Source organism: Phoca vitulina, unplaced genomic scaffold (genome assembly GCF_004348235.1).
Source record: "Phoca vitulina isolate PV1807 unplaced genomic scaffold, GSC_HSeal_1.0 scaffold36, whole genome shotgun sequence".
Taxonomy (NCBI): Eukaryota; Metazoa; Chordata; class Mammalia; order Carnivora; family Phocidae; genus Phoca; species Phoca vitulina.
The window spans coordinates 1-72,089 of record NW_022589739.1 but is presented as its reverse complement, the minus strand read 5'-3'; the positions used below and the strand labels follow the sequence as shown (position 1 = coordinate 72,089).

Sequence of the window (72,089 nt, the reverse complement as noted above, 5' to 3'; positions counted from 1 at the left end):
CCCCTAATTTTTAGTTTGCTTTAAATTATTTTCATGAAAAGATTTATTAAAAATATTTACAGGATGATCTGCATCCAGTTCAGAACCATACATCAGAACTCTGTTGGCACAATGGTCCAGGTCCGAAATCTTCTTTGGAAACCAAGGAACAGTTTCCATACCTGCAAAATACAAAACCACTAACAGTTCAAGAGACAATCTTAAATAGGCAATAAGGAAGAAAAAATTAAGAAAGTCATAAATACATTTGGATGAAATTTTTTATTGTAGCTTGTACTTTGAGTCAAAAATTAAACAAGTAAATTGCTCTATTTATAATAAGTAAATTTTATTTGAAACTTTTGAGTTCAAATATTTTTTTGAGCCTTGATTTCCTAAGCGTTGGTGAAATGCTACACTTTGGTAATGGACCTAAAATACCCCAAAAAAACCCAAAACAAAACTGTTTAAGCTACATATTTAGCTATCCTTAAAAAAGCAGAGTTAGGATGTACAACTTTGCAGACCGACGTGCAAAATTTAATGAGAACTTTGAATGTTTCTTTTTGTTGATGCAAAGGCTCTTAGAGATCACTGATGTCTTTGCCACTTTGATCTCTCACCCTCCCTCAGACATACAAGCCCTCCTGTAACTCTGGGGGTTTGCACCTGTTGTTCTCCTGCCTGGATAACCTACACCCTACTCCCACTTCCTGCTCCGCCCCATCCTTCTGTTTTCCTGAGAATGTCCTTCTCTTCCTTCAAGACTCAAATCAACCTTCCCTGACCCTGTAGGTGGAGCTAATTCTCTGTCTTCCAGGTTGCTCTGATTCTCGGAAACGGAATCGTTTAATAATCTTATATATAAGATATCTTATATCTGTCTCATGGGAAAGAATGGGAAGGACTCTAGGGGAGGGATTATACATATATTTGTATCCTTGCTTCTCAGTAGAAACAACTGACACAAGTTGGTATTCCCTAAATATCAACTGAACCATTTAGCCCCTAGAAAACTCTTCATATTATAGATGAGATAACCAAGCTCAGAGAGGTAATTTACCCAAGGTAAACTCATCTCTGTTGGAAGAGAGAGGACTAGAATTCAATCCTCCTTGCTCCAGCCTAATGCTCTTTTTAACATACCCAAAAGTGATAGTCAAGAGATTTAACCAGAAATACCACAGGGGCAACAATCACTCAAAATAGACATGAGCAGAGTCCTAGGCTTCTGCTCCACCAGCTGTTAACCCTTTGGTTGTCGGTAGTGGGCCTAGGACTCCTACGGTAGCACCTGGAGCGCACAGGCTTTAGGCATGGTGGGGACATGCAAGGGACTTGGGGAAGCAGCTATCTGCCACTCAGAAATGGAAGCATATTAGTATTTTAATAACTTACACAGCCATAAAATACATAACAGATGAGTGTCAGCCCTAAGTATACCCCAAATTGTGCATGTTCTAAAGGGATTACTTTAAATTGAGTATTATATACAAAATGTGGTTGAATTATCCTTTTATCTTTTGTGCCAAGTAAATGACAAGGATTTTTTCCACAACAGAAGATCTTAGCCATTAGAAACCTTAGGAGGCTTTGCTGCTTTTCACTTACTTTTGTGGGAGGGGGGACAGGGAGGAGTGTGTAAAGAATGTATTCACATCATAGTTGTCAGCACCCATCAATATTCTCAACAAATTTGAATATTCACTTAATATCTGCCAGATGCTAAGCCCTGTGGGAATTTCTAAGTGCTCAGGGATTGTAAATTGAAGGTTTGTGAAATTAAGAAATGCTTAATGATTTGGAAACTGAGAAAACTTAATCAATTTCTAACTATTCTGAATTCTTCCTTATACCCAAGGTTTCCCTCTCGCTTCTCTCACACTTGATAAAACATTACTTTATAATTGCTCTATAGTATTTTGAGCAATTACATTTCCTGCTCCCTTCACTACCAAACTAAGCAATTTGAAGAGATAGTGTTTTATTTTTTTCATGCCTTCAAGATAAATATAAGGTTGGACACACATTATGTACTTAATCTTCTGAGTGGGATTTTCACTTTTCAAACTTACCATCTTCCTTCACAGTAAAACTGTCTGGTGGATTCACAGAGAGAACGTTAGTATGGGACTTCAACAGATGAAAAATATCATTCAATTGTTCTCTGTTGATATCACAGTCAACAAAAATCTCAAATTCTGAGTTTCTTCTCTTTGATTTTCGGGACTCAATATGTAACAGGTTCACATGCTTCTCCTGGGTAAAGCAGAGAGTAAAGATATATATGATAGCCTCAAATGGTAATAGTCTCTGAGCTCATTACTTTCACTACCACTAAAAATCAATTCCAAACTCACCATCATAGTCAAAAGAGAAAAAGGCTGTTTTTAGTGCTGCCAACAGCAAAATAATTCCCCCTAAATATTAGGTACTTTTCAAAAAAGTTGAAAAATTCATCACACCCTCCAGAAACTAATAAAATAACACCCACTAGAAGTCCCTCAAATTGCCAGAACTGAATGGCCTCAAGTAAAAATATCAAATCTCCTAGACAAAAAGAACTTTTCAAAAATTTCTCACAAATAAAAGCATTTTCAAAAAGTGATATTAATGTTAGTCCTATAGAAAGGAAAGTTTCTTTTGTGAATATGCATTTAATAAAATTAGATGAACAGCTTGAACAGTGTATTTAATACCTCAAATCTCTTAAGCTACAAACTTAGTAACCAGCTGAAGCAGATTGCTTCTTCTGCTCTCTTCCCATGCCAGCCCGAGCTGGGTGCCCATATGTGCAAACCTGTGGGAGGACGATATCTTCTTTTACCAATTTGGATAGCTGAGGACCAGCACCAGTGGCATAATAATGAAACATAAGAACCAATTACCCAACATCTAAAAAAATGAGGTTAGAATATCTGATTTCCAACACTAACCTGTTCAATTTGAATTAACTTGGTGAACACCTATGTAGCCAGGTAAAGGCTGTGAAGCATACAAAGAAAAGCAAGACATACAAGGAGTTTATAATCTAGTTGGCTAACACATGAAAGGCTAAGAGAAAGCACAAGTAGTAAGTAGGTGCAGAAGATGTTCTGGGAAAAGGCATTATGGGCTAGAGAAAGTAGACATTTCCATGGAGCAGACAGGAACCAAGATGAGTCTTAAAGAATAGATAGAGTAGGAAGACAGAAGGGAAGAAGGAGGATTCCAAACAGGAAGAACTGTATATGCAAAGGTAGAGATGAAGTAAGAATTATTAGGAACATGAACAACAAGAAAAAAAGAGTATCAGGGATTTTGGGAAATTGGAATATGCAGGATTTATCCTGGAACATAGACTTTATCATGGAATCAATAGAAGAAAGCCAGTTACTAAATATACTGGAGTTGATCAGAACTAAAGGAGAGTTTCTGACATCAGCAATAGCAACATTTTTCTAGTTATGTCTCCTGAGGCAAGGGAAATAAAAGCAAAAATAAACAATTGGGAGTACATCAAAATAAAAAACTTCTGCACAGCAAAGGAAACAATCAACAAAACTAAAAGGCAACCTACTGAATGGGAGACAGTACTTGCAAATGATGTATCTGATAAAGAGTTAGTATCCAACGTTTATAAAGAACTGATACAACTCAACACCCAAAACCAAATAATACAAATTTAAAAATGGGCAGAAGACATGAACAGATATTTCTCCAAAGAAGACATCCAAATGGCCAACACACACATGAAAAGATGCTCAACATCACTCATCATCAGAGAAATGAAAATCAAAAGCATAATGAGATATCACCTCACACTTGTCAGAATGGCTAAAATAAAAAACACAAGAAATAACAAGTGTTGGAGAGGATGTGGAGAAAAAGGAACCCTCTTGCACCGTTGGTGGAAATGCAAACTGGGGCAGCCACTCTGAAAAACAGTATGGAGGTTGCTCAAAAAGTTAAAAATAGAACTACCCTACAATCTAGTAATCACACTACTGGGTATTTACACAAAAAATACAAAAACACTAATTCAGAGGGATACATGCACCCTTATATTTATAGCAGCATTATTTACAATAGCTAAATTATGGAAGCAGCCCAAGTGTCCATCCATAGATGAATGGATAAAGAAGATGTGGTATATATATTGGAATATATATATATATATGTGGAATATTATTCATCCATAAAAAAGAATGAAATCTTGCCATTTGCAATGACATGGATGGAGCTACAGAGTATAATGCTAAGTGAAATAAGCCAGTCAGAGGAAGACAAATACTATATAATCTCACTCATATGTGGAATTTAAGAAACAAAATAAACGAGCAGAAGAAAAAAGAGAGAGAGAGAAACAAACCAAGAAACAGACTCTTAACTACAGAGAACAAACTGATGGCCACCAGAAGGGTGGGGAGATGGGTGAAATAGGTGATGGGGATTAAGGAGGGCATTTGTGATGAGCACTGGCTAATGTATGGAAGTGCTGAATCACTATATTGTACACCTGAAACTAATAATACACTGTATGTTAACTATACTGAAATTAAAATTTTTAAAAATTTTAACAAAGGAGAGTTTAATCTATTTCTTATTAATTTTTACAATAAGAATGCATTCATAAATATTTTCTGAATTATGACTTGAATAAATATAAAGTTAAACTATGTTTTTAGAGACAAAGATGCAAAATGTCAATTCTTCCTAAATTGCTCAATAAATTGAACATTATCAAAATCAAAATCTTGATGGAATTTGTTGAGGAAATGTAACTAAATAATTTAAAAGTTCATCTGGAAGAAAATTTTAGTCAGGAAGACCCAGGGAAATTTACATAAAGTAGAAGTAATAAGTGAGACATTCCCTATCATGTATTTCAATTACAGAAAAAGAGCCACAGAGAAGTTAAGCAGTTTGCCCAAAGTCACACAGCTAATAAGTGTCAAAGCTGGAATTCAAACTCAAACTGTCCTGCTCCATAGCCCATGCTTTTAAACACTAAGTTGTAATCCTGTTTACCAAAAAGGAAGTCAAAATAATGGATAATATGGCTCTTCTTTGAGCAAGATTTATATAATCTTAAGAATGAAAACACTGAACACTGGGCATAGCCAAAAACTGGGACATAACTTCATTGGGAAGATGGGGGGAAGGAAAGTCAAGGGGGCCACTGGAAAGGGGACTGTGTCAAAAAAGTCATCTTTACTTTCATTGTAGGAAATCAGTAGGTGGTATCTACAAGTGAAAAAAATCAAGAAATACACAACAAGTGTACTGTTTATAAACATGGAAGTAGGGGCGCCTGGCTGACTCAGTCGGTAAAGCATGGGACTCTTGATCTCTGGGTTGTAAGTTCGAGCCCCATCTTGGGTGTAGAGATTACTTAAAAATAAAATCTTAAAAAAAAAATGGAAGTAAATTCTAGAAAATGTAGTTAAAAGAGTTGAAAATAGTTGCCTCCTGCAGGCTGAGGATAAATAAAATGAGACGGTTACACATCAACATGGGTAGATCTTAAAAACAGTGCTGAGTGAAAGAAAAAGTGTATTATACAATAACAATTACATAAATTAACACGCACACATAAAAACTACATATTCTAAAGTGCACATAAAAATAATTCCATGTACAGATCAAATATATCAGAACAGCTATCAGAAGAGAGAAATGGAGACTGAATGGAACAATGAAATAAAACAGGAGGAGGCTGTATAAATCGATGATGATAGTCTACACATGATTTAAAGTGTATGATTAACTCAACCCTTTGCTGTAAGATTAGCAAAATAAATTAAACTTAAAAATGAGGAGATATGAAGGGGAGCCTGGGTGACTCTGTCGGCTAAGCATCCAACTTGATTTGGGCTCAGGTCAGGATCTCGGGGTCGTGAGATCGAGCCCCACATCGGGCTCCGCACTGGGCGGGGAGTATGCTTGAGATTTTCTCTCTCCCTCTGCCCCTCCCCCCATAAACAAACAAACAAATAAAAACATTTAATAATGAGGGGAGTTGATGAAGACCACTTATTTTCTTCATAAGCCTTATAGTGTGGGTTGACTTTTCAAACCATGCACACGCATTCTTTGATTAAAAATAAAATAAAGAAGAAAGTTGATGGAAGAAGAAATATAGGTACATTATTTAAAAACTCAAAGGTAATCAATAAAGAACCAATAAAATCAAAAAAATCAATAATCATATAATTACCAAACTTGGGGGAAAGTAGAGAGAGAAGGGATGGAGATGGTATCAGTATCATTAACGAGAGAGCAAATATCATGTAAAGTTGATAACTCAAAGAGAGGTATCAGAACAATATTTAGATATTATAAATTCATCATCAAAGGGACTCAAGAACAGAAATAGCTGAGAGGTTGCCTCTAGGGAGTGGGACTGAGGATATGGTGTATTGGGTAGGAAAACATGCTTTTCATTGCAACTCTTCTAGACAACTGGTCTGTATTTAAAATTTTTAATTCTTTGAAATATTTTCACATGGCTATAAAATAGCATGTATGGATATAAACTTGATTTTTAAAAGTTAACATCAGCTCTTTACATATTAATTCTGTTAGTTCTCACAATGACCCTATGAGGTAGGCAGGGTTCTCATTTTATAGATGAAAGGACTAAAGCACAAAGAGACTAATTAATTTTTCCATGATCACCCAGCCAATAAGTGACAGAGCAAGGATTTCAACTCAGGGGGTCCACCTCCAGAGTCTAAGAATTTAATCCCAATGATGTTCTATTAGCATACTTTAACCTGTCCCCTACCCTTGGGAAAGTAGCTTGTTCATAATTTTTAGTTCTTATAAATAAGTCTTTGTATCCCTAAGTCCATAAACTAGGTTAGGTCCCCCAGTTCAATGTTATCATAATACTATCTGGTATTTCTTTCAGGTCGCTTTGCACACATGTAATTATTTACTATCGTTATTTGTTTACTATCTGTCTTTCCCCCTGATTACACACAGTGGGAGGGCAGGCACTGTGTCTACGTTGTTCAGGTCCACATCCTTAGATTCTACAAGGCACTTGGCACACAGTAAGTACTCAGTAAATCTTCGTGTTCTGCCTGACAGACCCCTAATCCCTCAGGATGGATTTATGGGGGGCGCCTGGGTGGCTCAGTGAGGTAAGACTCCAGCTCTTGATTTTGTCTCAGGTCATGGTCTCAGGGTCATGAGCTCAAGCCCTGCATAGGGCTCCGCACTGAGCACTGAGCGTGGAGCCTACTTAAGATTCTCTCCTTCTCCCTCTCCCCCCACTGCACCCCCCCAGCTTGCGCATGTGTGCTCTCTCTCAAAAAAAAAAAAAAAAAATTAAAAGATGGATTTATGGAAGTGGAATTACTGGGTCAAATTGTGTGAACATTTTAAGGCTCTAATACATATTGTTTCCCTATATATTGTGCCAATTTACCCTCACACCAAAGGTGTATTTAAGTCCCAAATGCATTGAAGCTTTGACCATAGGGAACAGTATAATTGTAGAATCTTTGCTATTTTGCTATATTAAAAATATCATTAAATATATTACTAATGTCATTAAATAGTATTAAATTTTTAATATTCTATTTCATTACAACAAAATTAAGATCTGCTTCTCTGAAATCTGTGAAGTGAATCTTTCCTCCCCCGTTTCTTTATTAGCTATTTGTATCTTCTCTTCTGTAAATGGTTTGTATCCCTTGCCCATTTGTTAGAATTAAGCAATATTTTAGAAACTTAAGTGCTTAAGAAATTTCTCCCATCCATCTCTGAAGAATTTATAATAATTTATATTTTAAATATAATTTTAGAGACTCCTTTGAGAAGAGTATTATGCAAAAATATGGAGAGTGCTTACCTGGAAGATTTTCAGTGCTTTTATAAGTCCACCAACCTCATTCTTCAAGGAAAAAATGAGAGTTGCTCTTCCTCTTTCTAAGGAATGGTCTTTATTTTCCTTATTGTCTTCAATCATGGTCAATTGGTGTAGTTCTCTAAAAACAAAGTATGAAAATAGAAAGTTCTAAAAAAGAAGTTGTGCAATATAGATTATATTTGAAACCAGTAAGACAATGTTTGATAACATTGCCCAAGTTCTAGTTTCCTCACCTGTGAAACATGGATTTGTAGATATGCTTCACAAAACTGTAATGAGACCAACAGAAGATAAAACATTGCCTAACATAGTTCCTAGAATATAATAGGCATATAGTGCATGTTACTAGTTTCCTTTTTCTTTTTTTCTAATTCAGTCCCTTCAGGGTGATTCATGCCCACTGGCTTCTTGCAGTCTTCCTACTGTGACCTGAACTGGGCACTCTTCCTCTATGAAAGCCTACCCCCTCTCCCTGCACAATTTCAGCACTTTATTATACTGGGTCTTGAATGTTTCATTCATGCACGTCTTGTCTTTCAATAAGGCAGCAAGTCCCTTTAGAACAGGGACAAGGCCTTCTATTTCTTTTGTAAATTCAAGAGCTTGGGCAACTCTGGACACATGGGGACCACAAGGAAAATGGCTAGCCAAGATAATTCTGGTTCCATACAAGCATATTCTTTCTTCTCTGACTTGGAATCCCCCAGGCCATGGACCCTGAAAGGCCAGTTAGCCTTTTCAATATTAGCCTACAAAAGTTATGTGATTATAGGGGTGCCTGGGTGGCTCAGTTGTTAAGCAACTGCCTTCGGCTCAGGTCATGGTCCCAGGGTCCTGGGATCGAGTCCCATATCGGGCTCTCTGCTCCGCAGGAAGCCCGCTTCTCTCTCTCCCACTCCCCCTTGCTTGTGTTCCCTCTCTCACTGTGTCTCTCTCTGTCAAAAAAAAAAAAAACTTAAAAAAAAAAAAAGAGTTATGTGATTATAAATTCAACTCTGTGTGTGTGTGTTGGGGAGGTAAGGATATTGTGGGGGATGAAAATGGGGTATAACTTTCAACTGAGAAATATACACTTGAGAAATAAGATCTGGATTAATACATGTAAACAACATATTGAGGATTTATTCTTATTAGTTTTCTTTTGGTTATTAATTCTTCCTAATTGCCCAGTTTCATGTTGGAGTTCTAGTGGAATTAACCTTTAACAACTTAAATTGATATAACCGATTCCATTGTCTTTCACCTGCTTGCACTCATTGATCCAAGCCTGAAGCGATACCACCCAGAACAGGTATAGTATGCTGCTCTGGGCTTGAAGCCAGATAAACTGTGTCCAGTCTCCTACAGTTCAAACTTCATTGCCTCATGGAAGTCTTCCCCGACCTCCCTAAATCAATCCCCCTCAGCGTTCGAGAAAGCCGCACCATATACCTCCCATTCATAGCAATGGTCACAGTTGTAGCTCTGTTTCAGTGAGTATTTGGTTATGCTCAGAAACACAGAAGGTAGAACAAAATTCCTGGCATCTAGTTGAAAGCTGTCTTCTCAGAAGATGAACTAGATGTCTACCTTGACATCTTCTCAAGCACCTATTTATGTTACTACACAGTGTATGGAAAAATTTGGAATGTGAAGTCAGGCATATCTGGTGTTTATCAATATATAACCTGGAGCGTGTTACTTAACCTTTCTAATATAGCGAAGTTACCAAACAATTCACTGGAACTCATAACATCCAAAACACTCTCACACATTTTTTTTGTTTTTTGTTTTTTTTGCTTTTTAAGAGAGGGAGAGAGAGAAAATCTCAAGCAGGCTCCACACCCAGCACAGAGCCCAATGCGGGGCTCGATGCCACGAACCTGAGATCATGACCTGAGCTAAAACCAAGAGTCTGACGCTTAACCAATGAGCCACCCAGACGCCCCTCTCTCACACATTTTAAAACACATAATGTGACTTGGTATTCTGATGTTTTCCCCACAGAAGAAACTAAGCTATTAGGGCACCAAGAAAAGACTGTGATATATAATTCAAAGTTTACTTTTTGATTCATTGAGTTTAAAATAAATACTGCTTCAATATTTTTAATTGTGTCAACTTATTCTCTATAACTAAAACAATCTCTATGCCAAATGCTTTAAAAGCAAAAGACTGGTTAAACTTAATAATAATCTGGATTTTTCTGTGACTCTACTGTTTACTAATGGTAAATTATATGAAATTTCAACCCAAGCACATTCATGTGTATAAAGTATCATAGTCAGTGTTAAGGCTGTAAAGATTAAAAAACAAAGAAGACAATTTGCCTCCAATGGATTCACAGACTTATGTATGAGGGAGGGAGAGAAGGAGAGACAGATTTCCTAAAAAGTACAAATAAGCAGAAGAGAATGAGACCCTGACATCCCAGCTATGGTATCTGAGGAGCATACCATCCCCCTACTCCCCCACTTTCCCACCCTTGACAAATATCCTAAAGATAAATGGAGATGGCTTCTGGCCCATCCATAAGTCTGATCAGAAAGGATTTATAAATGAGAAACAAGAGATCCTAAAAGAGACTTTCAGCTTCAAAGAAACTGCCCCTTTGGTAAACTTAAAGTATATATAGGAAATTCTGAACTTGTAGCTCTGGGGCTAAAAATTCAGGGATGCATTCTCAAAATACATTTAGAGATGTAAAAACCTTTGGAGACATTTCTTATCTAACTATCGCTCAAAGGCCATAGGCTTTTTTTTTTTTTCCCACACAGAGTATGGGTAATTTTGTCCTATGTTATGTAGAGGCAAACAATAAGAGATATAAAATCATACAGCAAATTGCTAGTAACAAATTCATCTACAAATCCATCTAGACAAGTTCTAATTTCTATGTGTCTAAGTTTCCTTATTTGCAAAATTGGAAGGAGGATAATTGATACCAATCTCATGGTTATAAGGAGAATTAAATATATATATAATGTATAAAACTATTAGAACAGTTGCTGACCTACACAAAGTATTCAATTAATACTAGCTCTAATAATGGTAAGTGTATCCCAATTTTCCCAGTCTTCAAAAAAAGATAAAATGTTAAATATAATAAAATTGATATTCTAAACTCCTCTGGCTAAGAATTTTTCTTGCCCTGGGAATTAAGCATTTTACAAGATGGTAAAGACTGTTTTACATGAAATGTAAGTATTCTTTTGTCTTAAGGTGATTTTCAGTTTCATTAGTTTATTTATTATGAAACCCCTAAAATATATTAAGTTCCAAATCTCAAGTGAATAATTTAGCAATTCATTTGTAAATGCATGAAGACCCCAGTCAACCTATATTTACTAAATCCCCATTTTCCTTGATATTGTCACCATGACATGCTGAAGGAAAAGGATTCTGCAAATATAAGCTACTTCCTAGCCCACCACCATGTTCATAATGAAAGCAAATTTTAACAAATGGGAGCAAGGATCAGAGAACAGTAAAGAAAGGTGAGTTTTGCCAGTCAGTGGGAAAACTGACAAAATTTCAGATCTCCTGACGTTCATCCTTCAACGATATCTCAGAGTTTAGAACGCAACTCTTGTATAAAACTATATAAAGATTTCCTTTCACATTTCAAAATTGGCCCTTAAGCTCCCCTAGGAGCCATTGTAAGAAGGTAGTAACAGTCATGGCTGGTCTCACTCCATCCTTTTGGGTTTCATAATTCTCTCTTCTTTCCCTGGTTCTGGAATGGATCTAGTTTTGCCACCAACATCTCCTTAGTGGGTTGGGGGAGAGAAGGGTGAAGGATACATTAACTGAATATTTATTATGCACAAGGCATTTTATATCGAGATTCGGAAACATTCTTTCTTTCTTGTTTAAGTTAATATAAGAATAAAGTTTCTCAAAAGGAACTTTCGGTAAGAAACTAGAAGAAAACAATTCTCATCCACTCCCCTATTCCCACCCTCCACCCACTGCCCGACTCCCCAAGATAAGTTTATAGAACATAGGGCTTTGCTCTAAGAACATAACTTTGTCTGGTTGAGCTTATGAGGCATCAGCTATTTTTCCCTTTATTCAACTACCCTCCAAACCCTTTTCAGAACCTCAACATTTTCTCTTGTCACTTTGTTTCCTTTCTCCCTTCAGCATATCTACCCCCTCTACTTCTTCAGGGGCAAAAACCATAGCACAGCCTGGAAAGATAAGAAGCTATACAGTATCCAATGTGTCACACCTGTTTAAACCCAACAAAAAAAGTATATATTTTATTAAAAAAAAAAAACACTCTAATGGGCCAATGCCAGCTGGTATTTTCCCCTTTCCTATAAAAGGCAGGGAGTCATTCTCCTGCTGCATTTCCTGGCCTGACTAAAGATGCACTGGTGTTCAGGATGTACCGTGGGAAATAAGGAAGACACACCAAGGAGGTCAGAAGATCAGCAGCCCCTTGAAAGAGTAGCAGTCAAGGTGCTTACACTGACTAATTCTTTTCTCCCTTCAGTTTAATCAGTAACAAGTATAATTTAAATTTATCTGATTTAAGAAGCACAAAGCACTATCAAATTAAAATATTTTGAAATCACAGATGCTGTTTGAAGACAGAACTAAAAGCTGTGGAAACTGGTGTGGAGGGAGAGAATCTTCCAGAGAATCTTCTTTTTCTTTTCTGACTCGGGGAAGGGAATGAGAATGAAAGTGGAGATGAAATAAAAGAGAAAACAGTGCCCATGAAAAACATTTTCCTAGGAAATAAAGGCACTGGCAAGGAGAATGGAAATATAAGACACATCCCTACCTGAAGATAAGCTACTATGATAACAACATATATACAAGTGAACTCCAGTGCTGAAATTCATACACCACAGATTATGGCTTTACCGAAACACGTCTAGTCACTTTAGGCTCTGTTCACATCTATTTTTAAAACAAATAAATGAATTCCATCCTTTGAGAATTAATTGACGGGCACAAACTTTTACTGTATGGATTAGAACTAGAACTCCAGTTTTTCCCCTAAGCCAACTAGAGTAGAACATCAATGGGGAATTAATTTTAAGCCACTGAAAACCAAATGGTCAGAGGCAAGGTTAAGCTTACCAGCTGGACTTGAACTACTAGCACTGTTTGTCAGTTGTAACCTTGTACCGTCTTAGGGTGCTGGTGATGAAGGTAGGTGTGACGCTGAGAGGCTTTGCATCTGAGATGCCCTTTTCTTTGGAGATGTCTAAGGGCTGGTTCCATTAATGGGAGAAGGAAAAAAGAGATGTTGCCATTTCGTCAAGAGGAAGGAAAGGAAGAAGAATGCATTTGTTTTTTGCTAACACAGAGGAGTCATACAGACTTGACTCTGTACTTTCAACTCTGAACTTTCCAAGAAAAGTAAAAATGTAAGAAATACGCACCTCACAGGGTTTGTCGTGAAGGTGAAATCAGATGATGTGTAAAGAGCCTGTTCCTGGCACACACCAGGCCCTCAAAAACCGTGTCTTTCCTTCCCCAAGAGGGTAGGAGGAAAGAAGAGTCACCACAGGGGTACTACTCTGACTCCCCAGATCCAGATCTCCACGGGTAGTTACTTCCTGAGAGAGTGACCCTGCCTCCGCCCCGCGCTGGCCCAGCTCCCCCAAATCCCCGACGGTGGTCCCTGATCTCGGCGGGAAGGAGCCACCCCACTCACCTGTGCAGCTGCAGGCGGTAAACTGGGACAGCCTGCGGACCAGCGCTGCCCGCCTCTTATAGGAAGCGGGAGTCGTAGCGGGCCAATGGGCGCCCGAGACAGCCGGGCAGTGGCCAATGAGAAGAGAGTTCGCCTGCCCGGCGGGGAGGGGAGCATCGGCGGGAGCTGACCTCCGCTTGGTGCTGACGGTCCCTGCCAGCCTGCACCTTAGCCTTTAGATATATCCGTCTCGAGTTTTAATTAAGCTAATGCCAGGCCATCCTTAACTACATAAGTCTAATATTAAACAACCCAGAGTTGGAAATTCCCTCCAAACCACGATGACATCTACTGACATAATGACCTTCTATAGGCTTGTCTGCTTCTCTCGGTCGCCAACAAAGCAGGAATTCCCCCCACCTCCCACAGGTCTCTGTGCTTCTGGGTTATTCGATAGCCCAGCCCTACTTCACCATTCTTTTGGTGTCTTCCCTTGTTCCTTGAGAAAGAGCAATTGTTTAACTTGTTAGAAGGGAAGTGCTCAATATGCTTCCAATTAAAGAAGTGTTAAAAGAAGAACCATGAGAGACAATGGACTCTGAAAAACAAACTGAGGGTTCTAGAGGGGAGGGGGTTGGGAGGATGGGTTAGCCTGGTGATGGGTATTGAGGAGGGCACGTTCTGCATGGAGCACTGGGTGTTATGCACAAACAATGAATCATGGAACACTATATCTAAAACTAATGATGTAATGTATGGGGATTAAAATAACAATAAAAAAATTTATTAAAAAAAAAAAGAAGTGTTAAAGCTGCAAGCAGATGAGCATGGTATATTAGCAGAAAGAAATATTTGAACAACATGGCACAGGAGTCAAAAACTTGGACTAAGTTATTTATTGGTTGAGTGCTCAGTCCATTAGATCCTGTCCCAAAGGACCATAGGTGTAACACATTATATTGTAGGATATTTTTTCTTCAATTTTTTAAAAGCAACGTTTATTGATGTATAATTTACATACAGTAAAATTCACCTTTTGGAGATGCACAGTTGTGCGTGTTTTGACAAACATATACAGTTGTGTAACCACCAATCGAAATCACGTCAAAAAAAGTTCCCTTGTCCGGAACCCTCCTACACTGTTGGTGGGAATGCAAGCTGATGCAGCCTCTCTGGAAAACAGTATGAAGGTTCCTCAAAAAGTTGAAAATAGAGTTACCCTACGACCCAGCAATTGCACTACTGGGTATTTACCCCAAAGATACAAATGTAGCGACCCAAATGGGTACGTGCACCCCAATGTTTATAGCAGCAATGTCCATAATAGCCAAACTATGGAAGAGTCAAGATGTCCAACAACAAATGAATGGACAAAGAAGATGTAGTATATATATACAAGAGAATATTATGCAGCCATCAAAAAAATGAAATCTTGCCATTTGCAACAATGTGGATGGAAATAGAGGGTATTATGCTAAGCGAAATAAGTCAATCAGAGAAAGACATGTATCATATGATCTCACTGATATGAGGAATTCTTAATCTCAGGAAACAAACTGAGGGTTGCTGGAGTGGAGGGGGTTGGGAGGGATGGGGGGGCTGGGTAATAGACATTGGGGAGGGTATGTGCTCTGGTGAGTGCTGTGAATTGTGTAAGACTGATGAATCACAGACCTGTACCTCTGAAATAAATAATACATTATATGTTTTTTTTTTTAAAAAAAGGAAGAAGAAGATAGTAAGAAGGGAAAAATGAAGGGGGGGAGATCGGAGGGGGAGACGAACCATGAGAGACTATGGACTCTGAGAAACAAACTGAGAGTTCTAGAGGGTAGGGGGGTGGGGGGAGGGGTTAGCCTGGTGATGGGTGTTAAAGAGGGCACATATTGAATGGAGCACTGGGTGTTATACGCAAACAATGAATCATGGAACACTACATCAAAAACAAATGTATGGTGATTAACATAACATAATAAAATAAAATTAAAAAAATAAAAAGAGCTATGTGATTATTTCAGTAAGTGCCAATAATTCATTTGATAAAATTTAACATCTGTTTGAGAAAGACCCCTTTATAGTCTGAAATAAAAGAAAACTTAACATGATACCTATAGCAAATGTGATTCTTAATTAAAACATTAGAAACATTGCCATTAAAGCCTGGAACAAAAGAGGATATTATTATTAAACATTGTTCTGACAGCCCTACCTAACACAGTAGGATGAAAAACAGATATAAGGTATAAATATTAAAAAGAAAGGATAAAAAATGCTATTATTTTTACACAGTTTATTATTTTTCATTAATCTTTTTCTTGTCAAAACACAGAAACAGAAAATTGCATGAAATAATTAGTGTGCATCTTAATTATTAAAAAGCAAGTACTCCTGTATCCATCACCTAGCTCAAGAACTAGAACTTTGCCAGTCAACCAGAATCCCGTCTATATGCCCCCTCTCAGTCGTAACTCCTGCCTCCCCCAAAACAAACCACCATGCTGATTTTTATAATGATCACGAAAAGTGCTATTATTTTTTTTTTTCAGGTGCCTTTTCAGAGGATACGATTGTGAAGTCAAGAGGCTCACCTGACTGACCTATTAGAACTAATGAGATCAGTAGGATGGACTTCGCTCCTACAATTATTCTCCCACTTTCTAAATCACCTATTTCTTCTGCCCTACTGGACCATTCTTTCTTTAGTATTTCCTATCTTAACAACAACCAAAAATCCCCCCTTTACCCCACATCCTCCTCCAGCTACAACCACATTTTTTTTTCTGCTCCTCTACAACAAAACTCCCCTGAAAGAGTTGACTCTGGCCTGATCTCACCTCTGCTCATGTAAACTGGATTCCCTCTGTCCCACACCACTGACAATTGCTCTTGTCAGGGATCCCAATGACTTCCCTGTTGCTGAATCCCAGTTATATTTCTGTCCTCAACTTGAAGTAGCGTTAGAGGCAACGGACAGTTTTTCCTTCTTAAAACACTTTCTCCTCTTGGCTTCTGGATACCACAGTCACCTGAGTTTTCTCCCTTCCTGGTGTCCATCCCTTCAGCCTCCTTGTCCTCCTCTTCTTAGCCTCTGAACATTGGCGTGCCCCAGGGCCCAGTACTGGGCCTCTTTCTTGTCTCTTGATACATTTTCTCCCTAGGAAATTTCACCTAGCCCTGTGATTTTATGTACTATCTTTATGTATGATCATTATACCAGTGACTTCTAAATTTATATTTCTGCCTGTGATCTCTTTTCTGAATTTTGGACTCTCATTGCTTAATGCCTACATGACATTTTCATTTGGATAGTAAGGGGGGCATATCAAACCTAACAAGTCCAAAACAAGTCTTAATTTTCTCCACCTTACCAAACCTGCTCCCCCTCCACCCATCTGCATCTCAGTAAGTGCAACCATAATCTACCCAATTGCCAAGTAAAGAGCCTATAAATTATCCTTGAAACTCAGTGTCCCTTACCAGTCTCCCACCCCTGACAGCAGCTGATCCTATCGACTCCACCTCTGAAGCACATTCTCAGGTTGTAGGTTCTTCATTCTCTTCATCTGCACTCTACCCGTATCGCATCATATCTCAGCTGGACCCCTTCAGTAGCCTTTCAGCCAGTCTCCCTGCTTCCACTCTTTACTTCTTATACCCCACACCCACAACTAATCTCCCCCTGTCCACCTTAGAACTGGGAGGAGGGAGAAGACGGTGACCGGGGGCTCCTTTAAGCTTCAGCATAAAAGATTGATTTGACTTTATAAAAACAAAACTGTTATAAGATATAAAACATCTGAAATGAAGTTAAAAACATATGAAAGGCTTAGGTGATGGCAATGCATATAATAGTTACCATCCATAATATCTAGAGAGCTCCTACTTATCAATAAGAAAAAAATAGCCCATTAAAGAATGAGCAGTGACAGGAAATTCACAAGCGAACAAATGTCTGAAAAGATGCTCAGCTCTGCTAATAATTAGAAAACGCTAATTAAAATTAGGTATTTGTCTTTGCTACTAAGATTATCAAAATTAAAATGAATAGCATCCACTGTTGGGTGGGATGAGGATGTCGTTTTATATTCTTGGGAGTGGGGATGGAAGTTGGTATCATCTTTCTGGAAGGCAGTCTGGCGGTATTGCGCAAATGGGAATGAGTTCTACAGACATGCCAGACTGCATATATGCACACATATTTGAACATAGGTTCTTCATTCAGTTGTCATGAACTGAAAAGATATATCCAGAGACTACTATATGCCAGGCACTGGGATAGCCAATGGAGATTTAACAAAAAAACAACAATAACAAAAACAAAAAAGAATTTTTGCCTTGTGGGAGATATAAGTAAATGAAGTCACACAACTAACTGGGTACTAACTGTTGTGTAAGTGCTCTAAAGCAAAAGGGCAGGGTGTGAGAAAGGGGCAAATGGGGAGCCTAACTTAGACCAGGGGATAGTTTACTTTAGGGAAGGAATTGACCCTCAAGTGAAAACCTAAATGAAGGATGGGAAAAGTTCATCAGGTGAAGAGACGGGGTTGGGGTGTGAGGATGGAGATCTTCAGGGTAAGCATGTGGGAAGGGCCTGAAGTGGGAAGGAGCTTTGCAGAGAGGATTAGAACACAGCAGTGGATGGAATGCAGTGAAGGAAGGGAGAGTGATAGGGTAACAAGCTAGAGAGGTACATTAAGGGCCAGATCGGAGGCCTTTGCAGATGATGAAAAACACTTTAAAGTTTATCCCATGGCTTTTGGCCCGTGGGCACCACTGAGTAAACATTGTTAAAGTCTCCCCTCCCACTGCTGTCGTGTCTAAACCAGAGTCTTCCAAAGAGCCTGAAAAGCTGCAGAAGCTCTTCGTCGGAGGTTTGAGCTTTGAAACAACAAATGGGCCTCTGAGGAGCCATTTTGAGCCATGGGGAACGCTTGCAGACTGTGTGAATATGAGAGATCCAAACCTCAACTGCTCCAGAGGCTTCGGGTTTGTCACGTATGCCACTGTGGAGGAGGTGGATGCAGCCACGAATACAAGGCCACACACTTTAGTCTTTGCCCAGTCACCTGGGCAAAAAACTCGAGGACTCTATTTGTGACTAATTGTATAGAAGGTTATTTTAGTTTCTGTTCTGTGCAAAGTGTAAAGCATTCCAACAAAGGGTCTTAATGTAGATTTTTTTTTTTGCACCCATGCTGTTGATTGCTAAATGTGATAGCCTGATCATTTAAATGTATATTTTTAAAAAATAATAAGGAAACTTCATCCTTTGAATAATGGGGAGCCATTTTATCGTTATGGTCAGTGTAGAGACATGATTTCCATCTATTTCCATCCACGTCATTGCAAATGGCAAGATTTCGTGGTTTTTTTGATAGCTGCATAATATTCTATTTTATGTATATACCACATCTTCTTTATCCATTCATCTGTTGATGGACATCTTGGCTCTTTCCATAGTTTGGCTATTGTGGACATTGCTGCTATAAACATTGGGGTCCATGTGCCCCTTTGGATCACTGTATTTGTATCTTTGGGGTAAATACCCAGTAGTGCAATTGCTGGGTTGTAGCTCTTCTTTTTTAAATCTATTAAAAGATTTCTTGCATTTTTTTTTTTTTAAGTAGGCTCCATGTGGGGCTTGAACTCTTGACCCTAAGATCAAGACCTGAGCTGAGATCAAGAGTCAGACATTTAACCAACTGAGCCACCCAGGTGCCCTCTATTAAAAGATTTCTTAACGTTAAACATTTGTAAGATAAGTGTTTACATTTGTAAGATAAACTCACTTTGGTCATGATGGGTTTTTTTAAAATGCATATTTTTATATATCTTTTAATATGGTGCTAAATTTTATTTGCTGGCATTTTGTCTAGAATTTTTGCATCCATATTAATAGAAAAACTGGCCTGTAGTTTTTTGTGTGACTGTGCTTATCAGGTTTTGTTAACAGAGTTTTGTTATCTCTGTAGAATTAACTCAGAAATTTCCCACCATTTTCTGTTCCTTGAGATAGAAACAAGGGTAGTTCTTTTACTACCTTTTCAATGTGAATATTATTTTTTAAGAATTTATTTATTTATTTGTCAGAGAGAGAGCACAAACAGGGGGAGAGACAGGCAGAGGGAGAAGCAGGCTCCTTGCCGAGCAGGGACCCCGATGTGGGACTTGATCCCAGGACCCTGGGATCATGTCCTGAGCCGAAGGCAGATACTCAACCAACTGAGCCACCCAGGCACTCTCCAATGTGAATACTATTAGCCTTTTAAGGTTTTCCGCTTCCTTCTGAGGTAATTTTAGTATACTGGATATTTTCCTAGACAATTATCCATTATTTAAAGGTTTCCATGTGGTTATGTTCTTTTAGTTTCTCCCTTAATTTTTTTTTTTTCTTTATTACACTAGAGCACTAGAGTCAGAGAATGTGCCCTGTCTGATTTCTACTTAGGGAAATTTATGAGGATGTTCTTTGTAGCTCATTACATTATCTAAAGTTATGGATATTCCATTACATTTGAAAAGAATGTGAATTCTTCATTTGGGGGTATGTAATAATCAGGGTAATCAATCCTGCAGTAGCAAGTTATTCCTTTCTTATATTGAGACAATAAAGGTTTATTTCTCTCTCACTCTAAGTCCAACACCCACTGGGAGACTCTGCAGGGCAGCTTCCCTCCATGTGCTTCTCTGGGTGGGCGGTTAGTCAGCGATTCAGGTAACTTCCATCTTGTGCCTCCACCATCTCAATCAATGGCTGTCACCAGAGAGGAAAGAGAGTTGTGCCAGCTCCTAAATGCTTTGGCTCAGAAATGACACTTGTCATTTCTGCTCTCCTTTCATTGGCTACAACTAATCACAATGCCCCTCCTTACTGCAAGACAGCTGCCAAGTCTAGTCTTCCTAGAAGCCCAGGAAAAAGATGGGAACCAAATAGGAAGAGCCCAGATATTTTTTACTATAAGGTACAAAGGTCTATACATGTGTGCATTTAGAGCACAAGAGTTAAGAGTCCAAATGCAGTTCTGCCATTTACTTAGCTGGGTGACCTCAGAGAAGTTACTTAACTCTTTCATGCCTTTGTTTCTCTATCTGTAAAATGAAGATATAATAGCATGCCTGTCTCAAAGGACTGGAATCCTCCTACAAGCCTTTGAGACAGGCATGCTAGTATACCAGTTGTATCACTTAGAAGATAGCCCAAGGGTCCCTTTAAATATTTTTGCTTTGAATTCTACTTAGTTTTTCTATTCTTGCCCTCTATTTTATCACTTACCTAGTTTTTCTTTATCCATTTCTTTATTGTGTGTTGTCACATTTGTCTCCTTTAAACAACATAAAACTTGATTTTGTCTCAACAGAAAAATCTTTACCTTTTAATAATGGGATTTAACACATTCGTATCATGGGTATATTTAGTCTTAAAATGCATAATTTATTTTCCTTTCACAACCAGACTTTTGCTGGATTGGCCAAATTTTCTTTGCGCCCACCCCCCTTTTGTAATCCAGAGGTTTAGAAATTCCACATATTTTTCCTTTTTCAATAGTGATTATCCTTGAATGCTTAATAAACACACTTCAATGTATATAATCCTGTCAACACCAAGATTAATCAGAATCTATAACCTCTCTCCCTAACAAGGCAAGGAATTTAGAATGCTCTTGCTTCTCTTTTCCCCTGCCCACTATCTCAAACTTCCTAACGCCTCACTCATTCATTCAACAAATCTTTACTGAGCTTCAAATATGTGCTGAAATCACCTGGAATTTTATTTGCAAATTGTTAGTACATTAATGTTTAACGATTGCATCAAATGCCACGTTATCAGTGATTATTTGATCTCAACTATTTTCCTTGTTTCTTTGTTCATTGCTTGTAGAGGACATTACTGTTTCTGACATTCTGGATCTATTGTTCCTCTTCCTCTGTTAACAGAACCTGTTTCCTCTGGGGACTCCCTCTTGACTCCCACTCTCAGTCCACTTGCTTTGGGTGAACCTGATTCTACCCTGCCCACCCACTATTAGGATAGTCACATGACTTTACACTGCTCTGCAGAGGATTGCTAGCCTTTAGCCAGATTAATTGGGGGGGGGGGGTTGCCAATCGTGGTCACATGACCCAATTTGGACCAATGAGAATCAGGCCCAAGAACTTGTTTACAATTAGGAGAGATTTTTTATCTTTAATCTTGAAGGATGATAGCTAATGAAAGTCACCCAGTGGAGAAGACTTATTGAGAGTGATACCAACATGGAGAAGAGCACTACTGAAAGAGAAAGAGAAAGCAGGACCTAATGACATTGTTTGAATATCTGGAACCAGCCACACCTGAAGCTTGATCCCCTTTTCACCAAACAAAAGGGTTCTGACCCATAAGTTACTGTTTCTTCTATCCCATGAATTATTTTTTTTTATTTTCTTGAAGCGAATCCTTGTAAAACAATTTTCAGAAAGATTGCATACCTTCAGAATACTCATATGACCAAAAGTGTTCCAATTCTGGAAAATTGCTTTGTCCTTTCATGTTTCTCCTTGGGAAAATAACAAGTAAAATTAATACAGCATTTTGGGGCACCTGGGTGGCTCAGTCGTTAAGGGTATGCCTTCGGCTCAGGTCATGATCCCAGGGTCCTGGGATTGAGCCCCACATCGGGATCCCTGCTCAGCGGGAAGACTGCTTCTCCCTCTCCCACTCCCCCTGCTTGTGTTCCTGCTCTCGCTATCTCTCTGTCAAATAAATAAAATAAAATAAAATAAAATAAAATAAAATAAAATAAAATAAAATAAATTAAAATTAAAAAATACAGTATTTTGTATGATGGCAGTTCAATGTTCATGTAATATAGGAAAAGAAGCATTTTTAGGTAAGAAAATAGGTTTTATATCAAATTTCAATTCAAATTCCAACTCTTCCACTTATTGTGTGATCAAATTTCTTAACCTCTCTGAACCTTTCTTCATCCAGAAAACAGAGATGTTATTATCTCCCTCATGAGACTGTTGTATTCAGGTTATGTAAGTAGCTGGAATGGCAAATAAGAGATGTACTGTGCTAGCCTCAAAATCCTTGGTCGACTGGATAAATTTCTCTCTGTAAACAGTAGGCTTTAAAGCAAAGAAAGGCTGTGGTCAATCTGAGATTTGGGCAAATTAATTAGCAAATGAAGGATAAACGGTGGTGGAGAGGCAAGATGCTTGTCAAGTTGCGCCATCCTAATAATCCTGGAGAAAAGTAATGACACCTAAAGGAAGGATTGCAGGAAAGACGATGTCCAGGGTGGTGGTGGGTTACACAGAATGTAACCCATAAGACAGGGAGTAGAGAATATATAAAACCTGCCAACTAGGTTTTATTGGAGATTTGGGTAGGGAGATTTTAAAGGATGGTCCTAAATTTTAAATTAAGCATCTCAATGGACAGAAATCTATTAATTAAGAGGTGAAAATAAGAGCAAAAGATTTTTAAGAGGAGGATGAATTCAGTATGAAGATGCTGATTGTGATTCTGAGTTGTTCGTGGATTATCTGGGAAGGCGTTTGGCAAGTGGTTGAGATTAGCCTGCAGCATCATTTTATTTCCATCCCACAAATATTTTCACCCCTAGAACTACGCTATATGCATGCAGTTCAGGAGAGAGGGTAAAGTTGAAATGTATAGTTTTAATGTTGTGCTAACGCACAGTTTTGTTTAAAATGATGTTTCTGGACATAATAGTTGACCCACATGTGGGCAACTCCTGTTCCCCCCTCCTCCTATTTTAAGGTAGTGCACATGAAAATTGATGTAAAATGTTTAATCCTATATACATTTTAATTTTTATTATTATTATGAAGAACTAAAAATTGTAACTTAGCCAGGTGCTTTTGTTTCATACATATGATTATGTATGTAAATTCCCTAGATTTGGTCCTAGCATATAAGAAGCACTCAGGAATCCAAGTTTCCTTCCTCTTCCCTTTCCTTGTTGCTCTTCAATAAAGAAGAATATCACCACAGACAAGAACATTTATTTTAGTATATGTTTTAACCACAAATCCTTATACAAATACCTCATCAAAGTTTGAAAAGTCACACTAGCATTCATGATCTGCACAATTATCTTTTAAAAGTTGCAGTCCCAAGATGTTACACTTCTAAGATGGGAAAAGACATGTTGAATTTTTAGTGTTGAGTTGTTGAGCAATACATTAAATGTGGGTGTATACTGTATGGAATATATGGAGAACTTCTCTTTTTTTGTGCAGTAAGACTAAAGTGCATACAGTATGCACCCCTCAGGGAAAATCATTCTCTGCAAAGTTATTCTGAGGCACATCTATAGGGATTTTATTTTAATACCATGTTATACACAAATTGAGGGTCTAAAATGCATACTTTCTAACTGCCTTGTGATTGGAGACTTAGGTAAAAGGAAGAATTGTTTTGAGTATCGCAATGTGGTTTATATGTATGATTAAAAATCCTCTCAGAGGAAAAAAGAATGTCTTTTCAGATAAAAAAAATTAGGCCCAAAGTAAAAATTGTGCTTATTATTCTTCAGTGTGTGTGTGTGCATGTGGCAAACTGCCTTTTATTTTTCCTAAAAAATTCTTAAATTTATACAGTGTTTTCCATTTCACAAAGTATTTTTGTTTATTTAGGTCCTTAAAGTAACAGAGACAGAACAGTTCAGTGACTTGTCCAGAGTTACACAGCTTGTAAATGGCATAAAAGAACCTGAAACTAGCTGTTTGGTCAGTGCTATGCTGTCTTACTCATCATGCTACCACTTCTAAGATGAGATTTGGTTTGAACGCCCATGAATGAGTATGTGTTTAGTTTAGATTCTGCCATTTAATTAAAGGGGATCTCTGAAACAAACTGCAACCATCCTCCAGAAACCACAATCACAGCGGGAATGCTCCCTGAGCTTACTCTTGTCTATGGATTATAATTAGTTGTTTCCTTGTTTCTCTCCTTTACCATAAACTCCTTCAGAGCAAGGACTGTGCTTTTCATCCCTATAGCCCAGGATCCAACGCAGTGCCTGTTACGGAGAAGGTGCTCAATAAATAATTATTTAATATATGTTTATTGAGAAAGAATGAATACAAAAATAAGCAAGTCTATGTGAAAGAAGTGAAAAATGTGATGATAAAACAAAATGCTCTCTAATCCTTAATCAGAAAGGTCAAAGCCCCATATATGTATCTGAGTATGAATCAGAGGTGTTTCTACAAGACCTCAGATGTTACAGGCCATATGGGATTCTACGCATATTCAAATGGAAAGTAATCTGATGAGGCAAAGGGATGAAGGAGAGAGATCAGGCCAGGACATAATCTCTTGAGTCCTCAGTATCCAAATCTACTAAATCTTCCTCCTAAAAGCACCTAATCTTCACAACATGACACCTTCAGTGAGCACTCATCTCTGACAACACCCGAATGGCTTTATGGGAAGAGCTATGTACAAGTCTGTTTACACCCAGCTTTATGCAAGGTTCATTCCAAATCTACTTCAATTCTCAATTACGCTTTTAAAAATTACAATTGGAAACCCTATTTTTTATTTGAACAACTTTGCTTCACCATTATTACTCCACGAAATGTTGGCTTACGGTCAAACACATTGAGCAAAATGGCCCAGTTGATATTGGTCACAACAAAGCCTTCTATTTGCTATGTATTATAACTTACCTAAAGTCACACAGAGTGACAGAGGGGGACCAGAGTCCAAGGCCTCACTTATCCCAGGTAATTTTCACCTCAATGTACCACAAAATTGCAAACAATGGACTACGGAACACAAAGGATTTTTTCGTTTCTTCAGGTTTTTGGCCTTCTTTGACTTTGGGTTCTAAGTCATAGGAAGCTTCGTTGTCTGTTATTAAGAGATAATTATGAAGCACCCAATTCCATCTGGAAGAGCCACGGCATTCTAAGTCCAGAAGGCATGACCTTCATAAGAGACAGTGTGAATGCTGCCTCCCGGAGTTGTGCAAGACAGCATTCCTGCTCACCTTAATAATACAGCAAACTGTGAGAAAATGCCATTAACTATGGAAATACAGAGCATTCCTAATCATTAGGAAGTGCAGGTTGTTCAGATTTTCAAGGAGGAAGGAGACTATCTTACAGCATTTGAAAACAACTGTGCATGGACAAATGGGCTCTGTTGCTCAGGTGCACTTGGTTTCCCCAATGTCTGCTGTCTTAATGTTTGCTTTGTACTGTTCAAAGAGGCATTATCACCCATCTCATTCAGTGTAACTAGTCATTTCTCCTACAGGTCAAACAGGATTTGTTGGGGCTGCAGAAAGGAGAGCCAGTACTATTTGTCTAATTAATGATCTCTGAAACTTTTATGAAAGGGTATCACTGAGTCTACACCAGGGAAAATGAGCAAACTTGATTAACCTCTTTCTCCTTTGTATTTCTAACTGAGCCCATGGTAGTGTGGCCAAGCTTTTACAATGATCAGGAAGATTCTCAAAGAATCTAAATGTGACCATCTGGAAGGATGAAGAAAATAAACACCATATGGAGAAAAAAGGAATGCCACGCCTGGAGTTCCAAATGGACACAAAAGAGAGATCATCCCTTCATCTTTGGGGAAATCCTACCTGCATGGCTGTAATACCCCGGGACCCCACACTGGAAGAGGTTAGTTGGAGCCACCTTTTCTTAGGTGTCAGATATTGGAAGACTTTACAGGCTCCATTGTGACAGAAATTAATTTTAAAAAGCCTCAGTCTTTCCTTACAAAGAGAAGCTGCTATGCCCTTAATGTATGTGCCTCTAGTCATCACTGAGGACTCTGGCTTATGTATCATGTAAATTTTTCCTTGGAAAGTAACAAAGCCACTGATAATCAGATGTGTAAGTAACCTGGATATGACCTGCTAAGTAGGCATTTGATACACCTAAGGGTCCAAGACGACTCACAACAAAACATGGCCAGGAAAAAGAAACCTCAAAGAACCTAGGAGTAGCCTTTGTACTTTATAGATGATATGAGCAATCAGCTCACACTACCACTTAGCAAGTTTAGAGCCACTTCAAAACGCTCCTGTACAATGAGCTGCTCCATTCTTTCCTCTTCAGGCTTTGTGCGTGCGCATCCCACTGACAGTCAGGGACACACACTCCCGGACGTTCACGTGGCCAAAGGCAAAGGAGTGGAAATTCCACATGTGGCCATTTTGTTTGCCAACTGGCCCACATGTACAGCAGAAATGGTTATTGTTTGTCTCTGTAATAAAATCACTGAATAAATTTTGTAGAGCTTTAAATCAGCCTCATAAGCGTCACCAGGCAATTCCCCCAGGAAAGACAGGGAGGATGGTGAGGTATAGAACTCCAGGGACACAGAAAAGAACCAGTGTGTCTCTTGCAAAGGACTGGTGCTAGAAATGCTATAAACCTTGTGCTAACCACGAAATCCAATCATAATGCAAAACCTCAAAACCCATGGAACCCTGACATTGGTAGCAACCAATTCTACGCCAAAACGGAGTTCCTTCTGAAAGCACTGCAAAAATCCACTGCCAAGGTCATGGACCAAAAAAACAAGAGGGACGAGCCCACAAAAAGGGGCATGTGTTGCTTATAATAGTTTAGCTTTCATGTGTCAATAACCATAAGAGGACTGGTAATCTGCACCTTTCAGCCAAGTTATACCTCTGAAAAGCTCATGCTGGCTAAGTAACCTGCTGACTGGACAAAGAATGCCTCAAGGATACAGAAGGTCAGATCCAGGTTTTGTAGCACCTGAAGCTTGTTCAATTGGGAAGATTTGTTCAAGAAAATGAATACAAAATCTCACAGTTGAAATTGTTAGGCACCTCCCAGGGGCTTTGGAAGGGGCTTGAGCAAGTTAGAGGCCCTTAATGTAGTAGTTCTCAAACTCTGTTGTACATTAGAGCCACGTGGGGAGCTTTAAAAATCCTGATGCCCAGTTTGCACCCCCTACCAATTAAATCAGAATGTCAGGGGTGGGGGGAGAGCCAGGTATCAGCATTTTTAAAAGATCTTTAGGTGATTCCTATGTGCATCAAACTTTGGGAACCACTGCTTAAAGGTTAAGCTTTACTAGCTGCAGGTAACTCTGTCTCTGGATAGGGAATACAGTTTTCATTCATTTAGGCAAGTAACATTTGTGGAACAATTGCCATATTCCAGCCGTTGGCACTACTATGTCTGACATGTATCTGGGAATCAGTGTTGACGCTTGCTGAATATAAGAACGAACACTAGTTAGGCTGTTTGACACTGGAGACTGGTTGTAAACTAGATTTGGAATTCTCCCAATTTCTTTTCCTTTAGATGTGCCAGCTTTCAAAGGAACACTCTGGGTTTACTCCAAGATGAAGATCCTTCATGACATATATAGTAAGTAGTCCCTATTTATTCTGGATACAAAGTCAGTCAGCAAACCTCCAGCCTCCTAAAATGTAATGAAAAAATATTTTTCATCTATCGTCACCGCCCCCCTTTGTTTTCTTGGAAATAAATCTACATAGAGGAATACAGAATATATCTGACTGTAGAAATACCAAAAGAAGTCCGTAAAGATTCTCATTTACCTATTAAACCTTTGGTAACTCCATCTCCTCTCTTTCCGCACGTTATAGGGTCTCAAAATTCAACTCATACTGTTACTCAGATGTGAAAAGGTACAGCTTCATTTTGTTATGAAACAAATCTGGCATTTCTCTGGAGCCCTCATCTGTTAGTAGCAGGAAAATTAATAAACCAAAGATCCAATTCAGTTTAAATTTACTCTGGTTCAACAACTGAAAGTGATAGACCCTTCAAGAATTTCCAGTCTTGGGCGCCTGGGTGGCTCAGTTGGTTAAGCGACTGCCTTCGGCTCAGGTCATGATCCTGGAGTCCCAGGATCGAGTCCCGCATCGGGCTCCTTGCTCAGCGAGGAGTCTGCTTCTCCCTCTGACCCTCCCCCCCTCATGCTCTCTCTCTCTCATTCTCTCTCAAATAAATTAAAAAAAAAAAAAAAGAATTTCCAGTCTTAAAAAAAAAAAGAAAAAGGTTTACTGCCTTAAAGAGCTTCCTCCTAAGATGGTGTCCAGAGGGGTGTAACCATGAGACTTCATGGTAGATGTGAAAAGGATTGTGTTCTTTCCAACTCTGACCTCTCAGCTTCCAGAGTGCTGGCTGCTTCACCATTGTTTGAGGCTGTGTCCTACAGCTAAAGCAGCTTCAGGATTTTGTCTCTCTTGGCTTGGGTCAGGCTCCACAATGCTCCCTAGGTGATGGGGCTTCATCTCAGCTCAGTACCACCAAACCCTGGAGTCCCTTTATGTATATACACATCATTCCTCCAGCCTCCTGGACCAGCCCCCCCCCCCCCACTCTGTGGCACCATCATGCCTTGGTATGGCAGGCCTGTTGGCATGTCTGCTAGCTCTCAATTCAGCAGATACTGCATGGGGAATTCAGAGAGCTTGGGAAAGCTAAAACTCAGAGCTAAAACTCTGAAGGTGGGATGTGGCCAATCCCTAGGCTGTAATGGGAGCAGCCTGAGAGGTGATATCTTGTAAGGTCCCAAAGAGAAGTGGGGCAAACACTTATCTTCTGTCCTTGTCATTGAAGGTGGCCAGTGATGGAAGGGTGCTTGCTGTTGGGCCTGCATATAAACTGCAGGGAGATATCCACCCAAAAAAGGACCCATCTATCTTTTATAATCACATAAGAGTCAAAAGAGCCCTAAATCTCCTACTGGCAGATAACTTGCAGGAGTGAAAGTGTTAACAGCACCCCCCCCTTTTTTTTTTTTTAAGATTTTATTTATTTGTCAGAGAGAGACAGCTCGAGAGAGAACACAAGCAGGGCGAGCGGGAGAGGGAGAAGCAGGCCTCTGGCAGAGCAGGGAGCCCGATTCGGGGCTCGATCCCAGGACCCTGGGATCATGACCTGAGCCGAAGGCAGACGCTTAACAACTGAGCCACCCAGGCGCCCCCACCCCAGTCAGTCTTAAGGCTTAACTTGCTTCAAGCTTGTGCACTCCTTGCTTGCTAACATTAAGTCTCTTGATCTGTAGCAGAATTAACCTACTTTCCTTTAGATGTGCAGACAATTGGCCTTGAGGAGTGAAGGACCAAACTCTCCCAGAAGATAAAGCCTGACTACATCCAAAAACAGCTGCTGCTGATGCCAGCAAGTCTGCTCAGGGTCACGTTGACATACAACTAACCACCTGGGCACCTGATTCTCCGGCACGTAGCCCCCTTCCCTTTGCCCATGCTTTCCCCTTTAAAATCCTCGGCCATCCCTTCAATGGGGAAGATGGTCTTTGAGACCTTCATCCAGCATCTTCCCAAGTTGCTGGCTTCCTGAATAAAGCAACCTTTCCCTTCCCACCATCACTTGTCTCTCGAGTATATGATTTTCAAGTGGCGAAATTCAGCTGAACCTGAATTTGGAACTGGTTCTCTGGTAACAAAAGTACATCACTTCAAGGGAAATGACATGGTCCTTGACTTTCAGAAACTGATGGAATGAACACCTATTAACTAGCTCCCATTTTCTTCCTATTTTGAATTGTCACCTTCTTAGTCCTATGAACCAAACAGTGCTTAACACATGTCAAGTTCAACAAATCACAATATACTGTGGCATGAATGAATAAATTAGAAGTGTTCATCTACAATTCCGTTTCTCTTACTGGTTCAATAAACTTCAAAAAAACACTTACTGATCACCTGTTGGAAGTTCATCTCTGATTAAAGATATGACAGGAGTGTTTTATTAATATCCCAATGCTCCCATGGAGAACCAAATCCTCTGCCCATTGAAATCCTCTGAGACTCAACAGCAACATTACAGAAATCAGCACTGGCCAAAGGGGCGAGAGAACTTGTCAGAGTGATAGTGGGGGCTAAAAAAGAATTGAACTCAAATTTCAGAGCCAGAAAAGAGTAGATTTTAGCCAAAGAAAATATTTCTCAAACTCCAGGATGTGACAAATAAGCCTACCTTCTCTGTAGTAGAAGTAGAGCAATTCAATTTGTCTGATGACAGTCACATGAGCTACAAAATCCCTTTTCTGTTTCTTCTGCACTTACTTCCAGCAGCAGGTACTCACAGCTTCACAAGATGACTCTCCACGTATACACCAGGTCCACTACCAAATGTTTCTCTTCTGTTTGGAATTCTATATGCAGAGCTGTGCCCCAATTCCCATGCCTACCTCCTTCCCACTGTCCAACTGCTTTCTTCTGGATCTTTACATCAAGAACTGCAAAAGAGAATAAACCTCTTGGCTTCCACTGACAACACACCCTTGAATCCCTTTCTCATCCCTTCTCCAGATGAGAGGCTTTGGAGGGGAGACAAGAGAGGAACATTATTTTTTTCTTTTCCAATTAATTTCCATTTCTTTCAAGTCTGAGTAAACTCTGGGCACAGAGCAACCAGGATGATATGATTATGGAAACTATTAATCTCTCCATCAAAGGAGAGCCAACTCATGGTTACGGAGCAATTGGCACGTTCCTCCAAAGCGCTTCTGCAGCATGATCCTCCTGGTTTCCTTTGGGGTTTCCTTCAGGGTACAACTTCCTAAAGCATAAAATAATCTTTGAGTGCTTCATGAATTGTTGTGAAAAATTGTGTGTTTTCACCCAAGTGCTCTAAAGAGATAGCAAACCCACATTAAAACATGTCTAAACAGAATCAAAGAAAAAAAAAATCTTCTAAGATTTTCAGATTACTGAAGGTTCATCTGAAAATGTGAAATCTGGCTCTTTGAAGACCATTCAGATATCACTTGCTGTGGGCAACAAGCAAAGGGTGCATCTGGAGCAAGAAGTCTCCAAATCACTTTAAATATTGACTACTAAAATCGTAAAAACTGTAATTACTTCTAGAACTGATTAGGACAAACAGGACATTATCTGGTTCATCCAAACCTAAAACAAACATTAAAAAAAATTTAGGGAATTCAATTTAGGGACTTTGTTCCACGGTCCACAACATCAGCAGATTTTTTTTTCGCCCAATGGTGACAGAGTATAGATTTCTCCCTGAGGGGGAGTTAAAGGATTTCTTTCCTCCAGAAGTACTTGCTGATTGGCCAAGTGAATGCTTGCTCCTGGGTACAGGAAAGAAAAGTCCCAACGCCAGTCGCACTTTGAGGAAAGCACATTCATGGATTTACAAATACCACCAGCCTTCCAAATACAGTCCCAAAAGAAGAGTGAACTTACAGAGATGCCAAATTCCTCAAATGGTATGGGGTCAACAGACACCACTCAAAACAAAACTATATGATCCTACGTTGACTCAGTGACTTATAATAAAGCCATATACATGCATTTTCTTGAATTATAGACTGTAATAAATATACATTCCCCCATTCACCCACCCACCATGATTTTAATGTACACTCCTTCCTGGAAGCAAGCCCATACTTCAGGAAGTCAAACTCCTCCAGAGAATAAGAGAGTCTCTTCAGGGGCGCCTGGGTGGCTCAGTCGTTAAGTGTCGGCCTTCGGCTCAGGTCATGATCCCAGGGTCCTGGGATCAAGCCCCGCATCGGGCTACCTGCTCCGCGGGAAGCCTGCTTCTCTCTCTCCCACTCCCTCTGCTTGTGTTCCCTCTCTGTAAGTAAAATCTTTAAAAAAAAGTCTCTTCATCCTCCCTTCCCACTGTCCCATTGTTGTAATCTGCATGTACAATAGGCCTGACTGAGCAGGAAACTCAGTTTTATGAAGGGACTATTCCCAAAACGTTTCAATTTCTCATGTAATCACATAAACCCTGAACGGTAAGAGGGAAAGCCCATAAAAGTCATTATAAACAGATTCCATGATGTCAAAGGAAAACCAGCTGGAGAAAGAGTTTAATAAGCAGCCCTTTTTTTATTACAATAGGCTTGACGTCATTATTTATTATTTCCAGCACTACAACACAAAGCCATGTGCTACACTGTAGGCCAGGATGAAAAGGATATGTGGACTTTCCTGAGTATTTTAATATCCTCTTATTGACAATAGATAGAAGATCTGAACAAGGACCAGGAACAGGAAATGATTTTAGTGATTTCATTACAGTAATAGGGAAAAGCATTTCCAATGGGCAGGGTTTGGCAGATGGTCAGAGTAAGGCTTCAACTCCTAAACAGCCTGCATGTCAACAAGCCCAGTATTGATATAAGCCCAATATATAATTAACGAGGTGTCCTAGTGAGCAGGAAAGTTTTTATAAATATATGCTGTAGCCTTAGCAGTAGAACACAGGAAGCTGGTATTTCCAAGGTAAATTTAAAACCATTTCATAAGGAAAAGTATTCAGAGGCAGCAAAAGGTATACAGTAGGCTGTAGCTAAAGAGCTCTTGATGTTCTAGTACAAATCATATCTGCAGTGAAGTATCAAGTCTGGTATACCTTCACTTAATTTTCTCTAGTGAAAAATAAATGTAGTTGTAGAATTTTCAGATTCCTGATTTTCATATCTCATTCATAAAACCCTAAAAAGCTTTATAATGTATATTTTGAAATCATGAAGAGTGGTGCTTCCAGCTTTGCTCCTTTTGCTCAAAATTGCTTTGGCTATTTGGAGTCTTTTATGGTTTCACCTGAATTTTAGGATTTTTTTTTCTTCTATTTCTGTGGGGGAAAAAAAAAAAAAATGCCCACTAGGATTTTAATAGAGATTGCATTGAATCTATAGATTACTTTGGGTAGTATGAACATTTTAACAATATTAATTCTTCCAATTCATGATCATGGGATGTCTTTCCACTTACTCGTGTCTCCCTAATTTTTTGTGTGTGTTTCATAGTTTTCGGTGTACAAGTCTTTCATCTCCTTGATTAAGCTTATTCCTAAATGTTTTATTTTTTTGATGCTATTAAAAATGGAATTGTTTTGGGGCGCCTGGGTGGCTCAATTGGTTAAGCGACTGCCTTCGGCTCAGGTCGTGATCTCAGGGTCCTGGGATCGAGCCCCGCATCGGGTTCCCTGCTCGGCGGGAAGCCTGCTTCTCTCTTTCCCACTCCCCCTGCTTGTGTTCCCTCTCTCGCTGTCTCTGTCAAATAAATAAATAAAATCTTTAAAAAAAAAAAAAAAAAAATGGAATTGTTTTAAAACAGACACATAGACCAATGGAACCGAACAGAGAGCCCAGAAATATACCCACACATACACAGTCAACTATGTTAACAGTGGTGCCAAGAATACACCATGGGGAAAGGACAGTCTCTTCAATAAATTGTGTTGGGGAAAACCAGATCACAAAAAGGCAGGAAATTGGACCTTTATCTTACACTATACATAAAAATTAACTCAAAGTGGATAAAAATGTAAACATAAGACCCGAAATGGGAAAACTCCACAAAGAAAACAGGGGAAAAGCCTCTTGACATTGGTCTTAACGATCACTTCTTGAAAAGACACCAAGAACACAGGCAACAGAAGCAAAATTAGGTAAGTGGGACTACAGCAAACTAAAAGCTTCTGCATAACAAAGGAAACAACAACACGAAAAGGCAACCTACGGGATGTAAGAAAATACTTCCAAACCATGTATCTGGTAAAGAGTTAATATCCAAATATATAGGGAACTTCAACTCAATAGCAAAAAACCCAAATAACTTCAATAAAAATTTAGGCAAGGAACTGAATAGACATTTCTCCAGACATACAAATGCCCACAGGTATATGAAAAGGTGCTCAACATCACTAATCACCAGGGAAATGCAAATCAAAACCAAAATGAGGTATCACTTCACTTCATACCAGTTATAGGATGGCTATTATTAAAACAAAGATAACAAGTATTGACGAAGATATGTAGAAAAGGGAACACTTGTGTACAGTTACTGTGAATGTAAACTGGTGCAGCCACTATGGAAATATTACGGAGTTTCTCCAAAAAAAAAAAAAAAAAAAGGGGGGGGGGGTGCCTGGGTGACACAGTTAAGCGTCCAACTCTTGGGTTTAGGCTGATAGTGATCTCAGGGTCTTGAGATTGAACCCTGCATCAGGATTCTCTTTCCCTTTCCCTCTGCCCCTCCCACTAGTGTGCACGCTCTCTCTCTAAAATAAATAAATCTTAAAAAAAAATAAAAATAAAAATAAAACTACCATTGATCCAGTCTTACTTCTGAGTATATATCCAAAGGAACTGAAATCAGGATCTCAAAGAGATTGCACTCCCATGTTCATGGAAGCATTATTCACAAAGCCAAGACAGGGGCCAAACCTAAATGTCCACCGACAAACAGATGAAGAAAAGGAGGTATATACATACAAAGGAATATTATTAAGCCTTAAAAAAGAATGGTACATTCAAGTACTCTGCTTACATCAGCTCCATTAACATTCTATTGGCCATTATGTAAATACATAAAGAGGGGCTGGGAATTTTAGAGAGGGTAGAGAAAAAGGACTTTGGTCTTTCCTGTATTGTTAGGATTTTAAAATATTAAAAGGGTGTTCATATATTACTAGTGCTAATAAAAAAAAATCTGTCAGCAAATAAAAAAGCAAAAACAAATAATTCAGAAAAAAAACTTAAAAAAAATAAAATAAAAAAATAAAGTTTAAATCCCTTTAATTTAAATTTTCTAGTAGTCACATTTAAAAAGGTAGAAAGAAAAGATCTAATTAAATTTAATAATGTATTTAACTGAATATATCCAAAATATTAATCATCTAACATGTAATCCATATAAAACATTGATGAAAAATATTATATTAATTTTTTCTTATTACTTTTCCTAAAGTCCAATATGTATTTTACATTTATCTCAATTTGGACTAGTCGCATTTCAAATGTTCAGTAGCCATATGTGTCTAGAGGATACTGCACAGCATAGGTGTAGACCCTTAACAGAGTACTATATCGAAACATCACAGACATACACACACACACACACACGTACACACTCATGTATATTAAAGTAAAACCTTCATTAACCAAAATGAGTGAAGAATGAAAAATTCAAATTGCTTTTAACTGACTTATGTTTGGGGTCGGGTTTTTTTCTGTATCTACATATATATCTGTAGATATATAGATATATAGATGTATATCAATCCTCTTCCTTTTCTTAAGTGTTATTTAGCATAAATAATTATATATTTAATATGTAATTAAATATATATTTAAACAAGTGAAAAAAGAAAAACAACATTCTATTGGCCAAAGCAAAGTGACTTGGCCAAGCTCAAAGTCAAGGAATAGAGAAGTATACTCTACCCACTGAGAAGCCATGGCATGAGAATGGGTACACAGAGGTGAAGACTTGAGAACAACGATCAAATCTGCTACAGGTGGCATGACTTCTTCTATCTGTACCTCCATGCAGACCACAGGGGGAGGGGTAGAAGGAAAATATGTCTTATGTGTTCGGTCTTAAGTGGTTTAGATACTTCAAAAATCAAACTCAAATTTAATTAGAAATAGAACAATACATTTAACAAATGTTAACCCAAGTTCATTTTGTACGTTTCCCCTCCTCTGAAACAAAGGAGAGGAAAAGTTTGAATTTCATTTGTACATATAATTCCAAATTTCATATTTAGGCTCCTGGAGAAAGCACCATTCCAAAATATCACTGTAATTGATGCAAGCCCTAAATTTTGGGGGTGTTTCATCAGACTGTATAGCATTAAAAAAGATTTAGCATTGCTCATATCTTATTTCTTTAAAAAACTATTATAATTTATAGATTTAGGAAGTTTTCAAACATACCAAAATATGAAAATATACACTACCTCATAATGTTACAAGAGCAATTAGTAACAAGCAACAGGGCAGGTCCAAGGCAGAAATGGGAAACAGAAAATAACCTGGACATCCCTAGCCTTCCCAGGTATATCCTTTTTCTCCCTTGGTGACTTACCCACTTTGAGTAGCACTTTCCCTCAGACACCCAGGGGCCTTCAGCTTCCCTTTTAAAATGTGCTCCTTCTAAAACAAAATGTGAAACTCATATGCACTGAAGTAAACATGACTAATAACTCGGGAGTATTACTCTTACAGGGTTATTTGTACCTTTCACCCTAAACTTCAAGAGATAAAATGGAATTCTTAGCACTGGCTAGCAGGTGTCACTGGCAGATCCACTGAGCTCACCCTACAGGAACTGGTAGTTATATCTTTTAGAAACTAACAACAGAAGGAGAAATGAGCTCCGGTCAGCTAGTTTGGGCTCAACCACCAAGCCAACACCTGTGCAGATGGGCCGTAAAGTGTCCAGCAGTTACCTCTGCCTCATCATACTGTTAAGATCTCTGCTCCAGAAGGACCACAGCTTCCTCACGTAACACACGATGCATGTATACGCATCATTTCTAAGTATGCATGTGTGACCTTATACCCGCCTGTGCTTGCAATGATAAAGGTCTCCTTCTGAATATTCTCTCAAATCCTAAATAAAAAGAGCTCCCTTACCCCTGCTCAGGGATCACAGCTTTGGAAGTTATTCTCCATGATCTCCTTATTTGCTGCAAAGAAAGATTACTTTGTGTGACAGCTCCACCTGGTGTAGTCTCTATCTGTAATTCACCAAGGAGCGAACTCACATTAGTTTGCTTACACAGGCAGGAGTGACTTTATCAGTGCCTTTGAGATCTCATGTTAAATACAGTCACATTCAGCCTAGGATACAGTCAGCATGGAAGACATGAAAACATACAGCGTAACCCTACTAATCAGAGTTAACAATAAGATTTTAACTTTATAGTTCAATTCAGGAACATTTTCAACAATAAAACTACCTCCAAACTGGAAATTGTATATCTCTTCTCAGTAATGCTACATCCTGTGTTGTATCAGCAAAAGTCACTTAAGGAAAAAATACAAAATGTGAGACAAGACCAATGCTTTAAAGCTAGAAACATTCTGCAACAAATTGAGAAGGGGCTGTATACCAGAAGAGGAGTTTAAGAAGCTGGCTTTGCTTTTTAAGCAAAGGAGGAGGCTGGAAAGATAGCAGAGTAAGAGGATCCGAAGCTCACTTCATTCCACAAATAAAAGTAGATTAACAGTCACATCAGCGTAAATATTCCAGAAGACTACTTGAAGACTGGTAAAAAGCTAGCTTTGTTAACTGCTATTTTCTTAAAATCTATTAAAAACTCTACTTTTAGTAATTAAATAATGCAAACTGCTTCCCTAAGAATACCTGGCTGACTCTCTGCACAGATCTCATTCTGAAGCACTATACAGAAGGATAAAAGTATATGTGAGGGAAATCACGTATAGCAGTTTGCATAGAGTCTGAAGTTCTTAAACTCCCTCCATCTTAATTTTAAAAAATCTGAATTCTTGAGCAAATCATTTTCTGAAATTCAACCACTGGAATTATGCTGAAAATAGAGAATTTGCTAATGTGCTTTCATCAAAATGTTACATTTCTATCTTCATATCTTCATACTTATAACGGTGAAAAAAAATTAAACTGTAACAAAGCTAAACTAAAAACTGTTTTTGAGATGTTACTGACAATCTGGCATACAATCGACACAATAATCACAAAAGGCCAAGATGTGCTTTCATACTGTAGCAAACATCAGACTGACTATCAAAAAGCCTTTCACAACTCCCTTCTCTTTGTGCCTTTCTCTCTTATAGACCCTAGAAAGAAAAAAAAAAGACTTGATTTCAAATAGCTGCAGTTAGAGATGGCCATCAGCACAGGTCTGGGCAGTGAGGGCTGTCCTTTACAAATATGAAGGTAAAGAATTCCAAGGACAAAGCCCCTTTACCTCTTTCTCCTTTTTCCTGTCTGAATGTGGATGGAAAGTCCAGAGATGTTATAGCCCCCTTAACCACAAGACAATAAACATGAACCCAAAGGTCTACACGCAGACCACATGGAGAGGTAAAAGGAATCAGGATCCCTGAGTCAACAAATCAGGTCTAGACTGCCCACCCCTGGATTTCTTATTGCATTAGATACATAAAAGCTATCGGATTAAGCTCCTGGAGTAGGGTTTTCTACTAGTGCAGCTGAATGTACTTGCAGTGGAGACAAATACAAAATTCTCATGTAAAAATCAAATTAAGAGGTATGAAGAAAATCCTTACCAAGTCCTCAACCTAGAAAGAACTTCAATAATAAGCTTGTATTTTTGTTTTCTTTACCTAAAGAGGACAACTAACACAAAACCATACAAAAAAAAGTGTGTGTGGGGGGGTGGATTTGACAGCAGAGGAAACTCCAGATTCCAATGCCAAATGAAAGTGAGAGAAGACTGGGGCAGGGAGAAGGTATGTATGGGTATAATGCCAGACAATGAGGGTCCAATAAGCTTTACCTAACATCTCCTGTATGTCAATTTCAACTGTCAGTGCAGAAAGTAAAGTTTATTTATTGGGCAGAGGAAACTCCAATTCAGTGTTTAAGTCTGAGCCTTCAAACTTGGGAAGTTTTCCTCCAGGTCATCAGCAAGAGTTTTATCAACTTCATGTAGAATTTTGAGAAAGTCTTCTATCTGTGGGTCAAACAAAAGAACCAAATAAATATAAGTAGAAGAAAAGGTGATTTTAAGATACCAGTTTTTGACTATAAAAATGTTCTACCTATGGTTTCTAAAGAGTCCAAAGGAAAAGAAATGTTGACAGATCCCCAGATGACAATAATAGTCATTCCCAAGTAGTCCTCTGAAACATCAAAGAAGTGACTAGCCCTTACCGTTTAGTTTTACTCTTGAACTACGATTTATACTCCCACCACTTCCCCTTTAGCATCCATTACTGAGTTTACTCTCCTCCTTGCTGACATGGCCTCTCAGTCCCATGTTCCATACTTCATTTTCTTAAAAAAGTTCCTATTTTAAAATTGCTTCTAGGTGCTTGGGTGGCTCAGTCAGTCAAGTGACTGCCTTCGGCTCAGGTCATGATCCTGGAGTCCCGGGATCGAGTCCCGCATCGGGCTCCCTGCTCAGCGGGAAGCCTGCTTCTCTCTCTACTGCTCCCCCTACTTGTGTGTGCGTGCCCTCTCTCTCTCTGTCTCTCTGACAAATAAATAAAATCTTTAAAATAAATAAATAAATAAATAAATAAATAAATAAATAAAAATTGCTTCTAATGGTAGCAAATGTGATGGAATTTGAAGAATCAAAAACCTAATGATCATTTCTACCCAAGAATCTTATCTTTGCTAATGTATATGCTATTTACTTTATAACAGTAAGAGGTCCAACAAATTCAGTGTTGACGCCTTTCTCTTAAAATTACAATCACTATTCAGGCTAGTCCCACGAATTACCCTGCAGTCATCTATCTGACGAACGCACTAAGTCATGTGAATTGTATGCATGATCTTTTTTGACAATGGCCTCAGAGATCAAGCACTTACATAAAAACATATAGTAATCGTATAAAACTCAGCCACCTATACATTTACTCATACTCACCACCGGACTATAAAAAGGAAGAAGGTTTTGAAATGCACAGGAACACTTCTGTTTGCTTAACTGGCCCTCCTTTAGTCCCTGAGCCACAGTCTCCTAAAACAAGCAAACAAAGATTTAATGTTAAAAAAGGAAAATTTCTAAAGCTTTGATTAATAAATATCAGTATATGTAATTCCCTACTGATCTTACGGGCATTTCAAATGTCTCAAACTGAGCCCAGCATCATTCCTCCTTATGTAACCCAAACACTGTTCCACTGTAGTCCTTATTTTAGAAAAGGGCATTGCCACCCACCCACCCGGCTACACAAAGCAGTAACCTAAGATACAGCCAAGACTTTTCCTCCTCCTCTGCTGCTGCTGACTCCTCCTCCTAAGAGTTTAATTCTACTCTACTAAATCTCTCTCATCCCTCCTCTTCTTTCCATCCACCCTTCCACTATTTGGGGTCTTATTATTTTTCAGATTACTCTTGAAGATTACCACCCACAAGAGCCTGTTGGTTGGTCTGCAGGACCCCAGCCTCAACTCTCTCTAATCCTCTCTCTTGCTTCTGGAGTAATCTTTCTAAGCACACCATCTCACTTGATCCTTAAAACAAAAACCTTCAGTAGCTCCTCAGTCCTCAAAATTAAATCCATATTCCATTAGGTATGGCACATAAGAATTTTCATGACATATCCCTGGTTTATTCTCAGTCCACCCTTCTTCTATATTCCTGTCACTTAAAAATAAACATCCCTCCAAAAACAAAAAGTACACATAAAGATGACAGCAAACAATGGGAAAAACACCTGCAATGAATACGCAAAAGATAGTATTATTGCCCAAAGAGTTCATATAAATAATCAAAATAGATAAATTTATAAAGTAGGAAACACAAATAATATACAAATATATGGGGGGGTGCCCAGGTGGCTCAGTCAGTTAAGCGTCTGCCTTCGGCCCAGGTCATGATCCCAGGGTCCTGCGATTGAGCCCTATGTCGGGCTTCCTGCTCAGCAAGGAGTCTGCTTCTCCTTCTCCCTCTGCCCTTCCCCCCACCCAAACCCCGACTCATGCTCGCTCTCTCTCCAATAAATAAAATCTAAAAGAAAAAAAACCCACAAATATATGGAAAGATGTTCAACCTTACTAATAAAAAATACAAATCAAAATAAGGCACAATTTCTCACCTACTGAACTTTACTTGATATAAAAATTGTAATATCTGATAATAAGAGTCCTATAAAGCCAACATTTTCACATAAACCCATTTGGGCAATATGCAGCCATTAAGCCTCAGCCATCTTCACTTGTACAATGCCAAGCCCAGTAAGCTAACTTCCAAAAATCTATGCTCAAGTAATAACCCCTATCTAGAAAAGCAGAATAGTTGACCAAAAAAACAAATTACCAGAATAACAGAAACTTCTTTTAAGAAATATTCTTCTTAAAAAAATGCAATGAATGTACATATATTCTTCATAGTTATATTTATATTTTTTTCTAAAATACATGGATAGAAAGTACACTCAAAGAAAGAATATGCTAAAAATCCGAGCATATTCAGGAAGAATATCCCCTAAAACAAGTCTGCAGTAAATTATGAAAACTGATTTTTTTGACAAATTGGGTATTAAACTGGTTCTCACTGAAATGTCTTTCAGTAAATTTAGAGTCTGGAAAAGGGCTCATAACATAATGTTTAGTGAAAAAAGCAGTCTATAAAATTCTATATACTGGATTTTAAGTATGTAAAAAACATATATAAACACACCAAACCATATCAGTTGCTGCATTAAGATTATAAAGTTACAGTGATAATTTTTTCTTTCTCTATTTCCCCAAATTTATGTAATATAGTTATTTTATTTATTTATTTGTTTGTTTTAAAGATTTTATTTATTTATTTGAGAAAGAGAGAGCGAGTAAGAAAGCACAAGCAGGGGGAGCAGCAGAGGGAGAAGAGGCAGAATGCCGCTGACCAGGGAGCCCAAAGTGGGGCTCGATCACAGGACCCCAGGATCATGACCTGAGCCAAAGGCAGACACTTAACTGACTGAGCCACCGAGGTGCCCCTTTATGCTACTTTTATATTAAAAAAATAATACAGTGATAATAAAGTTTGGAGCATTAAGCAATCCATACTTTCTTTTGCTGAAGAAACCATCAATACTTCTTTCCTACCTTTGTTAAAACTTGAAAAATATTAGAAAGAAATTCACATGAAATATCCTTTAAGATTTTCAAGTGGAAATCATCTTGGGTTAAGTCAGACTTTTTCATTTCTTCCATGTTAGAATCTGCCGAGTTCTCTGGTTTCTTCTGACAATGTTCCATGTTTTGTAAGACACGAATCAGGCTGTCAATCAGAGGAAGATCTAGTGTACAAACAGATCAAGAAGCACAGAATTAGCCAGTTAAATTTGGTCTCTTCTCCTTTTGTTGACTGATTCATTCATTCAAAAGTACTGAACAACTTACTAGTGGCTAGACAGTTCACTTAGGTAGCAGAGATATGACCACAAACAAGATCGTTGAGGCCTCAGCCTTCAAGAGGTTCACATTTTCATACTCTCAAAAAAACTAATTAATAAAACAGATCATCTCAGCTTTGAGTGAGTTCTATCTATGAAGGAAATTAAAGGGGAATATAATAAAGCAGCCAGCAGGGGAAGCTCTGAGGTGAGAACTACAGGAGAAGCATCGATGCAAAGAGCCCAGGACAACAGTTCAGGGAGAGAAAACAATAAGTGCAAAAAGCCTCAAAGAGGAAATGGTCTGAGGAACAAAAAGGCCACTGTGTCTCAAGCCAAGTGAACCAAGGGGAAGGAGGGCACAAGACAAGTTTAGAGAGCTAGGCAAGAGCCCTATATCATGCAGTGCCTTGGAGGCCACAGTGAGAAAGAATTTGAATTTTAAACTTTATCATCAACATCTTAAACAAAGCTTTTAGATTATATATTTCTTTAAGTTAAGTTTCAAAAACAGTATGATTTCTTAAAAGACTGAATAATCATTTTAACTAGCCTATAATAAAAACTGAACATAAAAAATAAAACTAAAGCTCAGACTCAAAATATATGTTATAGCATGAACATGTTAAAGGGTAGCTCACTTTGATTCAGCCACTGATTCTAACCCTACCGTTTCTGCATCACAATTACAAATCCAGGAAACAAGATTTTCTGTAGCACTGAATCCAGTATATTGATTTTAAACAATCTAACTTTACTTCCAGATTTAGGTCATTTATAGTACATGAAAATGACATTTTTAAAAAATTAAGGAAATAAAAAACTAGGGAAATCATATCCCTTATTTCTCAACTCAATGTCACCTCTTCAAAGCACCCAGCCTGCAGGGCTGCTTTACTATATTCCCCTTGGATTTATTCCCACTCTCTTCCTTCTGTTGTCCCTAACTCTTGACTCTAACACTTAGTTCTTTACTCCACCATGTCCCTGTAGGTCACATCAATCTACACTATACCATTCTTCTCTCTTTCTCACCCCCAGCCCTAACTCTGCAACGCCCTTATTCAAGGCGTAGGGCAGGATGAGTGGGTGAGGGCTATTTAATGGTTTTGAGTTCAAAGAGCATCTTTACACTTTCTCCCCCAATCATAAAAATCATACATAAAGTTTCAGGGAGTTGAGGGGTGGGGGAGATAAAAAACACCCAGTCCCATAACATCAAGAAAGAGTTTTTTCCACGCTGGAGGCCGGGCCGCAGCCCTTTGGAGGAGGAGCAAGATGGCGGAGGAGTAGGAAACCTAAATTTCTTCTGGTCCCAGGAATTCAGCTAGATAGGTATCAAACCATTCTGAACATCTACGAACTCAACAGGAGATCGAAGAAAAGAATAGCAGCAACTCTCTGAACAGAAAAGTGACCACTTTCTGGAAGGTCTCTTCTGATTTGTTTAGTGTATATTTTTCTGGGGTCACTGTTGCCCTGTTAGCATTTTGTTCTCTCATTCATCTATTCTCCTCTGGACAAAATGACAAAATGGAAAAAATCATCTCAAAAAAAAAGAATAAGAGGCAGTATCGACTGCCAGGGACCTAATCAATATGGACATTAGTAGGATGTCAGAACTAGAGTTCAGAATGACAATTATAAAGATATTAGCTGGGCTTGAAAAAAAGCATGGAAGATACTAGAGAAACCTTTTCTGGAGAACTAAAAAAACTAAAATCTAACCAAATCGAAATCAAAAAGGCTATTAATGAGGTGCAATAAAAAATGGAGGCTCTAACTGCTAGGATAAATGAGGCAGAAGACAGAATTAGTGATATAGAAGACCAAATGATGGAAAACAAAGAGAAGAAGAAAAAGAGAGAAAAAGAGAGATAAACAACTACTGGATCACGAGGGCAGAATGTGAGAGATAATTGATACCATAAGACGAAACAATATTAGAATAATTGGGATCCCAGAAGAAGAAAGAGAGAGAGGGGCAGAAGATATACTGGAGCAAATTATAGCAGAGAACTTCCCTAATTTGGGAAAGGAAACAGGCATCAAAATCCAGGAGGCACAGAGGAACTCCCCTCAAAATCAATAAAAACAGGTCAACACCCCGACATCTAACAGTAAAACTTACGAGTCTCAGAGACAAAGAGAAAATCCTGAAAGCAGCTCGGGACAAGAGGTCTGTAACCTACAATGGTAGAAACATTAGATTGGCAACAGACCTACCCACAGAGACCTGGCAAGCCAGAAAGGACTGGCATGATATATTCAGAGCACTAAATGAGAAAAATATGCAGCCAAGAATACTATATCCAGCTAGGCTGTCACTGAAAATAGAAGGAGAGATAAAAAGCTTCCAGGACAAACAAAAACTAAAGGAATTTGCAAACACGAAACCAGCCCTACAAGAAATATTGAAACGGGTCCTCTAAGCAAAGAGACAGCCTAAAAGTAACATAGACCAGAAAGGAACAGAGACAACAGTCACCTTACAGGCAATACAATGGCACTAAATTCCTATCTTTCAATAGTTACCCTGAATGTAAATGGGCTAAATGCCCCAATCAAAAGACAAAGGCTATCAGATTGGATTAAAAAACAAGACCCATCGATATGCTGTCTGCAAGAGACTCATTTTAGACCCAAATCACCTCCAGATTGAAAGTGAGGGGGTGGAAAACCATATACCATTCTAATGGACATCAAAAGAAAGCTGGGGTGGCAATCCTTATATTAGACAAATTAGATTTTTAAACCAAAGACTATATAATAAGAGATGAGGAAGGACACTATATCCTACTTAAAGGGTCTATCCAACAAGAAGATCTAACAATTGTAAATATCTATGCCCTTAACATGGGAGCAGCCAATTATATAAGCCAGTTAATAACAAAATCAAAGAAATACATTGACAACAATACAATAATAGTAGGGGACTTTAACACCCCTTTCACTGAAATGGACAGATCATCTAAGCAAAAAATCAGCAAGGAAATAAAGACTTTAAATGACACACTGGACCAAATGGGACTTCACAGATATATTCAGAACATTCCATCCCAAAGCAACAGAATACACATTCTTCTCTAGTGCACATGGAACATTCTCCAGAATCGATCACATCCTAGGTCACAAATCAGGTCTCAACCCGTACCAAGAGATTTGGATCATTCCCTGCATATTTTCGGACCACAGTGCTTTCAAACTAGAACTCAATCACAAGAGGAAAGTCGGAAAGAACTCAAATACATGGAGGCTGAAGAGCATCCTACTGAAGAATGAATGGGTCAACCAGGAAATTAAAGAAGAATTAAAAAAATTCATGGAAACCAATGAAAATGAAAACACAACTGTTCAAAATCTTTGGGATGCAGCAAAGGCAGTCCTAAGAGGAAAGTATATAGCAATACAAGCCTTTCTCAAGAAACAAGAAAGGTCTCAAATACACAACCTAACCCTACACCTAAAGGAGCTGGAGAGAGAACAGCAAATAAAGCCTAAACCCAGCAGGAGAAGAGAAATAATAAAGATCAGAGCAGAAATCAGTGAAATAGAAACCAAAAGAACAGTAGAACAGATCAATGAAACTAGGAGCTGGTTCTCTGAAAGAATTAATAAGATTGATAAACCCCTGGCCAGATTTATCAAAAAGAAAAGGGAAAAGACCCAAATAAGTAAAATCACGAATGAAAGAGGAGCGATCACAACCAACACCAAAGAAATACAAACAATTGTAAGAACATATTATGAGCAACTATATGCCAGCAAATTAGATAACCTGGAAGAAATGGATGCATTCCTAGAGATGTATAAACTACCAAAACTGAACCAGGAAGAAATAGAAAACCTGAACAGACCTGTAACCACTAAGGAAATAGAAGCAGTCATCAAAAATCTCCCAACAAACAAGAGCCCAGGGCTAGATGGCTTCCCAGGGGATTTCTACCAAACATTTAAAGAAGAATTAATACCTATTCTTCTGAAACTGTTCCAAAAAATAGAAATGGAAGGGAAACTTCCAAAGTCATTTTATGAGGCCAGCATTACCTTAATCCCAAAATCAGACAAAGACCCCATGAAAAAGGAGAATTACAGACCAATATCCCTGATGAACATGGATGCAAAAATTCTCACCAAAATACTAGCCAATAGGATCCAACAGTACATTAAAAGGATTATTCACCATGACCAAGCGGGATTTATCCCTGGGCTGTAAGGTTGGTTCAACATCCGCAAATCAATCAACGTGATACAATACATTAATAAAAGAAAAAACAAGAACCATATGATCCTCTCAATAGATGCAGAAAAAGCATTTGACAAAGTACAGCATCATTTCTTGATCAAAACTCTTCAGAGTATAGGGATAGAGGGTACATACCTCAGTATCATAAAAACCATCTATGAAAAACCCACAGCGAATATCATTTTCAATGGGGAAAAACTGACAGCTTTCCCCCTAAGTAAAGGAATACGGCAGGGATGTCCACTATCACCACTGCTATTCAACATAGTACAAGTCCTACCCACAGCAATCAGACAACAAAAAGAAATAAAAGGCATCTGAACTGGCAAAGAAGAAGTCAACCTCTCACTCTTTGCAGATGATATGATACTTTATGTGGAAAACCCAAAAGATTCCACCCCAAAACTGCTAGAACTCATACAGGAATTCAGTAAAGTGGCTGGATATAAAATCAATGCACAGAAATCAGTGGCATTCCTATACACCAATAACAAGACTGAAGTAGAGAAATTAAGGAGTCAATCCCATTTACAATTGCACCCAAAACCATAAGATACCTAGGAATAAATCTAACCAAAGAGGCAAAGGATCTGTACTCAGAAAACTATAAAATACTCATGAAAGAAATTGAGGAAGACACAAAGAAATGGAAAAATGTTCCATGCTCATGGATTGGAAGAATAAACATTGTGAAGATGTCAATGCTACCTAGAGAAATCTACACATTTAATGCAATCCCTATCAAAATACCATCCACTTTTTTCAAAGAAATGGAACAAATAATCCTAAAATTTGTATGGAACCAGAAAAGACTCCAAATAGCCAGAGGAATGTTGAAAAAGAAAAGCAAAGCTGGTGGCATCACAATTCCGGACTTCAAGCTCTATTACAAAGCTGTCATCATCAAGACAGTATGGTACTGGCACAAAAACAGACACATAGATCAATGGAACAGAATAGAGAGCCCAGAAATGGACCCTCAACTCTATGGTCAACTAATCTTTGACAAAGCAGGAAAGAATGTCCAATGGAAAAAAGACAGTCTCTTCAACAAATGGTGTTGGGAAAATTGGACAGCCACATACAGAAGAATGAAACTGGACCATTTCCTTATACCACACACAAAAATAGACTCAAAATGGTTGAAAGACCTAAATGTTGAAACAGGAGTCCATCAAAATCCTACAGGAGAACACAGGCAGCAACCTCTTCGACCTCAGCTGCAGCAACTTCTTCCTAGAAACATCGCCAAAGGCTAAGGAAGCAAGGGCAAAATTAACTACTGGGACTTCACCAAGATAAAAAGCTTTTGCACAGCAAAGGAAACAGTCAACAAAACCAAAAGACAACCGACAGAATGGGAGAAGATATTTGCAAATGACATATCAGATAAAGGGCTAGTATCCAAAATCTATAAAGAACTTATCAAACTCAATACCCAAAGAAAAATAATCCAATCAAGAAATGGGCAGAAGACATGAACAGACATTTCTGCAAAGAAGACATCCAAATGGCCAACAGACACATGCAAAAGTGCTCAACATCGCTTGGCATCAGGGAAATCCAAATCAAAACCTCAATGAGATACCACCTCACACCAGTCAGAATGGCTAAAATTAACAAGTCAGGAAACGAGAGATGTTGGTGAGGATGTGGAGAAAGGGGAACCCTCCTACATTGTTGGTGGGAATGCAAGCTGGTGCAGCCACTCTGGAAAACAGTATGGAGGTTCCTCAAAAAGTTGAAAATAGAGTTACCCTACAACCCAGCAATTGCAGTACTGGGTATTTACCCCAAGGATACAAATGTAGTGATCCGAAGGGGTACGTGCACCCCAATGTTTATAGCAGCAATGTCCACAGTAGCCAAACTATGGAAAGAACCTAGATGTCCATCAACAGATGAACGGATAAAGAAGATGTGATATATATATACAATGGAATATTATGCAGCCATCAAAAAAAAAAAAAAAACACGAAATCTTGCCATTTGCAACAATGTGGATGGAACTAGAGGGTATTATGCTAAGCGAAATGAGTCAATCAGAGAAAGACATGCATCATATGATCTCACTGATATGAGGAATTCTTAATCTCAGGAAACAAACTGAGGGTTGCTGGAGTGGAGGGGGGTGGGAGGGATGAAGGGGCCTGGGTGATAGACATTGGGGAGGGTATGTGCTATGGTGAGCGCTGTGAATTGTGTAAGACTGATGAATCACAGACCTGTACCTCTAAAACAAATAATACATTATATGTTAAAAAAAAAAAAAAAAAAGAAGATAGTAAGAAGGGAAAAATGAAGGCGTTATCAGAGAGGTAGACGAACCATGAGAGACTATGGACTCTGAGAAACAAACTGAGAGTTCTAGAGGATAGGGGGGTGGGGGGAGGGGTTAGCCTGGTGATGGGTATTAAAGAGGGCACGTATTGAATGCAACACCGGGTGTTATATGCAAACAATGAATCATGGAACACTACATCAAAAACTAGTGATGTACTGTATCGTAATTAACATAACATAATAAAATAAAATTTAAAAAATAAATAATAAAAAAACATCAAGAAAGATGTGTTCCTAATATTGCAAATAAAAACTCATGATTTTCAACAGAAAGCACATATATACAAGGAGGTTAGAAAGAGCATCGGGGCTCAAAGTCAGCATTTCCTCCCCTTTTCCTTTCAGAAATCACCACAAAAAAAAAATAAATAAGCAACAAAAAACAAACGTCAGCTTAGATCAAATTAGGAGACAGCAGAAACCTGAAACACAAGGTGAGTGGAAATCGTGTCAAAGTAATATCAATGAAGCAGAAGGTGGAGGAGGAAGTGATGGAAAGATGCCAGAGGCTGCATGTCTGAGAAAGGGCCAGAAAAGTCCATTTCTTTAAGGTAAGGCACATACACTGAGGTGCAAATCCAGAATCCCTTGTTTGCAAGAGCAGGAATGGAATGTGCAAGATAGCAGCAGCTGGAGCTCCCCTGGGGATCCTAAGACTCAGAGGAAGAGGAGGTAAATGAGCAATCCCGTAGACAGGCCATATTTGCAGGAAGCAAATGGCAAGGGGAAAGGAAAGACTTCACCACAGCCATGTGTCACCTGGTAAAAAGAGCTGGAAGACTCACAGACCCAACTCCTATTAGCCTAAAAGACAGCCTTAGCTGCTCTATGAACTTCCTGCAAACGGCTAGTCCAGGAAAAACTCAAGTCATTCAAAGGTGAGTCAGCAAAAGGAAACCAGCATAGGAGCAACACAAAGACACTTAAAAGAAAAAAGAAAAGAAGGAAAAAGAGGAAAAAAAAAGATGAAGAATACTCACCAAAAGAAGCTGACACAAAGCTTATGCATATTAAGATAATATTTAGCTATAAGTTTTAAAACAACATGTAAGCAAGCACCAAGCAGACACAGAAGAGCTCAGACTAAGAAATGAATGACAACGGGAGAGGAAACCTGAGCTGGCAGAACCCAGGGAAGACGTTAAAAGAAAAATTCAAGCCACCATCGAAATGAAGGCAAAGCTGGCGGTAGCACAAAGGAGGGAGGACACCGCTCAAAACACAAAGGAGGACAGAAAGGCACGCAGACGTCAGAAAGACAGAGGGGCAAAACGAGGGGATTGAGAATAAAGAGAGTTTTTTTTAGTGAAGAAAATTAAAATTATGAAACACAAGAAAGGAGATCCTATACAAAATTACTGCTCTCTAAGAAAAAAGTTAAAATACTTTATTTTTTTTTTTTAATATTTTATTTATTTGAGAGAGAGAGAGAGAGAGAGAGAAACAGCACGAGAGGGAAGAGGGTCAGAGGGAGAAGCAGACTCCCCGCTGAGCAGGGAGCCTGGTGTGGGACTTGATCCCAGGACCCTGGGATCACGACCAGAGCCGAAGGCAGTCGCTTAACCAACTGAGCCACCCAGGCTCCCCTAAAATGATATTTTAAAATATAATTCAGGAATGCAATCCCTGAGGCTTGAATTTGTAATTTGAAAGTACCAGGAAAAATTGATAAGGAATTGTTAACACCGAGATATATCTTCTAAGTTATTAGATCTTAATGATTTTTTAAAGACTGGAAAGCAGTTATAATGCTATTTTTGGAGCAGCCGTAATTATAAAGGTAACCATTAGACCAAAAATATGCACCTCCTAAATATTAGAACTATATACACAAACCATATATTGGTTTATTTAAACATAAATATACATGGCGCCTTTCAACGTTTTTTATTGAAGACTCTCAAAAAAATAGGAATGGATTAATTTTCCTTGAATGGTAAAATGTAAATAGCAGTATCATGACTAATGGTGAAACACTAGAATCATTTCCAATAAAGTCAAGGTAAGGATGTTTTCTACCACCAGAGGCACAAGGCAACCCATTAAATAAGAGAAAAAAATCAGAGGCAGAAAAATGATTAAACATATCTAACTTAAATCCAAAGCGGAATCAGATAAAACCCAAGATTATCACAGAAACAACTATTAAAAATAGTAAGAGATAAATAAATAAATAAATAAATAAATAAATAAATAAATAAAAATAGTAAGAGAATTCAGTAAGATAACTACCAGATGCAATACTAATATACAGGAATCAATAACCTTCATAAATTCCAACAGCAATAATTAATGGAAAAAAGATGTCACAGACAACAGCAACCCAAAAGATAAAATAACTAGGAATAAGCCTAACAGAGATATGCAAGATCTTTATGAAGAAAATCATAAAACACTACTGAGAACATAAAATAAGACTTGAACAAATGGAAAAGTGTAACATGTTCTTGGACACTATAAATTTAACATGATCCCAATAAAAATATCAGGAAGTTTTTGTTTTTGTAACTTGTTAATCAAATTCAGTGTTAACCAAGAATAATGATCAAAACCATCTCGAAAAATTAGGATGAAAGGGAACTACCCTTACTCGACATTAAAACATTTAAAAACTATGGCTACTGACACATGAGTAGAGCAATAGAAGGGAATAAAATATATAGGGAAACTCAGAACATAGTAAATGATAAAATTTCAAATCAGTATGGATAAACTGGATTATTCACTAAATGATGCTAGTAAGACAACTGGGTAGCCATCTGGAAAAAAGCTAAAACCATACCTCACATGTAACACCTGAATAAATTCTAGATAGGCCTGGATTTAATTGTAGTCATAAAAAAAAAAAAAATCACTCTATGAAAAACCATTTGTTTACACAGGAAAATATTCATATTGTACTTCTAAATGAGAAAAGTTGCCTAAAAAGCAGGACTTAAAGATATATATGCCCAAGAAAAAAGGGGGCGCCTGGGTGGCTCAGTCGTTAAGCGTCTGCCTTTGGCTCAGGTCATGATCCCGGGGTCCTGGGATCGAGCCCCACATCGGGCTCCCTGCTCGGCAAGAAGCCTGCTTCTCCCTCTCCCACTCCCCCTTGTGTTCCTGCTCTCGCTATCTCTCTCTCTGTCAAATAAATAAATAAGTTCTTTAAAAAATAAAAAAAATTTAAAAAAAGATATATATGCCTATAAGTATATAGTAACTATCTCTGAATAGTGGAATTGCAAGTGCTACGCTTCCTTTTATAAATTTTGCAAATTTTTTGTATTAAGCATGTGATATTTTTATAATCAGGGGAATAAAAGCACTAAGAAAGAATGAAACCAACCTACCAACTAACCACATAAACAATAATCACAAGCCTGGGCTTTAAAATCTGACAGACTAGGGACGCCTAGGTGGCTCAGATGGTTAAGCGTCTGCCTTTGGCTCTGGTCATGATCCCAGGGTCCTGGGATCGAGCCCCGCATCGGGCTCCCTGCTCGGCCGGAAGCCTACTTCTCCCTCTCCCACTCCCCCTGCTTGTGTTCCCTCTCTCGCTGTCTGTCTCTCTGTCAAATAAATAAATAAATAATCTTAAAAAAAAAATTAAAAAAAAATAAAAACTCTGACAGACTACAATTTACTTTAGTGAACTAAAATGGTACTTGCCTTCTTCTATCTTTAGATACTCCTGTTCAGTCTGTGACGCATAGATGGCAGACAACACTGAATAAACAGAAGCTAGCACTGTTTTCTGTTCTTGAAGTATGATGGGTGGATCATCAGACTGGCAAAATTCATGGCAGACCAGGTCAAAAAGTAAATTCCAAGTGTCTTTTCCAGTATCAGGACACTGTACTTAATAAAAATGATAAAGCAAATAGTCATATAACAATAGAAAACAATTCAATGAATAACTCCAGTGCTTCCCTATAAAACACCTTACCAATTGCTTGAATTCCATCGTCCACTGTGGTAAGCAGCTGTAAGATATGCATGTAAACATCGAGCCCTTCTGGATTTTCAGAACTACATACAAAAAGCAAAAGCGCTGAATCAACAACTCTGTAGGACTGCAATCATTCACTCATTCAACAAATACTTTTATCACTTTGTACTAGTCACTGCCCCAGGTGCTGAGGATAAATCAGGGAACAGGACAAAGACTCGGTGCTCACCAGAGCTTACATTTCAAGGGGGGAGCAGGTGGGAACAGTCAAAAAACAAAGAAATATTATGGAATATAATCATCACACAAGGACGAGATGTAAAGGTTTTTTTCGCCCTGTCCCACAAAAGCAACAATGCAAAAACCTTCTAGGTGATACTTCCTCATTCTGGCATCATCAGGAAGAAAAATGACTAAAACATTTATATAATGAATGAAAGGCCCACTGCCGCAAGCACCGATAGTAATGATGTTCTCAAAACTTCACAACTCCCCTAGCTCCCTAGCTGAGAATACTAAAACCATGTTAAGCATAATTTTTGTGATCAACAGCTTGGATTCCTAGAAACTCACAATCTTAGTTCCTCAAACAGTTAAGTAAAAAAATTAGTGAACGATAAAAAAGACGGTTCAGCAAATACTTCAGTACCTACTATTTTCAGGCACTATGTTAGCAGCTGGGAAAACAGAGATGTGTAAAACACTGTTTCTATCTTCATGAAGTTTATAGTCTAAAGGAGAGAAGAGAATTAAAGGGCAATTATGATAAAGTGATATGAATGTAATACTAAAAGAACTCCAAGGTGCTAGAGGACCACACAGCAAGCAGACTTAAAATTTTTAAGTTTGGAGAGTCAGGAAAGGTATCTTAAGACAAATGATGTTTATGCACAGAGCTGCAGGAGAAGTGTTTGAAATAAAAGAGACATGATATGCAAAGGCCTGGAGACAAAAGAGCTTGGTTTTGTTCATGAAAGAAATTTCACATGGCTGAAACACACAGAACAAGTAATAAGGATGGAGAAGCACTAAATCCTTGTAAGCCATGCTTTAAAAAAAATCTGGACCTCATCCTAAGGAAAGCCATGGAAGAGCCCGAAGCATGAAAGTGAGATGATGAGCATGTGCTTTGGAAAGATGGCTCTACAGTAGAGGTTTGGAAAAATGCTGCAGTTATCTAGCTAAGAGACAGTGGCGGGGTGATGGCATGGATGGGATCCTAGAAAAAGTCAGGAACAAGTTCTGGGAGGTTGAATGGCCATGGAAAAAGAGCAGGATGGGGAGGAAAAGTCAGTAATGACTTCCACATCATCCTAATGGGATAATGATTGCATCATTCACTGAGATTGAGAACAGTGAAGAAGCAGGTTTGGAGGAAAGATGATGAGTTTAATCCTCACTTGGATAAAGGACATAAAATTCACAGACTTTACTATGGGTTATTAAGCACAAAGAATAAACAATTGACCATTAAGCAGATCAATTCACAAGTTAATTTTCTAGTGACTAGCAAGAAAGTTTCAATGACCTACAACACCTAGCAATCACTGTTGGCAAGACATTAGAGCCCAAAACTCAGTCACTTATCCAAGACTGACATATATACATAAGAAACAAGAAAACAAATGATGTCTGACAATAACTGAAAAAGTTGTTAAATGTTTGATGGAAAACAAAACACAAGAAAATCTTTTCTATTTGACTTAAATTACACAAAACTACAGAAAATTTCAAGACAGTAACCATACTTCATGCTGGAAAATAGCCTATAGCTAAGTAATATTAGAATAAGTACTTTGTAACCATTATGATTTTTGAAAACAGCAAACACACTGTCATCACACATATTAGTAGTGAATCCAACCTGACAAAGATTGACAGGATGTTATTCATCCTGTTGAAAAGAAACTAAAACTTATATCTAAGGATATTTCTAGCAATTGGATTTTCCCAGAACATTTTGCACAAAAAAGCTCACTTACCGTACTTGTTTTGAAGCTTCAAGTACACAGGGCACAATCTTAAACACTGGCTGCTCTTCAGAATCTTCCTGGGGTGGGTCCAGAGGCTGAACAGCCCCATTTCTAATCCATTCCAACATTAGCTTCTCATCCAAATCAAAAAGCTTGTCCACAACCTCCCCCACCTTGACCAGCAAGTCAACTGCAGACAATAAAACAAATATTGAAATGAGAAACAAAGTTTAAAAACAGTAAGGTTAATCAAAATTCCTAAAGCTATTCCAAGAAAGCCAAATCTTGCCAAATCATTACTTATTCAGAGGGCAATTTATTCACCTCCTTTGTTTAAATTTGCTTGTCTTCCTTCATTTTTAAATGAAGACTTGTCAGTATCCTGGTAGCTTAAGAAGAAATTTTATATCTTGAATCAAAATACTTTCTTACCTTAGACTTAAAGCTTTTTTTAAGCAACCTCCAGAAATAGTTACATGGTTTCCTAATAATTAAATATAACCAAAAATTTTTCCTAGATTACATGGTGACTTACCATTTGTTGAACTTGACATAATGAAACAAATGCTATCATAAATAGCTGGATATTCCCGGATTCTTTCAACCCAGACACTGGCTACTTCTGTCTGGGAAAGACAAGTAAGCAACAACCTACAAGATAAACATAAGCTTAGTAACTATGCTTGAAAAACAGTAAAGGAAATTCAAGAATGAAGAATTAACTCTATGGTCCTAGATTCCTGTATGAGTGAATATACGGAATCCATAGAAAGAAGAAAGCATACCGGCTTGTTTCCAGAAGAGTAGGAGGGTCTGAATCATACAAACAGTGCAATAACACCTGTCTATAAAAACAAAAAAGTTAACCCAATATGCATCACTTCTCTCATTTCAAATATCTAGGTAGAGTTACTTAATTTTTTCAACATTTTCATTGTGAAATATATATACAAGAAAGCCTATAGGATATAAATTTATACTTAATGAACAGTTATCAAGCAAATACATATTTACAAAAAACAGAACAGTGCTACATCTCTCCGTAGCCTTTGTGTGTCCCTTCCAAATCACAATTCTCTTTCCCACCTAGAAATGACTACTACCTGGACTTTTCCAGCAATTATTTCCTTGCTTTACTCTATAGTTTTATTATTCCATATATTTTGGCTTTGAATGTTATGTGAAAAAATTATACTGTATGTATTCTTTAGAGTCTTAGTTCTTTTGCTCAACACCATGTCTTTAAGATCTACCCTTGTTGGGGCACCTGGGTGGCTCAGTCGTTAGGCATCTGCCTTCGGCTCAGGTCATGATCCCAGGGTCCTGGGATCAAGCCCCGCATTGGGCTCCCTGCTCAGTGGGAGGCCTGCTTCTCCCTCTCCCACTCCCCCTGCTTGTATTCCCTCTCTCGCTGTCTCTCTCTCGGTCAAATAAATAAATAAAATCTTTAAAAAAAAAAAAAGATCTACCCTTGTTTTCCCATAGTGATCATTCTTTAATTCACTGCTGTAGAATATTCCATCATATGAACATAAAACAATTTATTTTTCCAGTCTACTGCTGATGGATATGTGGGTTGATTCTAACTGGGGCCATATCAAGCAATGCTCCTCCAATACTTTTTAGCTGATATACGTATGCCTGGTTTATCTTACTATATACAGTGGGATAGTTTGATCACAGTATCTGCACTGCCCATCTTCCAGTTTAACAAAATAATGCCCAACTTCTCTAAAGTGGCTGAACAAATTCATATCCCATCACCAATGTAAATTGTTCCATATTAATTTTAACATGACTCATTCTTAGATTTTTTTTTTTTAAGATTTTATTTATTTATTTGACAGAGAGAGACACAGCGAGAGAGGGAACACAAGCAGGGGGAGTGGGAGAGGGAGAAGCAGGCTCCCTGCTGAGCAGAGAGCCCAATGCGGGGCTTGATCCCAGGACTCCAGGATCATGACCTGAGCCAAAGGCAGACGCTCAACCAACTAAGCCACCCAGGTGCCCCTCATTCTTAGATTTTTGATAGGGACCATTAGAGACCAAATATAATCCTGGGTCATTTACTCCATGAATGACTTAAATTACTGAGGAATAAAGACCTTAAATTAGGATCTTAAAGTCACTCCACACACAGAAGAGGTAATTACCTCTATTTTAGAGACCCAGGTACTTAAATCCTGCGATAAACCCTCACAACCCTAGCTGACGATAACCACCCAGAACACTTTTCTTAATCTACTGTGGGCATAAATTTCTTTGAAATTCTGATTAACAGCCATGAACTCTCTGCCTAAAAAATGAATACATTCACAAAATTTAGCATACAATTCCAGGGTTTTCTCAGATCTCTTAAAGTAACCACTAGGGTTTCCACCACTAAAAAACCCTCTGCTTAAAATTTTCCTGCATTTATAATAGAACTAGCCCCAAGCAAAAATATGAAAGCCTTTGAATCACGGAGGCAACCCTGTATCTTCTAGTCTGTCGATAAGCCCTATCCCCTGATCTTAGTCAAGAGTTCTCAGGGTAGGGGCGCCTGGGTGGCTCAGTCGTTAAGCGGCTGCCTTCGGCTCAGGTCATGATCCCAGAGTCCTGGGATCGAGCCCCACATCGGGCTCCCTGCTCCGCGGGAAGCCTGCTTCTCCCTCTCCCGCTCCCCCTGCTTATGTTCCCGCTCTCGCTGTCTCTGTCTCTGTCAAATAAATAAATAAAATTAAAAAAAAAAAAAAAAGAGTTCTCAGGGTAACCCTGGTTACTAAGTCTAGTTCTTCCAGACTCTAGCTCTTCTGAGCCGTTGGATTCCCTGAGCCTAAATTATTTGGGACTCTGGTCAGGGGCCCCATCGCCAAGCTTTGCCCCTCGGGGTCTTATCTTGTCAGGCTTTACCACCTACTGAAGGTTTGTCCTTTTGCTACCAATAAAGAAACAGGCCTAAATCCTCAGTCATGCCCATTAAAAACTGTGAAACCCCTAGCTACCATCAATATACAATGAGACTCCTGGAGACTATTCATCAGGAGAAAGGAAATACTACATTTCATAAAATGTTCCTGTATCTCCTATGTATTAGAATTTCCTTAGGGATATGAAGTATTAATTTATTTTGTAAAAACATAATTCTTATATAGTAAAACTTACCCAAGATTTTTATCACTGCTGATGGACACACATATCTCCTGGAAACAGGCCATATTACCTAAAATTCCCACACAGATTTCCTGCCAAATCAAATGTCAAGGTCATAGGTCACAATGTCTTGAAGATAAAAGACACATACAAAAATAACAACTTGAAAAAAACTTTCACTGAGTCAGTATGGGGGAAGAAGAGGAGGTAGCATATAGAAGTACGCTAATCTTGACAAGTTTACAGCATTTGATGGGATGAAAGACACAAGAAAAAGAAAGATCAAAGGCAGGCACAAGTTATGGAAAAAGAAATCTTACGGATGAACTCAGTCTTAAATGGTTAGTAGGATATAGACATGCAAACAAGAAGAAAGACATTCGGACAAGTGGAAAAGTATCAGCAAAGGCAGGAAGGGAATAATGCACATGGCTAATACACTGAACCCTAAAGAGAGCAGCCTGACTGTACAAAATTGGAGAATAACATGAGATAAATACAGCAGGTAAAAAGGATCAGGACTAAGGGACTGGAATGCCATGCTGAAAAGATTAGATTTAATCTAGGAGGTTATGTGCATCCATAAAGATCAAGGAAGGGGGCAGCAAGCATACTGCAATGTTATTTTAGGAAGATTTTGTTGGCAGCAAAATGCATAGTGCATGATGGTGGAAAATGTTAAAGGAAGTTAATAACCTCAGCAATAACAGACGATGTTTACTTAGCACGTACTAGGCCCAGGCACTACTCCAAGCACTTCCCACATATTATTATTCATATAATAATTTATGAGGCAGGTACTGTTATCATCCCCATTTTTCAGATGAGGGGGAACTAAAGCACAGAGTAGTTAAGCAACCTGCCAGGATCTCCGCCTAGGCAAGAGCAGAGCTCCAGAGCCTGAGCATTTAACAACTATGCCATACTGCATCTCAGTAATCAAGGTGCAGAGATGAGGGTGGTGATGGCAGGCATGGAAAGGGATGAAGTTGAGAAAGACTCAAGCTGAAAGCAAAATAATCTGATGAGGGGCAAAAGGAGAAGGCAGTTGAACCTCACTCCTAGGTTTCAAGTTTCTTCATTTTTTCTAGTCAGAACTATTGGTCCCACTGACAGGAAAATGGGAAAAGAAAGTGTAGGAAAGGATACAGTGAACTCAGTTAGGCAGTTAGTTTCCAAACTTGCTGGAACATAAGACTCATTAGAGCAGGGAACATGTTAAAAATACAGATTTCTGAGTGCCATCTCAGAGCTACTCAATCAGAATCTCCAGGGTAGGGCCTGGGAAGCTAGTGTTTACCAAACACAGCACGTCATTTTTATGACCAGTTATGTGTGTTCATCACTGAGTCAGGACGTATGGAATTCTGGAATGGAAAATACAGCAAGCAAGTACAGAATGCCTAAAGAAAGTTGAAGATGTGACACCAGAAATCAGAAGCAAGGGCGCAGCTTTGATCCCACAGGCACAGACTCGCAACTTAAAAGTATAAAGAGTGGATGAGCTCACTAAGGAAATGAATTTAAAGAGGACAAGGGATCTGGGTCTGCAGCTTAGGAGTCCACACTGTGTAGGAAGAAAGAAAAAAGCCAATAAAAGTGACAGCGAAGTGACTGAAGAGGTCAGAGACCGGGAGAGTGAGGTGGCACCAAAGCTGTAGGAAGGGAAAGCTTCAATCAAATGAGGGTTGTCAAATGCTGGGGAAAGATTAAAGGAGAACAGAAGCGGCACAGAGACACATACATGTCCTTACAAATTAAAGGGAGAATGACTGAACCTCTAATCAAAGACATTTCTCATTTTGGCTGCTAGCCAGAATCAGCTGAGGGAACTTTAGAAGTTGTGTGGAGTCTCACACTTGGAAATTCTGTTTCAACTTATCTGGGTAAGGCCTGACTCAGGATTTTTAAAAGGTCCCAACGGCAAAGCTTCTCAAAATGTGGGCTCTCCTCCAGAGCACTCGCATCATTGGGGAACTTGTTAGAAATCCTCGAGCCTACCACAAACGTACGATCAGAAAGTCAGGGGTGGCCCAGTAATTGGTGGTTCTGGGACATGCTGAAGTTGGAGAGCCTGCGTTCCATTCTAACATGTGGCCGAGGCCGAGGATCACAGCTATAGACAGGCTGTGGCTCACAGGCATACATAATGATATGACTAATTCCTGAAAGGTGCCATTAATGACGGAAGCTTATTTCCTCTAAGTACTAATCACGAGTCAATGTATTTAAGTTCGAAAAATCCAGGAGAAAAATCATATCAACTGTCAAATTTTTCTATCAACATAATGACCCCAGGAAAAAGCGGTTCATCAGTTCATCGGGTCCCAATTCAGGAAGAACACTGTCCTCAACGAAATTTGAATTCAGCATTCAATTTGTAAAAATATACTACAGAATTCTCCACTTCATAATTTCAAAGAAAGAAAGGTAATACAGCGCAGTGGTTATACTGAAGTAAGGCCGGCTCAGCTCAAATCCCAGCTCTATTCTTTCCCAGCTGTATGACCCTGGACACATTAACCAGAGACTTAGCTCATTTATTTATAAAGTGAAGATAAATTCCTATCTCACAGAATAGTAAAACCAAATACTGAGTAAATAGCAGTTATTCGTAAGTATAACTACTTAATATTTACTAATCACCCACGATATGCATAGCACAGCCCAAACTAAATGACACAGAAACACAATCCACTGCACACAGCGTAGATCAAGACTAAATGAGAAGCAGAGATAATTCCGCTAGGGAGTTTACAATCAGCAATGGCCACTGAGAGCTTACTTATTTGGGAAGGCTTAGAAGAAATGCAGCTCCTGGGGTAACAGATGTGACTCTTGAGAGGGATGGAGGGCATATGAAGGGAGGCATGGAGATGGTGATCAACGCAGTGAGCTTGAGACAAGGAGTGGACAGGCCTTGCTAAATTAGAAGCACCATCTGCACAACAGATTTTATGCTGGAAAGATGAATTAGATTCAGATTATGGAAAGTCCTGAGTGTTAGGCTGAGTTCAGAATGAAGGTTTTTAAGCAATGGAGGATTTTATGGGGAAAAAAAAAAAAAAGAGCAATCAACAGAAATGGGAGGTCCAGGCAATGTTCCCTGTTCTGCCACATATTAGGAACATAACTTTGGTCATGCCTGTTTCCCACAGCGGTTAAATGGAAGTATTGATCTCCCTGGTCCAACCCACTCTAATGATTTTAAACAGCACATTATCGAGTGCCAGGCAATGTTCAATAAAAATCTGCTGACTGATTTGTGGCCAGCAAGAAAATTAAAGTGAGAAAAATGAAAGACTATCTAGCACTATCTGCTGTTATTGCTCCAAAGAGGAAGCTTTAAAAATGTACATACTTACTCTTAATCGAGGACATTTGGATTTGGCCAATACTCCCATAAATATGTCAGGAGCATTAAATTCTTGGAGAAATAGCGCCACATCCTGAAAATTAAAAAATGATTATTAATTTGGATGCTGAATAGTCCTCTTTAAACCCCATAGTTCAGACAACCATTTAAAAAAAATATTCTATATATACCTCCTTTCAGGCTCAAGAAAAAAAAGCCATAGGTTAGGAGCTGTATCATTACACAAAAGTAATGTTAGAGAGTCTTTGTGCTATGTGGTCCCAAGGCAATGGAACAAATCCATAAACAAATTTAAACTAACTGTGATACTCCAGGAATATCTTCCTTTTTCTGCCTTGAATGCATTTACCGTAATGATCTTTCTAGCCACCAGGAATGTTAACTCATTCAAACATATTTGCTAGTTGCCAGGTATCCTGCCAGACACTGGGGTGGGGAAAAACGTAAAACTCATAATTCCTGTCTTCTAAGATCTTAAAACACAATGGGGAAACAGGTTAAAACCCCTACTGGGTCATGCCCCAAATCAGAACTTGCGCTTTCAAAATTCTGAAAATAGAAAATAGAAAATAATTCTGATCACGGTGTAACTGCAACAGCTTCCTATCTCCTTCCTAGAGTTCGCTCAGGCCACGGCGCCTACAGGGTACAGGTGAATGAACCCGGAGCGGTCATGTGATCCAATCTTGCACGCTCCAAGACCAAATCAGTTTGCTGTGGAGATCTGTGTTGTACAATATTTAAATAAAATGAAGTTTTTGATGGTCTATTGCCTCGGATTTTCACCAAACTTGAGGTGTATATTTGCATAGCTTAACTTAAAACCAGAAGCTGTGTGGCTTAAGTGAAAATGCTCTTCAAAGGACCCTGGAGGCACCCCAAAGACAGAGGCAGTAATCCTTCATAGCAGCCGAAACCAAGGTAACCTGCATGACTGCTGACTAGAAAAGACGTCCTGTAATTATTAAGAGAGCACAATCAGAGAAAACAGTATTTTCAAAGATACACTCCAAACTGAAAGTCACAGCAACAGATGCTCCCCACTCAAAGTGTTTAGAGTGCTGTTTGTCATGTTGGCAACTCTTAGGGCACGCAGAGAGTGATTTATTTAAACGATAGTTAGTAATTCCTAGGGTAGCACAGGGTTAGGTAGTCTAACAATATCAACACCAATAATAATAATAACGGCAATTAACATTTATTGAGCAAGTGGTCATTAACACAGTGAAGTGGTTTGCATACTATCTTATTTAATTCTCAAAAGATCCCTATAAAGTAGTTGTTATTATTAGTTCCATTCCGCTAATTAACAGAAGTTTTAAAAGGTTAAGCAACCTGCCCAAGACTATACAATCAGTAGAACAAAGCCAGGAGAACAGAACCCAGATGAGTCTGACTCATGGACATGCTCTTAATCAGAACACCATGCTACCCCTCAGCTATTCATTCAGTCACTCATGCATTCATTCATTCACTCTTCACCAAGTATTTACTGCAAAACCCAAGTAACAGGCACTGTTTGAGGCTCTGGGGGGACACATCAGTGAACAAGCTAGATAAGGTCCCAGTCTCATGGAATTTTTATTCTAGAGGGATGAGCAAACAATAAACCCATAAACAACTGATTTAAGTGCTACAAGGAAGAGAGACAAGATAGTATGTGCCAGAAGCCAAGATGTGGGGAGGCCTACTTCAGATAGAGAAGGTACCTCTGAAGAGGTGACATTAAGCTTTTAAGAGAAGGAACTTAAATCTATCAGAGGACACAAAGGCTGAGTAACTAGGTAAGTGTTATGCAACAGAGTGAACACATTTCATGAGAGCACAGAAGAGATGAATTCTGCTTGGAGTGTCTGAGGAGGCATCACAGAGAAGGTGACATTTAGGCTGGGCCATAAAAGATGAGAAAGATTTTACTGGCTGGAGGCCATTCCAGGCAGACAGGGACATGAACAGAGCATGAACACATGAAAATGCAGAAAGCATCTGAAGTCTCTGGTCCAGCTCAAACATCAGTGGTAGGAGATAAGCCTGGAAGGACTTTACACCAGTAATCAGTGGACATCTCAGTTCTCTAGAGGTGCTTCAAGAGCTACCCTAAGAAGGTGAAAAGGAGGCCAAAAACATGACCCTGCCTTCCACCAACAATCTTATTCAAACAGCAGCTCTGTTTTACCTATTTCATATTTGAGGATTTCACATTAAGATTTCATTTTAAAAATGAACAGATATTGAAATTTTTTAAAAATGCCATGCAAGTCACACCTCCCTACCTATATATATATAGGACACCACCCAGCAAACAGCAGAATACACATTTTTTTTCAGTGAACATGGAAAATTTCCAAGATAAATCACATTCTAAAACAAGTCTAAATATATTTTTAAAAGGATTCAGTGTTCACAGACTTCAGTAACAGAAAGATAACCAAAAAACTCCCAAATATTTGAAATCTAAACAATGTACTGCTAAATAACTCATTAGCCAAAGAAGAATGAAAGGAAAATTAGAACTAAACTAAATGAGAGGAAACCCAACATATCAGAGTCTGTGGGATACTGCCAAAGCAATAGTTGAAAATTTATAGTGTTACATGTCTATATTAAAAAAAAGCAAATTAAACCAGAGTGAATAGGAGGAGGAAAATAATAGAGATCAAAATGGAAATCAATGAAACAGAAAACAGTAAAGCAACAGAGAAAATGAACAAAACCAAAGGCTGGTTCTTTATGAAGATCAATAAATTAAACTTCTAGCCAGAATGATGAGGGGAAAAAAGACAGAAGTTACAAATTACTAATATCAGGAATGAGAGAGGTGCTATCACTACAGATTCTACAGATAATTAAAGGAAAATAACATAATATTATGAAGAACTTTATGCCAATAAATTTGACAACTTAGATAAAATGGATAAATTCCCTGAAGAACATAAACTACCAAAGTAACCTGAATAGCCTTATTTATACCTAGTAAAGGAACTGAATTTATAATCTTTTGCACCAAAAACAACTAAATGGTGAATTTTATGGTAGGGAGTTATATCTCAATAAAACTATTATTTCTTAAAAGTAATAAATATACAAAACTAAACAAGCAAAAAACAAAAAAAAATCTTCCCAGAAAGAAAACTCCAAGCTCCGATGGCTTCACTGGTGAATTCCACCAAATATTTAAGGAAGAAATATTAATTCTGTACAAACTCTTCCTGAAAAATGAAGAGGGAAAAGTTCCCAATCAATGAGGACAGCATTACCCTGGTACCAAAACCAGATAATGACAAGAAAATGAATTATCTCTCATGAAATTAGATAGAATTTCTAAACAAGATTTTAGCACCTCAAAAATCAGTCAACTTAGTTCATCATATTAACAAACTAAAGAGAAGCCACATGATCATCTCAACTGACTTAGCAAAAGTATGACAAAATACAAAATCCATTCCTGATAAAGACTCTAGGCATACTAGAGACAGAATGGAACTTTCTCAATCTGCACTTACATCATATTAATGGTGGAAGACCAGACGTTCTGCCGCTCAATTACGAACAAGAGGATGCCCCTCTCACCATTTTTCTAATCAACATCATACTGGAGACAGCAAATGTGCAAGAAAAAGAAATAAAAGCAATTCAAATTGAAAAAGTAGTAAAACGTTTCCTTTATAAATGAAATACAGCTACAGGATGTAAAATATACAAAATCAACTGAATTTCTATATACTAGCAATGAACAGATATTGAAATTTTTTAAAAATGCCATTTTTAATAGCATGGAAAAGTATGAAATAGGAATAAATCTGACAAAAGATGTGAAATACCTATACACTAAAAACTACAAAACTTTGCTGAAACAAATTAGAGAGGATCTAAATAAATGGAAAGATATACCTTGTTCAATTTATCAATTCTTTCCCCAAATGATCTATAAATTCAACTCAATCTCAGTCAAAATCCTAGCAGGCATTTTAAAGAAAGTGACAAATTGATTTCTAAAATTAATATGGAAATACAAAGGATCCAGGACAACCAAAACAACTCTAAGAAACAACAAAGTTGGAAGATTAACACTACCTGATTTCAAGATTTCTTATAAATGTACGGTAATTAAAACAATCATAAAGATGGACAAATAGATCAATGGAACAAAACAGAGTCCAGAAATAGACTCACACATACAGAATAACTGATTTTTGACGAAGATACAAAGGCAATTCAGTGGAGAAAGGACAGTCTTTTTAAAAATTGAGCTTGAATAACTGGACATCCATATGCAGAAAAAGTGAACTTCAATTCATACCTTGCATCACACACAAAAATTAACTCAAAATGGATTACAGATCTACCAGTAAAACTTAAAATTATAAAACTTATAGAAAAAAAAACTAAGAAAACAACACAATTAAAAAGTGGGCAAAAGATCTGAACAAGCACCAAAAAAAGATATACAGATTGCAAATAAACACATAAAAACATGGTCAACACTGTTAGTAATTAGGGAAATCCAAATTACAATTACAAGGAGAATCACTACACACTTATTAGAATGACTAAAATCAAAAGGCTGACCATACCAAGTATTGGCGAGGATGAGGAGAAACTGGACTTGTATCTCATATGCTGCTTATGGTAATGTAAAATGTAAAAACCACTTTGGAAAATACACAATTTTTTACACAACCTGTAAGAAACACAATTCGGACTGTTTCTTAAAAATTAAACATAAAAAAAAAAAAAAAGTTAAACATACACCTACCATATGACCCAATACCACTCTAGGTATTTACCCGAGAGAAAGGAACACATAAGTCCATACATAATTATACACAAAGATTCAGTGTTAACTTTAATAAACCATGAACAACTCAAATACCCACCAACAGAGGAATAAATGAATAAATCATGATATACACATACAATGAAGTGTCACTCAGCAATAAAAAAATAATAAACTACTAATAGACACAACATGCATGAATCTTAAAACAATGATGCTGAGTGAAAGAGCCGGACCCCTCCAAAAAAAGAATACGATCTCATTTATATAAAACTAGACAATGCAAACGACTCTGAAGTGACAGAAGGGCGATCCGGTGGTTGTCTGGAGAGGTTGCAGGCAGGGAGGGGCAAGAGGAAGGGATACGAACAGGCATAAGGAAACTTTTGAGGTGAGAGAGATGTTCTCTTTCTGGATTACAGTGACGGCTTCATGTGCGTATACACACACAAAAATTTTCAAATTGTGCAATTTAAATATGTGTAGTTTCTGTAACACCAATTACACCTCAAGAATACACAGCTTTTTTGGTGCGAATTATACCTCAATAAAACTGTATCAAAAAACAGCCAAAGCCAATGAATAGCCATGGACAACTTTTAAGACAGAAGAAAAGAACACAATTAAGTCTGTGTTTTAGGAAAAAGAGAACTTCCGTGACAATGTGGAGGACAGAAAGGAAGTGAAAGACTAAAACAAGGATTTTAATCAGGAAGCTATTGCAAAAGTCCAAGTCATTAAGTGAGAGGTTATGTATGTCAATCTCTTTTCATGTCTTTTCTTATCTGTAAAATAAGGGTACTACCTGTTATCACAGGGTTATTGTGAAAAGCAAATGGAATAATATATACATGAAAATGCTGTTAAGCTACAGAGACAGAGTACAATACAAACGTTAAAATATTATTTTGCAATTATATACACATGGGTCCTTCTTGTCCCCTTCTAATTTAATCGTGGTACATCAGTGGTCTCCTAACTTCTAACGTGCTCTCAAACACAAGGTCAGCATTCTCTAAAGCAGGTAAGTATCAGAACTTTCCTGGGCTACAAGCATTCTTGCATTCATGAGAACTATATATTTAGACCAAATCTAATGACAGCTCAGATCCTCTAGGCTCAGAAACAAAAGTTTAGCATTTAAGCTCACTCCCTATACCCATATGAGTGATTACAGACACTAAAGTATTCTCCCAGAGTCGTAAGGACTGAAACTTAAAAAAAAAAAAAAATCCATTCACCACCTCCCTACCCAACAGTCTTCTCAGTTTCATTTCCAACCCCATACCTCGTCCATTGACATATCCCATACTCTGCAAATTTCATTCTCCATTTCTTCATCAAGCTCCATCTGCTGCTCCTCATCATCTGAGCTGGATTTGGTATTTTCAGGGCTAACAATCTTCAACAGAAAGGAAGAAAAGTGATGACAAAAGCAGTCCATAGTACTCATAATGTAATATTATCCCATCATCATTCACAAGTCACAAAGACACTTTCCTCAAAGTATCTTCTCCTGCAGAAACCTTTTTTTAAAAAATTACTGCCCTGGGTAGATCTATTCATTCACATTCACAGAGTATATACTGTTACTAGGCACTGGGGTCGAAATACAGAGATGAATATATTTAACCCCTTGCTTTCAAGCAGTTAAGGATCTACAGGGGGAAACACACGTAAACTAATCATCACAACAGAAAAGGCTGAGTGATACAGATGAATTATGGCCAGAGTAGTGAAAGCAAAAACGATGGACCAAGACCTATGCCTGGAAAAGGTGGGCAAACTTCTCCTAGGAGGTAATCGTTAAGCTAAATCTTTGAGGGAGAACAGGAGTTTGTCATGTGAAGAACGGGAGAAGAACATACCTAAGAAAGTTCAAGAGTTCAGAGTTAAGAAAGGGCCTAGTAAGGTCTGGGGAATGGTGAGTAGTTGAGTGTGTCTTGGGCAGATGAGGCTGGGAAGGTTGCAAGGAGCCCTGGATTCCAAACTAAGAAATACGCATTTTTCTCCTGCAGGCAAAGAGAACCAAAATGAGTTCCCAAGGACAGCTTGCTTCTTTTGGTTTGTCTGTTTGTCTAAGGACGAATATTCCAGCAACTATGTAGTAGCGGCACTGGAGAGAACAGAGACTGAAAGTAGGTAAGTCCGGGAAACGTGGGAGAAGAAAGTTCACATTTAGTGAGAGCTCCTATAAGCCAAACACCATGGTAAGCACTCTATGCCCATTATAATCTTATCTAACCTACACAATAACCCGATATACAATAACATAGGTAACGCAGTTTATAGAAATTGAGAAAGAAATCGAGGCTCTGAGCGGTTAGGTAACTTGCCCAAAGCAGGTGATGAAGCCACGCTTTCGTATCAGAGCTGCAGGACTCCAAAATCACCATTTATTCTACTACAACAAAAGTCCACGAAATAAATTAGGCCCTGAGGTTCAGAAACGACAGTGGGAATGGGGAGCAAAGAGCCGAGCAATGTATTTACACGGTCAGACATTTTCGGAAAATATGCAAAAGTAAAATATTTTAACCGTAAGCATTCCAGCATCCCTGCCACTCTACCTCCCTTTGTGTTGAGGAGTACCGGGAAGTGGCTCCCCGCAGTTTTGGGGTCCGTGGAGGCGGCCAGGACGCTAAGCGCGATGCCTCGAGAAGGGTCGTCGGGGAGGGGGTGCTGGAGGGGGCTGCCAGAGGCGTGACCAGGGGGCTGGGACAATGTGGGCGAGCCCACGCGGGGCGCGACTTTCCACACCTGGATGAGCCCGCTGAGGACGCCGAAGAGCCAGTGTTTGCTGTAGACCGTGCTTCCTATGCAGTCACCCCCGACCCCCTCCTCCTCGTCCTGGTCCCGACTCGGCAGCGGCGGCGAAGGGTTGCGGTCCATGACTTCGTCGCCACCCGCTCATAGAAGCCGCGCCGGAAGCCGCCGGAGGAGGCGATAAACCTCCTGGCGCCAGAGGGGCCGGCGCGCCCGGCGCGGCTCCCGCCACAGCGCCCCCTACTGCCCGGAGCCTGCCGGCCTGAATACCCGTTCTATGCGCCCTCAGGCTTGGGATCCCAGATGACTTGATCTCCCCTTACCCAACCCTGTCTAGGACCCAAGCACGACCATATTCATAACTGTTATTTGTCACTCTCCCTGGACCAGATATTCCATCTCCTTAGGGGCTCTTAGCCTGACTGAAAGGACAGGGAGTCGGGGACAGTGTCTCTGGTGCAGATGTACATTTCGAAGCTGTCGGACCCCTGATCTCTGGGCACGTTTGGCATCCTTAAAAGCATCAGTAGGCGCTCTTTCTTTTCCCAGGTGTGGCTGGAATCCTCGGAAAGACATAAGTCACCAGGAAGAACGTCAATATCGTCAAGATTACAACTCCCTGTATTTTCAGTTCCTGCTTCTCTTTAGTTTAGTGGTACTCAACCTCAGACCCAGTGCTCCTCCCCCACCCCACAACAAATATTTTGCCACACCTACTTTACTTTGATGAAAGAGATTTATAGATGATATTATCTACCTTAACATTAATTTCAAAAATAGTAATATGGCTCCCTAACAGAAAGAAGAAATAGAATTAATTTAAAATAAAATGATACGTATTTTAATATCTCAAGTACTAGAAGACATAATAGAGGTCTCCAATGTTAGCACATACACATCAGATCACTGTGAACCGAACAGTTACAATACAGAGTAAGAGAGGTGTGATTCCATCAGGGGCTGTGCTTCTCAAAATCATAAACAGAGGATGGTAAAACTTCTACCAAAACAAAGTTTCAATTTACAAAGCAATTGCATTTTCAGAAAATTTTAAGTTATGTTAAAACTGGAAAAAGAATACTCTGTTAATATGTAAAACACAGTTGGGTTCCAGGCTTAAATAATTATGAACATTTTTTTTCACTGTATGCAAAGGGGCAGACCCAGGTTTTATAAGGCCTGAATTATGCAATTTGGGGAGCCCCCTTTAGGAAAAACAATACAAAATTACAAATATTAAATTAGTTAACAATAGGAAATATTTCTTTAGAATGGCGAAAACATACCAATTTTAAATAGCCAACAAATATGTAAAACATCACAAAATACAGAAAAATATATAAATATTTTATTAATAAACAGCCTGACACACTTCAGCAATCCTTTTTCTTTCTCCTAATAGAATTTATTTTTAGAGCAATTCTAGTTTCACAGCAATATTGAGCAGAAGGTACAGAAATTTCCCATATAATTCACACCTGCTTCCATGCATAGCGTCCCCCATTATTAGCATTCCCCACTAGAGCGGGATATCCGATATAATTGATGAACCTACACTGGCACATCATTATCACCCAGAGTTTACGTTAGGGTTCTCTCTCGGTGTCGTACATTCTATGGGTTTCGGCAAATTTCTAATGACATATATCCACCATTATTGTCTCATGCAGACTACTTTCATTGCCCGAAAAATCCTCTGTTTTAATATAATATTTTTAATATAATTTTAATTTTAATATAATTTTTCTGAGTTCACTTTGATCTTCATTTTATGACAATGACCTTGTAAGATCATTTTCTATAATGAAAAAATAAAAAGATAATTCTGTCTTTAGCATGGTTTTTGATTTTTAAAAAATTATTATTGGTGGTTTAGGAAAGTTTCTTTCAGCTTTACAACTTGTTATTGGTAATATTCTATAAAGTTTGACCACGGTCAAATTTGGAAACCCTCTCTCTGGGGTAGAACTTCCATTTTGACTAGGATTCCATCAAAATAAAAATCTTACACATATGATCTTACAATTCTCCATTGACTCATGTTTGACTTTCAAAGTTGTTTCTTCCCAACTACCCACATGCTCTGTGCTGGGCTGTACATGACATGTTCTTTTTGCCATATGACCTTTCCTCCTGCACCGGGAGTAACCACAGTAGATGGTAGGAGAATACATACCTAGAGGCCATTCCTACTCCAGGATAGCAATCAATAACTTAATTATACTTGGAAATGACTGAAAATGACACAAATATGTCCCACTAAGTGCAAACCAATCATATCCCCAGTTCAACTTCTCCTTAGTCAGGTCACCAAAATGCCTGTGCCCACCCCAGTGCCACTCAACACAAGCAGAAAAGTAATGGCAGAATGTTGGCATGAACAGTCAGAGGCATTAACTGCCTTGGTTAAAATATTTTACTTCTGCAGATTTTACAAAAACAATTGACCATATGAATCCTTTCCCAAGGCCTCTCCGAGGATCTTGGAATGGTCCCATATAAGTGAGGCGTTCTTGAAGCTTAAGCTTCATTCAGTTTTGCAGTAAATCTGATTCTGCCTAAATACATGTCTGATAGGATACCTCAAAAGTCAAGCAAGATTCAGGATGACCCTTTGTTTGCAGCACTGTCTCATAAATTGTAAGCTGTATGTACCTATGGTCCACACACCAAATGCCCTGCAATCACCGTGTCAACCAAAAGTATCCCCAGATGTATCCAAAAAGCTGGGGTGGGGATGGAGGTGGCTACAGCACTATCCTGTTGAGAACTAGGGTTTAGATCTCTCTCTGTCCCAGGGTCTGATATGTATGGTCCATATATAGTCTAAATAGTATGGTCCTTATCATGGAAATAAACTTTTACCCCAAATTAGTATTATTCTTTATTAGTGCCTTATCACCTTTGAAGAAAAATCATAAGGTAAGTTGATCATGTCCCTGGTATTAAAAGTACCCAGGAAGATTGTCATTAGCTGTTTCCAGATGACAACAACAACAAATTGAATTTCACAAGCATTTATTAAACATTTTTTATGTGCTCTTTATCAGGTATTGAGTAGGAAGGATATAGAATTCAGTAACTCTAACTCAGCAACTGTTCCTGCCTTCAGGGGTCTCACAGCCCATCTCCTGAGGGCAGAGCCAAGGGGAAGTTCAGTACTTGTCAGGCAGGCCAGGAGGTCGGAAATGGTTGGGGTCTTTGCCACTCCGGCCCCATTCATTGGCAGCCTGGTC

The 72,089-nt window shown here is 38.6% G+C and overlaps 2 protein-coding genes across 2 annotated transcripts in view; both read right to left on the bottom strand.

The window, feature by feature from the left end:
- Positions 1 to 7,939, bottom strand: part of TPH1 (tryptophan hydroxylase 1) — a 19,238-nt gene extending 11,299 nt beyond the window's left edge. The window contains exons 1-3 of the mRNA XM_032427274.1: positions 7,823 to 7,939; positions 2,055 to 2,238; positions 61 to 161 (exon numbers count right to left, since the gene is read on the bottom strand). Of these exons, the coding sequence (XP_032283165.1) occupies positions 61 to 161; positions 2,055 to 2,238; positions 7,823 to 7,939 (402 nt within the window). The remainder of the gene's footprint in view (positions 1 to 60; positions 162 to 2,054; positions 2,239 to 7,822) is intronic.
- Positions 7,940 to 35,653: 27,714 nt separating this feature from the next.
- On the bottom strand, positions 35,654 to 69,015 carry SAAL1 (serum amyloid A like 1). The gene is made up of 12 exons (XM_032427240.1): positions 68,848 to 69,015; positions 67,376 to 67,489; positions 61,300 to 61,383; positions 57,947 to 58,026; positions 55,588 to 55,647; positions 55,338 to 55,453; positions 54,812 to 54,992; positions 52,827 to 52,909; positions 52,550 to 52,738; positions 42,020 to 42,213; positions 39,852 to 39,944; positions 35,654 to 38,927 (listed from the first exon to the last, which is right to left on the bottom strand). The coding sequence occupies exons 1-12, from the start codon at positions 68,977 to 68,979 to the stop codon at positions 38,835 to 38,837; spliced, it is 1,419 nt and encodes a 472-aa protein (XP_032283131.1). The 5' UTR covers positions 68,980 to 69,015; the 3' UTR covers positions 35,654 to 38,834.
- Between the last annotated feature and the right edge of the window lie 3,074 nt (positions 69,016 to 72,089).

What these genes read in the sequence shown, in the direction of transcription:
- SAAL1 (XM_032427240.1), bottom strand. Translation starts at nt 68,979, where the DNA reads ATGGACCGCAACCCTTCGCCGCCGCTGCCGAGTCGGGACCAGGACGAG. An exon ending in CCAAATGTCCTCGATTAAGA is followed by an intron (nt 58,027 to 61,299) that starts GTAAGTATGTAC and finishes TTGATTTGGCAG; the next exon opens with GAAATCTGTGTGGGAATTTT. An exon ending in TTCCTTTTTATAGTCCGGTG is followed by an intron (nt 38,928 to 39,851) that starts GTGAGTATGAGT and finishes TTTGACCCACAG; the next exon opens with ATAGAAGACTTTCTCAAAAT.